The sequence below is a fragment of the Lycorma delicatula genome, chromosome 3, assembly GCF_047948215.1.
Source record: "Lycorma delicatula isolate Av1 chromosome 3, ASM4794821v1, whole genome shotgun sequence".
NCBI lineage: Eukaryota > Metazoa > Arthropoda > Insecta > Hemiptera > Fulgoridae > Lycorma > Lycorma delicatula.
In genome coordinates, this window is record NC_134457.1 from 51764723 (window position 1) to 51828275 (window position 63553).

At 29.5% G+C, this 63553-nt stretch overlaps 1 protein-coding gene across 2 annotated transcripts; it reads right to left on the reverse strand.

Moving 5' to 3' along the window:
- Positions 1–5155: 5155 nt before the first annotated feature.
- On the reverse strand, positions 5156–57354 carry LOC142321591 (uncharacterized). Of its 2 annotated transcripts, none has more exons than XM_075359811.1 (6): positions 56323–57354; positions 21654–22633; positions 17127–17331; positions 15802–15896; positions 11807–11985; positions 5156–5614 (listed from the first exon to the last, which is right to left on the reverse strand). In XM_075359811.1, exons 2-6 carry the CDS (start codon positions 22626–22628, stop codon positions 5371–5373), a joined length of 1698 nt encoding a protein of 565 aa, XP_075215926.1. In that variant the 5' UTR covers positions 22629–22633; positions 56323–57354; the 3' UTR covers positions 5156–5370. The 2 variants fall into 2 exon arrangements, with proteins under 2 accessions (XP_075215926.1, XP_075215927.1); XM_075359812.1 differs by having other exon boundaries at positions 56318–57354.
- Positions 57355–63553: the final 6199 nt, after the last annotated feature.

The following is a 63553-nucleotide window of genomic DNA, read 5'->3' on the forward strand; positions in this document are numbered from 1 at the left end:
ACTTCCAGGAAGAGAATTCTTTTGGATAATACAAACAAGGGAAGCTATGATTCTGTCTACAACCTTGTATAAAAATGATTATTTTGACACCACTATCCACCAGATAATCACTCTTCAGGCAAAGAAACTTCCTACTTGGTACGTTCAACAACTATGTAAACTTCCATCAATTTCTACAAGTCCAATCTACAATTTTTATCAGATTTCTAAGTTAATAGGCTACTTAAACTCTAGCACACAATTTGCCCAGTCAACAATACCTTCAGCTATTTCCAATTTCTCCAAACAATTAATGGACGTTAATTCTTTTGACTGATAATAGATAAAGAAAATGATTTTATGAAAAGCTTATTTAGATGCTGTCAAAAAAGCATTTTGCCTAGTATATTAGACTTTTTGGAACTCTTTTTCATTACAAATTCAGTATACTTTGTTGACATTAAACACTATGTTATGTTACATCTTTTATTGCATAAACATGGATTGTGTAAAGTACCTTTTTTCTCAAAAAATTAACGGCTTACTATTCCCTATCAAGACAGAGAAGGCTCTATTAGATAGAGGAGGTTCATGACTAAGTGTGCAAGTTACGGCAAACTTAAATTAGTTGATACAACTTTCTCTTCTCAGAGTTTATAGAATAGTATAAGTATACCAATACTGTATCAAAAAAAAAATGTCATTTTTACACATGGAACTGTGTTGTCATATAATTTAAAAAATCTTTGTTTCCATTGTAAAATATGACAGCAAACCAAAAATGAAAGGAGGTACTTGTTTAACCATTTTTTTTGCATGCCTACCAAATATGCTAAAAAAATTTTCATAATAGTTAAAAATGAAATGATTAAGTTATTATGAAGATACTATTTTAAATGCATAACTTGATAAAAGACAAGGTTGATTGTAAATTATCTTTGGCAATAAAATTGTAGGCAATTATTAAATAAAAACATTGAACACATTATCAATGAGGTTAATTAAATAAATACGTTTCTATAAAAGTAAAATAATATGTACTCATAAACAAGTGGCTTTAAATAGGTTTGACATATAAATACATTAAAATAATGATAAATTTCCTATCTGTCTAAATTATTCTAAATGTATCACCCCACAAAGGATAACTATTGGAAAAAAGAATCTTTTTACTTAAAATTTGTTAAGTATAATTATATCATATTTTCTAAAGACGTGTAAAATCATCTACATGAAGTCACTTTTATAATTAGCATGTTCTATCTTTGTAAGTTCCTTATTTATTCCTTTCCTGAAACCAGTATTTTCTTAACTGTAGCATTAGTTTTGAATAACAAAGGATGAAAATACAAAAAGCTGGACCTTGCTGGCAATTGAACTTAGAATTAAAGCTGAACGAATAGAATTAAAGCTTGAACGAATTAAAGCTGACCTTTACACCAGCTTACCAATTAACTGAAAAATATTTCTTGACAGTTAACACTGATTAAAAATTAGGCTATAACCATAGCATAAATAAAATAAAAATATCAATTTAAAAATACAGAACATGTTTCAAAGCATGGGACCCACTCCATATGATTCGGCTCCAGTTGTTTAAGAGAAATAAGTGGTAACAATATTGTAAATATGTAATAATAAGATAAATAGCTGTCACTGGAAAAGAAATATTGATGATTGATGAATTATATTATCAGGTATGAAAGGTACATTTATTGATATAGTTTTAAAAACACAGATACAACATCATTACAAAAAATAAAAACACAGTACTTATTAGTCTATAAAGCCATTTATGAGTAAACGCAGATTTAAAAAATAAGGTATCCTACATGAAGAACACTGTTTTATAAAATGAACAGTGATTTACAGTTGCGCATAACACAATTTTCACTTTCTTGATGCACCACATATAAAAAACTATTACAATACTTAATCCTTTAAATAAAGTTTAGGAAGTTATAGTTTTAGAAGTTTAGAAAACTTCTTGCTGAGGAACAAAAGGGTTGCCAGAGAAATGCTAGAGGTTGCAAGGAATAGTTAGTCATAGATGCAGTATAGGAGGGCAGGTAAAGAAAAGGAAGAGGAATCTGTCAGTTGCATGGGTGGATATCAGAGGCTTATGACTCAGTACCACATAGTTGGCTGTTACATGTTTTAGAAATATACAGTATTCACTAACATATCGCTGATCTACTTAAGAAGTTAATGAGTTTCTGGTGTGTAGAGTTGGTACTCCCTAGAGTAGGAAATACGTCAACACCAATCTCAATACGACGCAGTATATTTCAGTGTGATACTTTGAGTCCCCTGTGGTTCTGTCTAGCCATGTATCCTCTCTCAAGTATGTTGTACCAACTAGAACTTGGTTTCAAAGTGTTGATAAAGGGAAAAGTGTTTACCCTATCAACCATCTAATGTATATGGATGATCTCGCATGATCTCAAATTGCTAGCAGTGATACAGAGCTTATAAGTCTGCTGAATATTATGCCTATATTCAGCAATGACATCCAGATGCACTTTGGTGTCGGGAAGTGTGCTACTCTAAAGGTACTGGGGATGTCCCAAAAGCTTACAGTTTGCCAGGAAATGGAGAGATATAACCACTAAATACAGAGGACAGTTACAAATATCTTGGTTTCAAAAGGCTCTAATAGTAAATAGTAAGTCAAGCAAACAGGAGTTGGGGAGGGTGTTCAGAGAAAGACTCTGCAGAATTCTGGAGACAGAACTCAACTCAATAAACAAAATCAGAGCCATTTACTCTTGGTGTGTACCAGCTCTTACATACTTGTTTGGAGTTGTTCATTGGTCCCAGACAGATCTTGAAAACCTGAATATCTTGGAACTACAACATTGACAAAATATTGGATGCATCACCATAAATCTGCAGTAAAAAATTTGTATATCTCTCAGAAAGATGGTGGTACAGCCCTCCTCGACCTGAAGTCACTTTGTAACAGACAAATTGCTTCAATGAAGAGATATTTTCTCTCCAGATCTGAAACATTGCACAAAACAATAGTAGCATCTGAAAAAGGTTACTCCCCTCTCAAACTGAATGATGACAATTTCTACCCCAGTATCATTACAACCAGCGATAGGATCCAAGCATGACAGTCTAAGGCACTCCACAGTAGATTTCCCCATTCTCTCAAACGTGCTGATAAGGATATATCTACGCATTAGGTGAGGGGTGGGTATCTATTTGGAGAAACTGAAGGGTTTATCCATGCCATCCATGACCAGGTCATTGCAACAAACAATTACAAGAAGTTCATAGAAAATCAGGACATCAGTGATGAGTGCAGGATGTGCCACAATCATCAGAGACAATTAATCATTTGATTAGTGGGTGCTCCAGGCTGGCTAACACGAAATATGTGCATCGCTACGATCTTACATCCCAACCCCGTAGGGGAAGACACCCGCCTAGTAACTAGTGGGTGCTCCAGGCTGGCTAACACGAAATATGTGCATCGCTACGATCTTACATCCCAACCCCGTAGGGGAAGACACCCGCCTAGTAACGTTCCAGTCGCCACACCAACCCCTCTGTTCCTTGCACTGTTGGGCTTTAACAGGAGACTATGATCTTACAGTAAACATTGTTTATCAGGCGTTGGAGTTGAAATTAGTATTCGTAGATGACAAGGAGCAATGTCCTTATTATGATAAAAGACCAGCCAGACTTGTGATGGAAAATAAGCACTATAGACTGTATTGTGATCTCCCCATACATACTGATAAATTTATTGCTGCGAATAGGCCAGACATGGTTTCTCCAGTACATTTAAGAAAAGCCTGTTCTTCTAATTGATCTCGCTCACCCATCTGATCACAATATTAATAAGACTGAAGCAGATAAAATAACCAAGTGCAACCCTCTGGCAACATAGTACAAGGAACTTTACAGACTGAACTCAGTAGAACTCATACCCATTGTAATAACAGCAACCTGATTAATTATTAAAAATTTGAAGAAGTGCTTAGAATAGACTGGTCTGGATCCTAAACTCATAATTCCAAAAGCTCAAAGATTGGTAATTCTGTTGACGTGCAGGATTGTACAGACGTGTTGAATGTATCACAGCACTAAATGAGGTATGCCTCAATGGCCCTTCGTACTGGAGTTCTGGATGTGAAACTTCTCCAAGATGAAAAGATCATAATAGTAAAAATAGATAGATCATTATGGAAAGTTATTTAATAATAAGTTTTGTTAGTGTAAATTTATATTTTATTTCAATTTGAGTGAAATTTGGCTTTTTTTTTAGTTTTTATATAATTTTTGTTTTTTTCTTATAACCAAAAGATGACTATCATACGCACAAATTATCTCCTCACAACTAAAAGATTATACTCATAATAAATAAATGAATCAGTAAGTTGAATTATTACATTTTTTATTAAAATATTAACATAATAAATTCTAATTAATTTATTAACTGGTATCTTAAAAAAGCCAAAAAAAAGAACCATAATAAAAATGAATGTGATCCAATAAAAAAGGTCTTTATATTCGTACAATTTTTTCAAGGTTTAATTTAATGATAATAAACTGATACTAACATAAGACCCCCAGATGTAATAAACAATTTTACACAGTGAAGTTTGAATTATTACTTGGTATTTTTTGTCAAAATATTAAATTAAATCTATAATATTAAACTCTGTTATTAAATTCCATTCATAACATCACTTGTAACCTATGACAGCTATTAGAATAAACATCATTTGAATAAACAACTTCTAGAATTAAAGAGCTTTGTGAGACAAATTTACAATTATTCAAAGGTTTTAATTATTATTGATTACAATTACAAGAGTAGTTATCTTGTATAGGTAGGAGAAATAAAAAATATGTGATTAACATAACTAATATTTTATAAATAAAATTAAAAAATTGTCTATTACTGCCATAAATAGATGTTAATACAAATTTATACTGATATATATATTTTATACATGATAGTTATGGAGACCTTTAAGTATGATTGTACTTTTTTAATTTCCTTTAGGAAGGAAAAATAGTGTATGACTCTTATTCTCTATTTTTTAGATATTTCAATATTCATTGTTAATACAACTAATACTATCAGTCTGATTAACATATCCTAAAAAAAATCTATTACTTTATGCCACTAGAACACTTCATAAATTTTTTCTTTATCTAAAAACGCTATTTGGTAACATGCACACTCACACTTGCCATGAAAAACTCATTGTGCGTTTTATACAGAATTATTCATAGGTATTTACAACAAATAATAATAACAATAATATCACAGATATGATAACTTGCTTTTGTTGTGATAACTTGCTTTTGTTTTTGCATATCTTACTGAAAAATAAATACTAATAAAATCTCAAAAGATTTCTTGCATAATTAAAATCTTCTGTTCTTTCTTATTCTACGCTGTCGTATTAATTTTCTCTGTAAATAAAATCCAGTAGCAACCAGTGCAACAGCAATTATTCCAAAAACAATGTCTAAAGCGATCATTGCTGGACTAGAACTAATTGTAATAAAATTTTCTTCTTTTATATTTTGTGTCTTGCAAAGCATCGGTTCCGACCTGTTAAACCAGTGAACAAGACGTGTCCCTTCTAAGCTTTTAGGTGTATGACATCTGAAATAAAAAAATAGTTTATATTACACTACTTGATGTAATAAAAGATTAATAACATAAGTTTCTTTATTTATGTTTTGTTCATATGTATACAATAATTGTGTTTCATTTTACATTATATATTCAACTTAGCCAGACAGGGCTCGCTTCACTTATCCATCATATCTAGGTAGGGGGCAGAGCCTCCTGCATCCTCCTCTGCTCTTTAAACTCATGGTTGTGAGAATAATAATGATAAATATAAATTAAAACCTGTTCAATTTATAAAAACTATCAGTGTGTTGTAATTTCTTCAGAACAACAGTTGGGTCAGTACAGGACCCAAAACATCACTTTCTTTTTCTGTTTACCCTTCAGAATCACCGTAAGACATTACTTCAGAGGATGAATGAAATTTTATATGGATTTGAATACTAGATCATGGATACTGGTGTTCTTTGGTGGTTGGGTTTCAATTAACCACACATCTCAGGAATGGTTGACCTGAGACTGTACAAGACTACACTTATTTACATTCACACATATCATTCTCATTTATCCTCTGAAGTAATACCTTACGGTGTTTCCAGAGGATAAACAAAAAAAAGAGAGGACCCAAAACTTTGAGTGATATAAAGAATGCGGATTTTAAAATAGTCAGCCTCCATCTTAAAAATAATAGCTAGCTGGTTAAATGTTCTTTATACGGGTAAAAATGTATTTTTTTTGTATTTTTGTAAAATGTATTTTTTTTGGTTCTTAACATTGCACGACAAACATCATAAGAAGGTAACCGTGCTTTGTTTTTAATTTTTTTAATTAAAAATTTTTTTTTTGTTTTATGTTTTTTAGTCAAGCAACTGGAGGAATGTGCAGCCAGTCAGGTTGCACATACAGTAACAGTGGCAGTGACTGTGTTGGCTGTGGCTGTGGTGGCACTGTTGCACCCCTTAAAAAATTGAAATTAAAAAAAAACTGAAAATGGTTTTTAGATATGTATCTGAAGAATATTTGTAAGCCCAAATCTACCAAATATTTTATTTAGTACAGTCAGAAACAGGGAAAATTTGCAATCATTGTTAAAAATATTTTATCTTCTTCACCTCTTTCAAGGTAGAATTTTGAAAAATCAAGAAATTTGTTTTTAGATATTCATATGAAGATGACATACCAAAAATGAAGTTGGTATCTTCATTTGTTACCAAGAAACTGAAAAAAATATTAACATTTTATTTTACTTCACTTTAATCCTTTAAACTCGAAATTTCAAAAAATCCTTTCTTAATGTGTACTTACACCATAAGAACATGCTTAAATTTTTATCAATTTATCTTCAATAGTCTTTGCTGGGTGTTGATTACAATCAAACATATTTTATAGGTACAGATTTATAATTTTTGGAGAAAAAGTTCCCAAAAGTTTTTAAAACTTTAGAAAGGTGTTTTACTACCCTAATGCATTGATTGCAGCCCAAATTTTATAAAAGTTGACTGTGGAGCTGAGTTTTTCAACGTTTTCGAACTCATATAGCTTCTAATAAATTTCTTTGCATTAAGTGAAAGTCTGAAATCTAGAACAAAAACTCTCCTGTTGTAACAATAATATATATAATACAATATATATGTATGTATATATGCATAATACTGAGGACAACTTGCCATTCTGATTAAAGCAATGATTAAAGGGTTCAAGGATTCAAGATATGGTTGAGTAGGAGAATGCTTAGAATATACAATATAAACATACATGTGTAAGATGAAGGAAGAAGAGTATAGAAAGAAGTTTATGTCTTGGAACACAAGAAAATAATTCAATTGCTCAACCTACAGTTTCATACCAGTTGGGTAATAAATTGTAGATTGTCATGATATCACCAATCTTTAAAAGAAGATGGTAGCTTAAGAAAAGGAAGTAAGAATAATAACTTTTTAAAGTGAGAAGTTTCTACAAGCAGTATTACATCTCATGATGTCAACTACATTTTTTAAATGTAGCTTACCATATAATAGAGTAGAGTGGAATGATATCAAGTATATGATCCACAGTCAAATAAGAAGTTAACAAAACAAAAGATGAAAAATTTCAAAACCTGAGTTGATGAAGGCATCAAGGATTTGAATGATTAGATAAATTAATTACTCTAAGCAGTAATAATAAAACATAATTAAGTTTTACCCACTCCAAATTTTTTTTTTTATACAACTTGGCAATAAAACGTGATTTAATTTTTCATATGATTGAGGTTACTATTAGAGTAAATTTAGTCAATATATTTTTATTATTTAAAAATGTATATTTTTAAGGTTTTTATGCATGCAGTTTTTAATATATACATCTATACCTTAACAAACTTAAAATGTTGAATGAGGCTGTGTAAAGTAATGAATGAACCACATACAGTGTTAAAAGCAGTTTAATTGTTAAAACTATGGAGAATCATTCACAAACAATAAAAAAAGAACAGTTATGAATGGTTAATTGAAAATAATGATCATGTTGAATTATCAAGGAAAGTGTTTGACCAACCATCTGTGAAATACCGTTAATAGAAATTTGTATTACTTTGTTTAATTTGATTTTGAAAAAAAATGACCGTGTATCACATTATTGCAAAATTTGTTCTGAGGCTCTTTACCAAGAAACAATTACTTGTTCCCTGTTTGAAACTTACAGATCAATGAAATGAAACATACATTTTTAAAAACGTCTTAACAGGTGATGAGACAAGGAAGTACAAATATGAAAAAAGCATGCTCATCAAAGGAGAACAAGAGCAAAATTGTAAAAAAAAAAAACAGTCCAAAAAATCAATCTGTCATTAAAGTCACACGGGCTGATTAGACTTTCCTGCTCTCCATAACATTCTTTATCCTGCAAGAAGAATAGTAAAACAAAGAATGTTTTAACACTAATACAGAGTTAGACAGACAGTGAGAAAGATACAGCTGAAGGTGTGGCAATTTATAGATACTTCACCTAACATGCACCATCGTTTATCAATCAGATTTTAATAAAATTCACTACAAGTATTGTTCCTCATTTCCCAGCTTTCTGAAAGATCTGAAACATGCACCTGCAAACTTTTTTTTTTTTTTACAAAACTAAAATCAACATTAAAATTATGTTGTTTTTAAAAATCAAAGAGATCAAAAGAAATCTGGTTTGAATGTTATGCTTTATTATACAAACATAATTCTAGAAAAAACTGAGTGCAAAAAAAGTGTTTGGACTACTGCATTAATAATATAGGGAAATATTATAAATAAGATACAATATGTTAATTACCAAATAATTTTTTTTTAAATAAAGTTTTCTTTCTTTATAGACTACCTTTACTGAGAGTAAACACTACAGAGGATAATGAACATTTTAGTGTAAATGAAATACATGACCGAGGATAAAGTACATGTTGATGTTGAGGTTAAAAGATTTATCTGATCAAAAAGAAGCAGGAGTAAACTTTAAACCAGGTTAAATCATAGATGATAAAAATGTTTAATGTAGGTTATAAAAACTCACTTTAAAAGTAGTGGAATTGATAATGATGTAGAATAGATGCTTTATAAAAAGATAATTAAAGAGAAAAACTAACATATATTCAATTATTTTCATAAACAAATTGATATATCTTACAAATGATGTGGTTCACAGAGTAAATGTATATTGTTTGGTGAGATATATGGTAATATCTTTCAGTGTTCTATGATCTGATACTTATGTACCATACATAGGTTATTTTTTGTATAAGAATAAACTTAAATAAAAAGTTAACATACAACAATCCTTTTTTTCAATAACAGAAGTATTAATAGAAAATTAACTTGTTGTTCTTTGGGATGTAGCTGTAGAATATATTTACATCACAGTAGCTGAGTATATAGAAAGCTATTTTAAATATGAAGTTTCAAATAACATACAATGAACATTACTGCTAAAATAAGAACCCATAGCAACATTATTCACACACTATCAGGAGAATTATTCAAAGCAAAAGCAGACTTCTCTTAAAATAGATAAAAACATTTCTGATAATATATTATTTTTTGAACATATTTATTGTTGGTGAGTAAGCTGCTGAGCTTTGTAGAGGAACTTTCTGCAATAAACAGAATAAACACTGTCATAAAATAATATTCTGGTAAAGATATGTTGATGATAGCATCTGCATGGCAAAACATAGCAATGTAAGCAACATTAACATACATAAATAAAAGATATCTTAAAATAAATATTGCAGCTATAGATTAACATAACAAATTAATATATTGCCTGGGATTCACATTATGAAAGCAACAAACAAAACATACTTTAAAAAATATAGAAAACAAACAACTGATTCACTTACGCCTCAATGCATGCAACTTCATGAAAATTACCTACTTTTAGGTAATATCATCTATTTAATTTGTATGAAGTATATTTGCATTGTTTGAATGAAAAATGTTCTATATACACACATATATATATATATAGATTCATTTCATAACCAAAATGAGCACTTGAAAAATGATTCCTCCATAGTATCAAAGAATCAACATTAGCTAATCAACTCATAGACACAACTCACAAATTTGTAAACATAAACACACAATCTACTAAATGAACAAACAATTCAGAACTAACAAAGTTTTTTTACCACATTCCAAATATGTCTACCTAACTCAAGAAAAGACCAGCAGTATCTTCAGCTGAACCAGTTTAATATTAGCTGACATCAGGGTAAGAACAGCAGTACTAGTCAATAAAGATGGTCACAAAATGGACAGAAAATGTTTTGAAATTGAACTTTGTAAATTTATTTCAATTTATAGTTTCTTAAATAGAAGTACTGACTACATGATACTTCTAATACATAAAACGTTACAGTAATCTAATGTTAATTTTAATTATATGTTTAAATATTACACCAAAATTAATAATTTAAGCATGCACAAACATCACCTGTAAACAAAAGAAGCCAAGATGAAAGTCCAACATGCTGAAGTTAATAATAAGAATAGTAGAAAATAAATGAAAATTACTGTTTACTATACAAATGGATAAAAGGCAAAAACAATTATTTTCACACAAAGCTGCTATCTGTTGAACTAGGAAAAGCTCAGTTGACATTCTCTAAATACAAGGAATGGGATTCATAAACATTACAACATTCTATAGAATGTTTTGACAAGTAAAAGGTGGATAGAGAACTGAATGAGAAGCAAATGAATTAATTGCAGAGGGTAATTATGTAATGATAATTTTGTAGTACTAAAGCAAATAATTATGAAGGTTATTTTGTTTTTGAAGTTTTACTAATATCGTAAAAAAAACTACAAATGTTTAATATTGGCAAAAAAAATAAAATAAAAAACAATATTATTGAGCAGGCATAGAAAAAGAAGAGAAAAAATGAAATAAATTCAAGAAAATAAAGATATAGACCTTGAAAATCTACATTTTCAAACCATATCCTTTCAAAAATTCATCATTTTTTTAATAATAATAATAAAGATTTATTTATTTATTGCAACTATAGGCTTACCCCCCCCCCCCCCCTTGCAGTTACTGATGGATGATAATAAATTTAATAACATGCGAAAATGCCACGCCTGACTGGGATGTGAAACCTGGGACCTCCAGATAAAGGCAAAGATGATTCCACTCTGCCAGGAGATTGGTGTATTATTTTTTATTATTTTCTTTTTATTTTTTTTTTTTTGCTTGATGAAATCACTACATAAGGTTGAAGCTTGTGTGTGGGATATGAAAATGGAATTTTGTAGTATATGAAAAATGACATACCGAATTGAGATTTGGTCCCAGGACCTGTGGAAGAAGGGCCGAGATGCTATCAGTTCGCCATGAAGATCGGCGAATTATTTATATATCTAAGAATTGTAGTAATGTATATCTTTATTCTATGATGTGATTATAAGAACTGGTATGGTAACTGGTGTAAAGCTATTAAAATACATAAATAAAATATTTCATTCAATGAATTTATTTATAGAAGACCTAGTATTTTATTAGCTACATTAAAAACTCTAGTTATTTTTACTTCAAGCACTTTTAAGACTGCTTCAGTTTTCAGAAACTTAAAGATATTGTTTAACAAGTATAAATCAGAATTTAATTTACTGCAAATATATTATATACATGTATCATAGTTAAAATTTTAATATTAGTTTATTTTTTTATATTTTGCAAATGTTAATAAAACATGTAACTTACCTTAGATTCTGCAGTATTTCCTGATGAGAATGATACATTCTTCCTACAGCTTTATCCAGCAACCACTGCATTGAACATTCACAGTGCCATGGATTACCTTGCAAATCTATTTTTTTCAGGTTTTCCCAATCAAATGTATCATCAGGCAGTACTACTAAGTCATTCCAACTAAGATTCAACTAAAGAATGTAAAATAAATTTATAAATTAGTATTTCTTAATGAATCTAAAAGAAGCAATACTAGTAATACTAAACAAAATGAAACTTGTTAACATTTTCATTTGTCAATTTTAATCTGGACATTTTTATATAAATATTACATTAAGATAAAAAGTAATAAAAAATAAATACAACATTTTGAATTATGAAATTCATCTACTTCAAAACTGAGAGTACAACGTTTATAAAAAACAATTATAAATATCTTTCTACTAATGATTTTATACTACTTGCAGACTATATTAAAAAAACATCTTTTATAAAACATGTTATCTAGTAATAAATGAATTGCTGTTACTTAGTCTTTCTAGAATTAGGAAAAAATTCTTCAAAAAATCCATTTTCTATCATCTGTTGTAACAAGTAGTACTTTAATCTTAATGTTTAAACTAGATCACTGACATTAAAAATTTTGTAAAATTTAGCTCAATTGCCATAAAATACTACACTATACAACAAATCCCTTTGCAGTGAACAAATTATATAGTCAAAAAAAAAAATGTGTTAACATTCATTCTTTCAAAAAATTTGTGTAATTTTTAATAGTTATATTTAAAAATTTTTAGGGGTATTTAAAAGAAAATATTATTTAATTGATATTTCTTCAACATTAAGTGCTTTAGCTGTTTTTGCTGAAAATTATGCCTCTTCTTTGATACATAATTCAACACTTCTACATAACTTGTACAATCTTCTGTGTAACAGAAGTAATATAAATTGAGATGGCTGTATGAAATTCTTCAGTTGCTGCTTTTCAAAAGAAAAATCAGCTAGTGATTATGGAAAATGATTATGAAAACCAAAGCCCTTTCAAAATTTTTCAATTGTTAAAGACATCTTCATGCAATACTACAGAAATTTGAGGAATGTGCATCGTAGAACCACTATAAAGAATTTCACTCAATATTCTACTTATATTATATTTACCATTGAATGAATACAAAATTTCTGAGCAATAAATTTGTGCATTTATAATATTTTTGAAGAATATAAATCCACAATTTATTGCCGTGTAATTGAACCATTGATCGTTTTTATTGTTTTTTTTAATCAGTGTTGGTTGTTAAGATTCTGAGCAAATTTTCTGTACCCCGCAATAAAAATTGTTTTATTAGAATGTAAGATAGATTAAAATCCAAGTGAAAACTAATTTAATTTTTGTTTTAAAAATATATGAACTGATCCTACAATGACTTCTGCCTTTGTTTGGGCAATTTCCTCAATGGTTTGGAATGACTTACCAATAACTTATACAAATTTTGAGACATCTGTCTTTAGACACTGGTTGGTTTAACAATATTTGATGAATTTATGATGCAACAATTTTCTTAAGTTTATAAATTAAATCTCACACAGTACCTGGTGTAGTGTAGGAGTTTCAGGAAAACTTCAGAATTCTTCTTCAATAGAATCTAAATTTATCATCAGATTTTAAAATGTGAACCACAAAAAGCGTGTATTTTTTTATGGTTAACATAACTGAAATACTCCTCACCCATTTACTTAACAAATACTAAATTAGAGCTTATATTGAATGTATAAGGTAAGGAAAGAGGCATCACAAAACAGAAGTAATATCCATTTATCATTTTACACAAAGTTCAGTGAATGTGAAAGGTTAGGAAATGAGCTTACTCAGCAGTAAGCTCATTCATTACATGGGTCTCTTTGAATACTCAATTACAGCTTTTCTCAACCTGGGGGTTGCGATGATATGAAAGGGGGATCGCGAAATTAGCTTATAACTTTACACGTAAACAATAATGAAATCATATTATGAGAAAAAATCATTTGTTATAAACATTTTAATTACATTTATAATCACTCTTGTGAAGGAAATAAATTAATGAGATGGTTTCGTTTGTTTTTCGTTTAAAATTTCCTTCATATGTCGGTATATGTTAGAAACACGCAAAAGCAAATTGTTTTCAAGTGATAAAAGACGATTCCTATATTTAGTTTTTAGCGAAACCATAAACGAAAACCTTTTTCACAGATGTAACACATGGCGAAAAGGCTCAATATTTTCAATGCTTCTGTAACTAAAATTCCATATTCACTTCGACGAGCAAGCCAAAACGTATCTAAATTTTCAGGTGTAAATTGTTGTAACGTTTTATCGACAGACATTTCGATTAGCTGTCGTTAGTCTCAACTGGTAACTTAGAGATTTTTTTCTTTTCGCCAATTTCATCGCATAGTTTTGCAAACACCCTACCCCGTAACAGTTGACTTTTAATAAAATTAACCATTTTTACAGCTTTACAAAGAATTTGTTTGAGATTTTCTGGCATATTTTTTGTAGCAAGAAAACATGCCTGTGATGGAAGTAGTGCGTTCATTCCGCTCTTAGTATAAGACGATCTGTTAATTTTTTTAGAAATCCGCTGTTCTTTCTTGCTATCGCCTTTGCACCATCACTACATATTGCTATATAATTTGTACACTATGTTATAGCTTTTAGTAGCCTCATAAAAAAACATCAAAAAGGTATTGTCCTGTTGCATGACCCGGTATTGACTTGAAAACAAATATTTTCTCTGGCTGATCTGTTCCTATCGCATTCATATCTCACAAAACATAAGAACTGAGAAATGTATGCCACATCTGTTGATTCATCAAATTGAATACCAAAAAATTCACTTGAACTCATTTTCTGAATTATGTGATCGCGAACATCGGCAGCCATGTCATCGATTCGCCTTGATTCTGTAGCGTTAGAAAGCGGAATTTTTTAAAATTTTTTTGCTTCTTCCACGCTTATTAAAAATATCAATTATTGCAACAGCAACATCAGGTTTTCTGCGATTGTATAGGAGTTTGGGCATCTTAGCTACTCTTAATGCTACGACATACTCGTAAGATGCTTTAAGTGTACTTTTATCAGTATAGCTTGATTTAAAAATAGAAGCTTGTTGATTTCTCAAAGTATGTAATTTTCTTTCGAAAAATTCCAAGGTTTTGCTTTTATGGTCCAGATGTTTAGTTTCCAATTGTCAAATTAATTTTGACAGCTTCATGCTTTCATCAGAGAGGATTTGAAAAAACAATGTACTACGGCTTTCCATCTAATGAAGTAAAACCATTATTTAAACAACTGTCATTGAACAATCTTGTCTTTTTACCAATTGATTCACTGGATGTAGATAGCTCACTTCGTTTTTTTAACAAATTTATCCATTTTACATAAGAATCTAATTGGAAAAAAAACAGTTACACTGTTTGACCACGCACTAAAAAACCAAAACCTCAATTATCATTATTTTCAATGAAACTGTGTTTTTAAAAACTTAAATAAAGACACCAGACGCACGCTTTGTATTCAAAATTAAACTGACGTTCTGCATCCCTTATATCTCTTTTATACTGCTGAGACCGTGTGTTCAAACATGTCATATGCATGTTCAAATATGATGGTAGTGAATATTATGCAAGTAGACCAAATTACAAGGAGTATGTACACAAGTTGGAACCTGTAAATTTTTCATGTGTGACAACTTCATACATGCATGTTCATACCTGTTGCAGTTTTAACTAAGTTTCTTTGAGTTGGAGTGGGGAGGGTTATGAAATATTCATTATATATTTTTTTTTTACTTTCTGGGGATCATGGAGCTAAAAATGTTGAAACTCACTGCTCTATTATAACTAGGCATTCTAAAAATTCCAGTTAAATACATTTACTTAAATTTTAAGTTAATTCTAATTTTTTTTTCATCAAGTAATTTTCATTTTGATGAAGAAGCAAATTAAAAATAGGTGATTAACTTACAGACCTCACAAATATTGATGTGCTTTAATGCATCCTTATCGATGGTGTGTAAACCAGTCCTGGTAATTACCAGCTTAGCACATGATTCAGCAGTCAAATCTAAAAAAAAAAAAAAAAAAACAAATAATGTTCTATAATTTAAATAAACTTTTAGTAGTTTTTTTTTTTTTTTATTAGACAGCAGTTAGAAACAATTACTTATGACAAGGAAGAATGTTAAATCATCAAAAATTATGAACATTAAGGTAGCATATAACAAAATTATAACATTTACATAATTGACCATTAAAACCAATATGTCACAATATTTGTGTTAGCTATAACTATGGCTTCATCTGTGTCACCTTCTAAGAACAAGCATGATTCATGTTTCTTTATTAGAATTTAGTGGTGTGGTGACACTACCTTAGGGACATTCCTGACAGAGATTGCACAAAAATCCTTTCTTAGTTTTAAAACCAAGATCCTACTTCTAAAATTTAATATATCATATTGTAAATCCACTAACTGAAGATATTCTCAAGATATTCCTTTCCACTGTAAATTATTATTTCTTTTCTATAGAAATCATCCCTTAAATTATTAATAAAATAATATTTTCATAAATTAGTAATAATGTGACAAACGTTTTCAAAAATACTACAGTTATGCAAAACTTCTTTTACATAGTATCTAAATTATTCAAAATTTAATTATTAGTTTATTGTTCTAACAGTGATTTTAAATTTAGCCTTTATGCAAATATAGTTAGAAGTTTAAGTGTAATACAGATTAATGCATTATAAATTTTTTTAATCTGTTTTAAAAGGTTAATATAAAAGACATACACAAGACAACATAAAATGAGCTGATATGTAGTCCTGATTACTTGCATGTTTTCTTTTAAATTTTCAACTACTGATTCTGTCGCCCAGCTACCATTCTGATGTGGGATTCTAATTGACAACATATTCAACCTAGACAACCAATAATATAAATAAACAGCGAAGTTTCCTGTAAAAACAAGGAATACAACTACTTACAGGTCAAAGTTCAATTAAACTGCACAAAATATCCAGAAGCTATTTGAATGCACTATCAGTCTAATAATTAATTAAAACATGCACTAACAGTCTTATTATAAACATTATTTATAAATTAATAAATTAAACTATAGTTACTATGAAATTTATCCATAATTTTTATTGTGAAAAATTATATTATGTTTGTATTCTTTGAAATGTTATATTTATGTTCATCCAAAATATTATGATGTATATATTAGATGCATGTGTAAAATTAATAATTCATTAAAATGTTATGAATAGAAACTAAAAATTAAAGTCTTACTCTTGCTGAAGACACCATTGAATACATTCTTTGGTAACTTTGTAAGATGAGGTAGATCTGATAATGAAAGATATGTTAAAGACCCATTTCCAGTAGATCTTGAAGGAAGAGAAGATATTGCATTTTCATCCATTATTAATTCTTTTAAATTTTCATTAAAAACTTCTGGTATTTTGTTACATTGGTTCCATGAAGCATTTAATATCTATAATTACCATAAAAATGTTACATGTTATTTAGCAAAAGAAGTAGTTGAAGATATAAATACAGTAGAACCATAATAATCCAAGTTCTGATAAATTGAGTTTCCAATAATTAAAGCACAACAGAACTGTAATTCAAAGTAAAGTTAGGTCAAAACAAACATTCAAATTACAGTGTGGTAACTATTTATACTCATATTTAATGACAAAAGCATAACATATTGTTAGACAATATTTTATACAATAAAACAAATACTTACATTGCTGTCAGTACAATTAGAAGAGCATGAGAAATGATAAATATGAATATGAATAATAATTCATCCTCTAGAACTATCCTTCAGACCAAACAAAAGTAAATATAGTAACAAAAACGGTTTGATTGGTTGTTAAGACATTCAGAGTTTGTGAGTTAGTTTGGAAGAAAAACGAATGATTATAAACAAAGAAAGAAGATAAAAATGAAATATTAATCAGGTGACTGAGGATAAAGGAGGTATGTTGATATTAACTGCAGAGTAGAAAGAAACAGAAAAATGCATTAAACTAGAAAAACTTTTGAAAAATAATAATAAAAAAAAAAAATAATAATAAAAAAAACATGTATAACAATACTCCTTCATATTATTAAGATGGAGTTACACATGTAGCACTGCATATTTGCTACTTGCTACTCTGGCACGTTCAATTTATACAAGGAGCACTATACATGCTTACTCCATACAGTTTCTTCAAGTAGATTTCATTTTCAATTATGGATCATGTAAAGAAGCCTATGTCTTTTTCTATTATTACTTTATATATCTATAGAAGAGGAAAAAAGGGAAAAGAGAAACAATTATCAGACTTACAGTTAAGTTCATTTAGGACTAAAGAAGAAAAATTCTGTAACTTTTTAAAATAAATATTATTAATATAATTAATAATAAAAATTATTAATTTATTTTAATTGTCTTTAATTGATGCAAATTATAAATTTCCTTAGTTTGATGTTGATGAGTGTAGAAAATCAAGCGATGGAGTTATTGTTCAGATGTCAGATACCAAAATTAGGTCAGGTGCAAAAGAGAAAGAGAGAGGGGGGAGAGAGACATACTCACTGTTCTTTCAGTTGCAGCTACTGCTAGTACTTCAGATCCATTGCTTTATTTTTGTTATAGTAGGAGGTAAAGCTTTCCCACTTAAATAAACATTTCTTATTGTGATCATATCCATGATTCTCTTCAAAAAATAATGAAAATATAAGATTATTCAACAATCAGCTATTGAGAACTTGTCTGGCACAAGAAACCGCTTCTGATCAACTAATTCAAAGATTTTTAAGAGTATTCTGAGTGTACCTTCAAATGAAGCCTAAATATATTGAAAAAACAATTTTGCTGTTTGTGTTCACAATTTTTTTTACAAAAACTGTAAATTCTAGAGTGAAGAATCCAGATCTGACAGCTTGATTGCCATCAGTATTACTTCTATCTAGAACTTGGGAGCCTAAGCTAATTCTAAGGCTGCTTCTAATTCTAATACATGAAAATATGGTCTACAACAGTTTATGCCAGTCTACAGTATTATAGGCTGTATTCTACTGAGTGCATATTATATTGCTGGACTGTCTTCCATCATGGCAATAATAAAAAATGATATGGCAGACAATATAGTCTCCAGAATATTTAGTTATTATTATTAAAAATCAATATGTATAATTGTAGGTGCTAGAAATGTATTTCATGTTTGTTTTGTATCATGTCACAAAAAAAATATAGAAGGTAAGGTATAGCTTAAACAGAATTAAAATTGGTTTACACAAATATCCATAGTTGGTGTTACAGAACAAGATGAAAATCCTTGATAGAATAAAATGCACTAGATGATATAATGCATTGTCATGATTAAGATTGCATGAGCAGAAATGATAAAACCCTATAAGTTGTTATTAATATAGAACCTTGTTTGAGGAGATGACAGCGTTTTTCATTTTATACTTCACTAAACTTAAACAAGCAATGATAATATGAAACTGTTTTTACCCAGAAAAAAAAGAGCTGATAATATTGCACACATCAGTATATCAAGTTCACTTTTCCTTTGTGCTATGAAATAATGCATTTTATACACAATTTTAATTCGGAAGGAACGACATAGCAATAAACATAAATATTAAAAATCAATAAAACAATAATTTAAACTAAACTTTATATTTTTGAGAAACTATTCACTGGAATTTTACATGAGTGGTCACACCTGTTATGCAAAATGCAAAGTATTGTTCAGCTTAGAATGGTTACTGAATAGCTATCGGCATGAAATAAAATATATGACAAAAGCAAACCACTTACATTTTCATGTGGGTAACTACTTTCAACCTATGTTGTATGTAAAAAGAAGTAGTAGTTAAATGCATAAAGCTCTAGAACATAATGTTTAACTAAATCTATTTAATAATTAGAAATAATATCCCTAACTATAAATAGCAATTTAAAAATCTATCAATAGTTTTGCATGAAAACTTATATTTTACCTAATTAAACAAACTACTGATACACATAATTAACAAAAAATATGAGCTGTAATTTTTGTTAACGAATGTTGACTTTACTAAAATATTGTTACTCTTTGGCACTTATTTACTTCTCTAATATTATTATTACATTAATAAAACCTATCTACACAGAGTACTGATATCCCATAGACATACGTAAATTTCATGACACAGAACAAAATTTAGAACCCTGAGGAATAATGAAAGCTATGAATGATGTATATTATAAATTACTATATCAGACCAAAATCCTTTTCAATTATGCCAAAATCCTACACATTTAGTTGAATTTTTAGTGTTAAAGTTTAGAGGGGTCCAAATAGGGCAAAATTTTTGTCGAAAAACGTGCACCCCCTGATTTAAAAGTACTCTCAAAAACAAATTTTTTGACGCGTTGATGAACCCTTTCCGTTCGAAAAAAGTCATCTCCCACTCCACTTGAATTTTAAAGGGGATTTAACATGGGTTTTAGGTTATTTTCAAGTCATGACGATATAGCGCTAGCATGTTTCATCACAAAACTTCAAAAATAACGTATATAAGGGTTTTTGGGGTCGGAGAACACGAATTTGAAGTCAAAAACTTATTTTGACACATTGTAACTCTCAAAATCGCTGTCAATCAATTGACAACTAGCGTTCTTATGAAGGAAAATCAATGTTAGACATTAAAACAACGTTAATTAGGGTTTTTGGGGTCGGAGAACACGAATTTGAAGTAAAAAAACTCATTTTGGCTAGGTATGCTAGCTCTTTTAAGTCAAAATAAGTTTTTGACTTCAAATTCGTGTTCTCCGACCCCAAAAACCCTTATATACGTTATTTTTGAAGTTTTATGATGAAACATGCAAGCACTATATCGTAACGACTTGAAAATAACCTAAAACCCATGTTAAATCCCCTTTAAAATTCAAGTGGAGTGGGGGATGACTTTTTTCGAACGGAAAGGGTTCATCAACGCGTCAAAAATTTATTTTTTGAGAGTACTTTTAAATCAGGGGGTCACGTTTTTCGACAAAAATTTTGCCCTATTTGGACCACTCTAGTTAAAGGTAAATAAATGGTATTAGTTGTTTTGTGATGCTGAAGGATCACAGTTCAAGTATAATAAATAAGTGTATGTTAACTTTAAATTTGAAGCTCAATGCATATCTTGGTTGGTAGAATTTAAATAAAGCCACTATTTCATGTGTAATTGATCAAACAAAGGACCAGTTACCAAATTGTAACAGGACTTACAACTATTCTATGGCAGTATGATTTTAAGATAAAAATATAGTGTAAAGCCAGACCTACTGAACTTAGGCTAAATGAACATTAAAAATATGAAAAAAGAAAGGAGCACAGATGTTTAGTACATATTTTCCATGCGTTTCAGAAAATATATTGAGCAATTTTAGTTATCTTTCATTGCCATAGCAAAATATGTAGAACAATATGTAGTAAAATGATGTACATGGTCAATTTTTTACTAGAATATGTAGTACACTTTCAAAGTACATATATTATTTTATTTCCTTTCTTGGAATTGAAGAAGCTTTGGCACAGTATGCTGAAGCTGTAAGAGGAGGAAATATATCATCCTTTATACTAATGCAGAAACAGAGATATTGTGTGATATTACATATTCCATTTGTTCATCATGAGTGTATCTACACACTCTAAAAGAAATTTATGATTTACGTAAATGTGAACATATTTGAAAAAATGTTTGTAGTATAAAATTTGATATGTTACAACATTTAATATGAGATACTAAGATTTATGTAATATTAAAATATCAACGTACCTTTAGTTGTGGTAATCCTTTCAAAATATCATCAAGTGATGTAAGCCCATTATTTCCAAGAAGTAGATGGGTCAAGTTGTGGCTCCATGACATGGTATTTAGGGATGTTAAACTGTTATAACTGAGATCAAGTAATGTTAAACTTTTCAGTTTTTCAATGAACTTTGTATTGGATATAAGGTTATGGTTTAAATGTACTGTTTTCATTATATTTTGGTCTGGGAAAGCTTCAGGATCAATATCAGTAAGTTGATTGTTTGAAAAATATAATATTTCTAATTCATTCTGCTTCTCAAATCCTAACTTTGGAATAGACTTTATCTTGTTTTGAGATAAATATAATTCTTTCAAATCATTCAATAGTTTTAATGTTTTTTCCGGAAAAATTGAAAATTTATTCTCACTAATATCAAGATATCTTAAATTCATATCTGGTAATGCACTTGTAGGCTGGAAATTAAATAATAAATTTCCCCTTAAATCTAAAATTTCTAATTCTTTTAATTCATCTAAATATATAGTATCAAATGTTTCTAATGAATTGTATGATATATTCAATGATTTTAAATATTTCAAACCGCTAAATGAATACTCTGATATACTTTCAACTGCATTACTAGCAATACTTAAAGAAGTTAAATTAGTGAACTTATGAAATATGCTTGGAGGTATTGTTTTTATATTATTATAATCTAATGATAGTTTTTTTACATTTAAACTTTCAAATCTAACATAACGCTGTATTGAAGTCAAATTCATATGATTCATTGAAAGATGAATATCGGATGGTATATTTGCTTTTAATTCAACAACTTTTGCAAATCTTGGAATTTTTGTACAATTTACGTGTAAAATATCATGATTATTTGGATTAATATCACAAGTACAAGAATCACATATTCCAGGGTAAAATGTAACACATCTTCCAATTATTAAACTGATTAATACAAAAACCAGTGCTTGTAAGCGTATCATTTTATCTGAAAAGAAAAACAAAAATAATCAAAATAAAGACAAATAACTATAAAAAATAAATTATAAGAATTGTGTTATGTTTTTAATTAGCTTTTGTAGTAAAAGAAATTAAGAACCTAAATTAAGAATCTTAATTTAGGTTGTGATTAACCTATTATTATTTATTTAATTTTTTTAATAAGAATCCAGCTTCCTGAGTAGTATGCGATCATGTACATTTTAAAGTAATCTTATTACTTTAGGAAAGGAAATGCAGCAATAATAGTTAGTTTCCTTGATCCCAGTGATAGTTTGGCTGTGTCTAGATCCAGTAAAATCACTTTTAAGTGAAAAAAATTATGGAATTCCTACGACCAAAATACAGTGATAAGGTGGGAATTCAAAATAGAAGTAACTTATATTTACTTGAATTTGAGACCTACTTTGGAAGCAAAAGGGTAAATTTGATCTGTAATAAAGCCAGTAATTTCTAACATCATGGCGGATACTAAATAATTTTGTGACAAGTCATCACCATTAAGAAACAAGATCAACCCAAGTGATTTTTTCAGTTCATACTAGCTTTTACAACATTTTTTTTATGATAAATAAACCTATTATTATCTAGCCAAAATTTAGTGGTTTGTACTTAAAGCTTTATAATTTATTAGCAGCTGACTTTTACAAAAACCAATATTTATTTTCATACATTTATAATATTAATATTGTTCTTAATGATGTTATACAGTTATTTTTTTTGTTTAGGAAATTTCAAAAAATAACAGGTGTCAAATAGATTTCAATGTTTATAATATGTTGTTATTATATAAATACTAAATAAATAAATATTTTTATTTAACTATGACCACTTCTTAAAAAAGTCTGAAAAATTTGGTTCATAATTATCAGATTAAAGTATAACTTTTTTATTTATTATAATTTTTATTGTGTTTATAATTTAAAAAAAATACTTAACCAATTTACCTGTAAGATGTTTTTATCTGAACTGTCACTCAGTACTATGCTATATTTTATTTAAAGATTTTAACTTAACTAACATGATTAAAAATGTTAATCATTTTAATCATAATTTGGAATGTGATAGGTTTGGACTACATATTATAGCAAATTAAATGATGCACTATATAAAATGATAAGCATTCTTGACCTAAATAAAAAATTCATTAACATCCAACTATAAACAAACATCATCAATAAAAATTTTTTTTGTGATTGAAATAAATCATACATTTATTTTGAAAAATATTTTTTACTACAGATGATGTAACTGCTATATCTACATTCCCATTTTATTTTATTACTACTATTAATAATGAAAATTAATTACTTCAGTTATTTACAATTTATAACATTGTATTAATATAATCTTGATTAATGTTGAAAATTTCCAAATAAAGACTATTACATTTTTAAATATTAAGAATCTGAACTTTATCAAGATATTTTTAATTAATAATGAGTAATAAAAGAGTAATGAAAATGAATTCATAAAATAATAGAATTGTTTACAAAGTAGTTTTTAATTATTAAAAGTTTTATGATAAAAATTTAAATTTTTTGAACAGGATGTAAGAAGTGAATGAATCAGTGTAAACCAAATTTTACTCAGAAAAGGAGTGTGCAGCAGAAAGTTGTGATAGATTAGGATAGTTTCTAAACTTATCTCTCAGTCTAACTAAAAAGGAAATGAGTAAATTAACTCTATACTATTTCCCCAGAATTCATACTGATAAAACTGTGATTGTATGTTTTTATATAAATATTAAACACATTTGCTCTACTGACTTGTTATATACAACACAGTATTTTTAATATAAATTAAAAATTCCACAAAAAATAAAATGAAAAATTGGCTCACTGATCTATGGGAAAAGACCTATTCCCTCTGCCAAAGACTAAGAGTTTTACCTTTGAGTTCATTGCAATTATATTTTAACTCCTTAAAGATACTGAATAATTATGAATACTGTTAAAGAAAAGGATATGAGAGCTCTACAAATGAAATGTCATATGAAATATAAAAAGGACCTATAAATGTTTTAAAGATAAAAAAGAATTGGCTGAATTTATTAGACAAACTTAAGGCTAAAGATACCTCCCTTTGTTTGAAAAAAATCTTCATTTGTGGAAAAAAAATTTGTAGCTGATTAAATTAGGTTTCAGATTAGAATTTGTGAAGTGTATTCTATGATTTTGCATAACCAGTGTTCACATAAGATTATTTCTCATAAACAACTTAATGTGATTTATTTAATTAGAAAATTAATTGTTATTAGTTCAGCACTTGATTAAGTTTAAATTTTGTAAATGTCATGCTTTCAATAAAACTACATAGATTATTCCTGAATGTGGCACAGAGCATTAAAATACAAGTCCAGAACATTGTTCTGATGCAGTCCATCAGAAATAAAATATTATATATAAATATACAGTTTACTTTTGTATCATCATTTATTTTTCGATTATCCCAATTGTTCTGGATGGTCTATTTTTTACTTAGGAGGTGTTGTACATCTGGACCAATAAAGAAATCAAAGAATATTTTACTACTCACTTAACTTACATGTGTGATAGAGAATGCTATTTTTTGTTTTAAAAATACCTGTTCAATTTCTGCAGTTATGTGATTTATGTTAATTCATCTACCAACAACCATTAGTTTTGGCATTTAACTGAACTGATAAATATTTAACTACTTAATACTATGATATGTGTGTAAAGAATCATGACATTCTGTTTTTAAAGTTTTTGTTGTTATCATAGTTATGGACCGATTCTTAAAATCTGTTATGAAATTTGATCCTCTGTATGTCTGGACTAGATAAAGTTACATTACTAGATAAAGTTAAAATACCTGAATTAAGTTTGGGACAATAGATTATGCAAATCAGTTACCAAAGTTATAATTATAGCTATTATATGGTATTGAGAACCTAATACTGTTATAGGTAGCAGGTTTTACGGCGCTGAAACTCTTGTGTTACTTGTGTACTTTTGTAGGGTTGATTCTAGTCTTTGGTATGGATGGCTCTATGGTTCAAGATCCATAGCCGAATTACAATTAGGATAAAGACTGTTGTGAGATGGTATTACCTTAAACTAAAATAAAAGAAATTAACAGTCGATTATTAGATCAAAATTTGTAAATAAAATACTTTTCCCCTAAGTCCAGTGTTAGATTTTTAGATATAAGGAAATTTTTTTTAATAATGTATTGTCAATTACTACTTTGCCTACATAAAATTCCAACTAATTATGAAATAACTGGGTATTATTATCATATCATTTTGTTGTAACAAGTAATCAATCACAATAATTATAATTCCTAATTGGCCTAATTGAGTTTAATCATGTTTATTTATTTCATTTTTTCAGTTCATTGTCAAATAATTAATCTCATTTTTCTATGATTAATTATGTCAATGTTCTTTCTGCCTTGCATCATGTACAATTTATAAAAGATTTTTATAATTAGAACTGTTTTTCTATGCACTGATTACCAGGAATTTAATTTATTTTCTTTTAAAAAAATAATCAAAAATCATTTATTCTCTTAATGATTTAATTATCAAGTAATAAATTTTAAAATTTATTGTTATTTTTTAATTATTGAAAGTATATTATTATTATTGAAATTATTGAGTTCTTAACTAATTTTAAGTATTTTATATTACTTTATTTCTATATAAATATTTAATATGTAATTACATTTTATGATAAATAATGTTATCTTATACATAATAAATTATAGTTTTCCAGTATTTCTATGAATTCCACAAATAAATAGAAATGGAAGAAATCAATGTTAAAAAAAATTTCTAAAATTAAGACTGAAAAATTATTTTTCATTGCATTAAGTCTGTTAACCATTCAATCCTAATAGATCTAATCTAAGGTAAAAATTAAAAAAAAAAAGAAGAGTAGTACTCATATTACTCATACATTTAATAAAGTAACAAAAAATTTATAACTATTAAAATGTAAAAAAAAATATATATATTCAATTCATTCTTTAAAATTTTGATTAACTCTCACAAATGGTTATAGGTGAATTGAAATAAAATACATTGCTGTAGAAATTAGAACAGGAATTCTTAAAACAAAAAAAAAAATAGCATTCTGCCTCAGACATTAAAGTTAGTTGAATGGTAAAATATCCTGTTGCTTACTTCATTGATCTAGCAACACCGCCTGAATAAATAGTATAGCATCCAGAACAATTGAGATAATCTAGAAGTAAACTCTCCATAATTTTCAGTTAAGAGTAACAATTTTTTCTACAATGGAGCTCTGGTTAAACAGTTCATAGTTCACTTGGGTATGTTCACATGATACACAGTTCTGGAAATGGTTGAGTGGTCCTTCACTTTTCTCCTAGGGTGATTCTTTTATTTCTAAGGGAAAATTAATTTTGTTGAAGGTATATATTTTCTTCTGAACCAGTAAAATCATAGATTAACAATGAATCCTCACATCTTGGGTAGCCCCAATCTAATAAGGATTTTAAACAAGATTTTCTGTATCTTGAGGATATGAATTTGAACCTTACTGAGAATGCAAAGACCTATAGAGCTGGTTCACTTTTGCTGCGTTTAGTAAAGAATGGCTATCTATGAATCCATCATAGAACTCTATGTTCTCTCCACCTGCTGAAAAACAAGGGTGATGGCTAAAGAATATATACACATTTGAAAACATATGCCTCAATGGAAGAGGTGGTACGTCAGCAGCATAAAATGCTTTAACCCACTGGGTTGATCTAGTAGTGGAATGCATATTCCCAAATCAGCTGATTTGGAAGTCGAGAGTTCCAGTGTTCAAGTCCTAGAAAAGACAGTTATTTTTATATGGATTTGAATACTAGATCACGGTGTTCTTTGGCGGTTGGGTTTCAATTAACCACACATCTCAGAAATGATCGACGTGAGATTGTACAAGACTACACTTCATTTACACTCATACATATCATCCTCATTCATCCTCTGAAGTAATACCTGACGGTAATTCCCAGAGTCTAAACAGTAAAAAGGAAGTACAAAATGTTTTGGGTTCAATTCGGTATAGTTTGCATAATTTATAACAAGTGAATCGTAAGATTTCAAACTTATAATACATTAATTGTTAATAACCTTGTGATTGATTTGTCTAAAAAATTAATGTGTCATTTCAGAATTAATTTTTTATTATAAAATCCATTATTATGATTTTACATTTATAATGTATGACTTTTACTGTGAACTGCTGAAATAAATAGTTTAAAAAAATTCCTTTATCTCAGAAATTAAAATTAAAATTGCTAGAATAATCTCAGATTGATTTACTACTTATATCTTGGTCATTTCAAGGATTATGTATCATATGGAGGTATTAAAATAAACCATCAAGTTATGTTGATACAAAATTCTGTCAATAAATTATTCACTGAAAATCATGAAAATATTTTTCTAATAAAAATATATGTAGGCTTTACTGTTTGTATTTAAATTCAATTTTTTCCATATTTTAACTCATAATAATTGTTTTAATAAAATAAAAGAGAGGGTAAACCCTGGTTTGGGTCTGATTTTTTGGAATGTTTTACTGTTTTTAAATGCTAAAACTACTAAATTACTTAATTTTCAATGGTTCAGCCTAACTCTAGAAGTATGACTCTGCTGTTTAGAGTTCATTTTGACATTTTATGTAATAAATACATAAATATTAAGAGAGATAAAAGTACAAGGAAAATTTCTGCATTCTCTTTTTTAAAGAGATTGGAAAAAAATAATATTAAACTGTAAACTTATATGTTAAACTGATTTGTGCTCAATTAAATGATCAGAATATTTTAAGTGGATTAAATTTTTATAGTCTACCAAACAGAAGCACAGCCTTTACATCATTTAATTCTACTCTGCTCTCCTTAATATCATTAGTTAATAATGTAAGTAAACAATTATATTTTTCTGGCCAAAACTAACAAAACTGAGATTCTCAGATACATTGATTCAGGGGCAGGACTATAACACCGTACGACCCCGCAACTCGGGAGGCCCGAAGTCGAAAGGGGCCCAAAATTTTATTAAAATTACCCCTAATTTAAATTAGATTAAAAATACCCCGACAACAAATATTTTTTTGTTCAAGTTTTCCACAGGGCACCCATTAGTTACAAAATGAAATAGTTAAAGTACATACAAATTTTGCTATTTATTTTCTTCTAAAAAATTACAAACAGCCCTATAGTAACGACATTTTACATTTTCTTTTGTTATTTTTGGATAAGATAATGTATTATAACATGTCCTCCTGGCGGTGCCAGTGTCTATAGCTGTTGCTTACTATAGTTATAGGTTATAGGTAAGACTGGGATAGGCATATATCCAAACAGCTATTTCGTATGGAAGTGTCAAGTGTGTTTATAAAATTCTATAATTATTATTACCTATATTTACGGTTGCCAGGCCATCCCGATTAATCGGGATTGTCACCGGTTTTAAGCCTCATGTCTTAGTATCCCGGACGAACATTTCGGGACTCCCAAAAGTTCCAGTTTCACAATTTTGCTATTAAGCATACTTTTTAAGCATTTCTATCGTACATACAGTTTGTGCATTGTATCGATGTGCGGATGTGAACAAATTCAAATAGGCTTGAGTGAATGCGTGATATTGACAGTAGCCGGAAGCGGTAGCGCAGCACTGGCAACACTGGTTTTGGCCTCCGCTTTCAGTCTTCACACACTTGCGGTTGTCGGATTTTTTTTTTGGCACGTGGTATCTTTTGATTCGGAAGAAAACTATAACAGTAAGTGAAAGCCAAAGAATCATCTGGGAGCTTTCTTCGACGCAACGTATACGACTGACTGCTACAATTTACTACCCGTGACTATGTAAGCAATTTTATTTAATAATACGTTAGTGAGTTCTCTAATACTGTATTGGCATTTTTTAATATTCTAAAGGCTGTTAATGTTTAAAATATATAAAATATTTATTATTTCTTAGTTTTGCCGTAAAAATGCCAAAGAGAAAGTGCAAGTTTATTGAAAACTATAGTGAGACATATCCGTTCATTAAAAAAACCAGAACTGAATACGAAGCCTTTTGCAAACACTGTAATACATATTTAAGTATTAGCTACGGAGGAGTTGTCGATAAAAAAGATCAAGATAATCAAGATCTAAGGAAAAAACTAAGTGGTCTAATATTGTTGACTTTTTCGGAAGGGGGGATCCCGGTTTGACTTGGCAGAAATCTGGCAAGCCTACCTATATTATAACAATAATTATATGTATTATAATTATTTTAAACTGAAATATTACAACAAAAAATTTACGTAAGTATCTTGTGTATCTTTTTTCCGTTTCAACAACAGTGATGTTATTACAAATATATGTATTGTTGTGATTATAAATTTTAAGGGGTGAAGATGGAAAAGAAATTAAGTAATAGTAGCGGTGTAGCTAAAAGAAGAAAATTAAGAAGAGAGCAGAAGTGCTTATCTAAAGTAGCAAAATGAACAAATTTCCTAAAACCTTTTACAACGAAGCCAGAAAACGAAAACACGTCTACAAACGAGGAAAAGTTGGATAATAATGATAATAAAAACGAAAATGAAATTCCAGGATGTTCATATCTGGAGGAAGATACAATCACATTTGCTCAGCAAGTATTAGATAGTGAAATTGAGAGTACTGCGTCATTTTCAACTGATATTGCGAAATTTCAAAATAAAATATTGACAGACGGGATGAAAACAATTATTATATTATCTGACACATGTAGACCTCAAGGACCATTTAAACGAGATCCAGCACGAAATAATCGATGTTTTTCAGAAAGTTTTTATAAAACCTCAACGAAATACGGTCTAATTGAAAGGATGCGGCTGTGTTATTCTCCTAAATTGGATGAAGTACGCTGCAACCTTGTTGATTGTTTTTAAAAGAAACGAATGATAATTGGCGAACAAAAAGCATTATAAATTGAAAACGTCTTTTAAATAAGATGAAACTACACGAAAAAAGTAAATAGCGTGTGCGTTGTTGTTACATATAAAAAAAATGGAAAAATAATGAAACAATCGATAAAAATTCAGATACGTTAGAATCCAATTTTTGGGTCCAAGTTTTAAAACGATTTGTTAATATAACATTAGCACTCTCCAAAAACTCTTTGATATTTCTTGGTCATCATGAAACGTTCGAAGAAGTATATAATGGTAATTTTTTGATCCGAGGGCAACTTTAATCAAAATATGATAATGCTATGAAGCAAGTTATAGAAAATCCGTTTGAACAACCAGATTTTCAAGTCGTCAAATTCAAGATGAAATTATTCATTCACTTGTTTAAAAACAATTCTAATATCCGATATCAACAATGTACATATTTTACTATTATAATGGATACAAGAAAAGCTATAACAACTCAGTCGAATATTTAGATTTGTAAAAATTATAAATGAAAGAGGCGAACCGATTAGAATAGAAATAAGAGAAAATTTGTTGGGTTTTGAAATTCACGATCAATCAGCGTCGGGTTTATATAAAGAAACAATAAATTCTCTGAAAAACTATAACATAAAATTAAGCAAATGTAGGGGACAATGTAGGAGCAAACGTTATGAGTGGAGCAAAAAACGGAGTCCAGGCTCTTCTTAAAAAAGATCAACCTAATGTACATTTATTGCGTATCTCATAATTTTAATCTAGTCATTAATGATGCTGTAAAAAGTTGTAATGAAGTTTCTGAATTGTTTACAACTGTGGAAAATATGTGTAAATATTTACTTTAATGTACTTTTAAAAATGTGTATATGTAATTTAATAGGAAATCATGTGTGTCCATATCAGATTTTTAAAAGGTGGGACTTACTGTCAAAATTTACAGGTGAATCACAAATTACATTAAAAAATTAAATCCTATTCGTTGGGGCGAAAGATACACTTCACTCGCAGCAATCAAATTGTTTTACAGATAAATAGAAAGCTCTTTCTGAATTAATTTTGAAAAGCGTTAAAAAAGAAGAACGAGAAGCATCTCGGCTTATAAAAAAAATCTAATGTGGACACCACATGACTTCCTTGTACCCCTATTAAATTACACATTTTTAAAAGTATATAAAATTTTATTTCACTAACAACTTCTGATTTTTTAAAATTGTTATTATTGAATTATTATTTATTGTAAAACGTTTTTTACAATCACAGGTTAATAATTATTAATAAATCAATATATTTAAATTTAAAAAAAAGGAAATGAAATGAAATTCCAACCGATGTGCCATCTCCTTGTAAGATCAACATTTTACATTAATTAAAATTTTATTTGGCTATAATTCTGGAACCAATGAAACTGTACCACTTATATCGTTCAGAAGCTCTCAGTGAAGATTTATTTATTACTGAAGTTAAGAAAAAGTCCACAATCCAAATTTTTGGGGGATTTTGGGCTTTTTGGACAATTTTGGTGCAGCCGATTGCAATCAAAAGGAGAGGAGCAAAACTAGATGTTACAACAGTCCTAAATCCAAAATTTCAACATCCTACGGCTAATCGTTTTTGAGTTATGCGAGATACATACGTACACACATACATGCGAACGTACGTACAAACATCACGCCAAAACTAGTCAAACTAGTCACGCCAAAACTAGTCAAAATGTATTCAGGGAAGGTCGAAATGGATATTCCGTTGAAATCTGATAACCCAAATTTTTTGCGATCAGAATACTTCCTTTACTCCGTACAAGGAAGTAAAAATGAATAGATTCGAATTTGTTTTCCTCTACGTATTTTGAGGAACAAAATTTTGAGTGAAACAAATTTGCCTTCTAAGTTATTATAATCAAAGGTTTAGACCTTATGGCGTTCAAATTCTAGTTCTAAGCTTCAAATCCTGGTAAAGGCAATTACTCTTAAACTGATTTGAATACTAGTTCGTGGATACCGGTGTTTATTGGGGATTGAATTTCAATTAACCACACATCTCAGGAGTGGTCGACCTGAAACTGTACTAGAGCGCACTTCATTTACACATTAACCTCATTCATCCTCTGAAGTAATACCTTATGGTGGTTCCGGAGGCCAAACAGAAATAGAAAAAGACCTTATGGCGGCAACAAAATCTTTACAAACAACCTTTAAGAATTTTCAACAATATAAAAATATGTACACTTTACAAAAAATGAAGCGATGCAGATAGCTGCTAAATGGAATATTTTTCCAACTTTTCTTTGAAAAGACAAAGAATAGTAAAAAAATATTTAACGAATTACCCAAACACCATAAATTTTATAACGGAAATGTCATTTTACGGGTAAATGTAATTAATGAAATTCTAGATCCAGTTATTAATCAAATTCAAAAAAGGTTTAAAGGAATAGATGAAATGAAAAATTTATTTTCATTCACGCTGCCTGAAAATTTTATAAAATTAAATGAAGCGGAGATTTAAAAATCTGCGAGACGCTTCAATCAAATTACCCAGAAGGTTTAACAAATAATTTTCCTATGCAATTAATAATGTCATCTGCCATGCTAAGGGATGAAATTGTCACAATTTCAAATATAAAAGAAATTGCCGAGCTGTTAATAGTTTATAATACATTGTCGTCAAGTTTTTTTATTCTTATCATTACCAGTCACTGTGGCTACAGTAAAAAGAACTTTTCCTAAATTAAAAATAATAAAAAAATATTTAAGAAATTTCAATGGAGAAAGACGTTTACATAATTTATCTCTTTTAGCAATAGAAGCAAAAACGAAATGGAAAAAAAATGTCAAAAGAGATTTTGCAAATTTAAAATCTCGGCAAAAAATTTCATTTAAAAAAAAAAATAACTAGGTAATAATACTTATTAATCATTTTATCGATACATGCCACCACCTTAGTAATATTATGTATTTAATATGCGTTAAAAATATAGTTTTTTTAAAAGTATATTCTACTTAGAAGTTATTTTGTATAACTGCTTCTTTGTGAATATTTTCTATCATTTATGGATTACTATTATATTGTAATAAAATTTAACCAAATATAAGTTGTTTTTCTTTCTGGGGGCCCAAAATTAAATTTTGCGGACGACCAGAAATTTGTTGTTCCGCTACAGTACTAATTACTTCCATAGTTTTTTGAAATAAATAATTTATTGGTATTTCTAAATCTTTTGCATCTGCATCAACTGAATTATTATTACTTCATTGTAGGAAATAAAGGAAGTATTGTGATCGCGAAAAGTTTTGGTTTTCAGATTTCAACGGAAATATCCATTTTGATCATCCCTGAATCCATTTTGACTAGTTTCGGCATGACGTCTGTATGTACGTATGTATCTCGCATAACTAAAAAAAAAATGATTAGCTGTAGGATGTTGAAATTTGGATTTAGGACTGTCGTAACATCTAGTTGTGCACCTTCCCTTTTGATTGCAATAGACTAGACCAAAAGTGTCCAAAAAAGGCCAAAATTCCAAAAATTTTGATTTTGGACTTTTTCTTAACCGCAGAATAAGCCCTCATTGAGAGCTTTTCGATGTATCATAAGTGGTACTTATTCTCATTGGTTCCAGAGTTATAGCCAAATGAAATTGTAATTAATGGAATATTTGGATCTTACAAGAGGAAAGACATCGGTTCGAATCCGACTTCTTATTCATATATTTTTTTAACTTTTTTTTTTAATTTAATGTATTGATTTATTGGTAACTACTAACCTCTGATTGTAAAGAAAAATTAACAATAAATAATAATTCAATAATAACAATAAAAAAAAAGAAATATGAAAAAATCAGAAGTTATTAATGAATAAGATTTTATGTACTTTTCATTTTGATTAAAAAATTTGTCGGAGGTTAATAATTAATCAATAATATATTTATAATATATATAATAATTGATATAATAATATTTATAATTGATAATATATTTATCAATTAATATAATTAATCAATATATTTAAATTAAAAAAGAGTTAAAAAAACATGTGTAATATCACGGATTCAAACCGATCCATCCATTGTTACCAATCCGACACGTTCTCACTTCCACCACATCACTTCTTGAGCGTCGTGTAACAAAATTAGAATAAACTAATATAAAATGTTGATACGGATACCATAAAAAATGTGATGCAATGTCGTGTCTACCACAATGCAATTGTCTTAACTGTCCACTTTATTAAAGAAATGGAGGATCGTATCTCACTTTCAAATGAAATAAGTTTAAATGAAGTACAGAAAAAATGTGTGTATGTAATTTAATAGGCATACAAGGAAGTCATGTGGTATCCCCATCAGATTTTTCAAAGTTAGTGATCTTATAAGGAGGCTAAATGACTGTTGGATCAAATAAATGTGATAAACATAATATTTTTCTTAGATTTGAGTTAAATTTAATCTTTAGAAATCTAATTTTTTGATGTATATAATAATTTCATTTTAACTGGCATGTATGCTTTCAAAAATTATAGAGTAGAAAGATTTTAAAAAGTTAATATTTATTTTATTTGTATGTTAATTTTAAATCATATTCTCGTACATCTCTCGATAAACAAAATTGATTTACTGCACTCAGTCTAATGGAAAAAAGTTATTTATCAATTTCACTCGGTACAAAGTCCTTTAATTTAGTTTATTCTTTGGTATGGTGTTCTTTTTTGGGGAGGAGGAAAACGTACTGTTATTTTACATGACGCTAAACTAATTGGAAGTAAAAAAGCCAGATTAATTGTACCGGTAAAAGGAATAAAGTACTGAAATTAATATTGTTATATGCATATACATCCATTATAAATTTATTGGCTTTTACCTTTTTTAATGCCGTATACTCATTCATCTATTGTATTCTCTTGTTCTAAACATAATTCAATAAAATGTAGCTGCAAACGATATTAAAACACTGCTTTGTTGGAGTAAATCGAAATACTTTTGTAACTTTCAAACGTTAATTTTCAAAATATTTTAAACTATTTAGTAAAGAAATTATTATTTCTATTTTTGAAGATCAAACATACTAAGCAACTCATTGTTCTATTTAACGATCAGAGAAACTGGTCATTTATTACATTTAAATTAACGTTTCATTTAACGTTACATAACGTTTTTTATTACAATGTTTATTTTGATAAGTTTACGTATTTCATTCTGTATAAATCAAAAATCTAATCCTATTTCTTAAATTTTTATAAATAATATTTATATATGCTTTACAAATGATCCTTGAGACAGCAAACATTACCTCAGGTTGTGAAATAAGTTTTTTTATTATTATTGTATTTAAAACATATATAAAATGTATTTCAATAAGTTATCTAATAAACAAATTAACTGCTGTCATAACTCATTAGTAAGTATTAGTTAAAAATGCATGAGAATCAAATTAAAATTTATAAATACAATTGAATTTTTATTTTTTACTCTCTTAGTATAAATTCCTTCATAACAGATTATTTTTATTCAAAGAAGTATTTTATTTATTTTACCTGACCTGGGTTTTGATTTTTGAACCAACCGTCATGGGCTTTTGAAGTGATTCTCTATCGATTCTATTTCCAAATTACTTTATAGTAGTTATTTATTTTATGAATTGTGTGGTCTGCCGTGAAAATAATGTACGTTCAGAAATTTCCCTAATGGTGGTTGACACACCTGCAAAACTCAAGATCTATATGCCCTTTTGATGTCGCTCACATTAACGAAAGATCAAGAACAAATGTAAATGGAGTCCGGGTTTAAATATTTGACGAGTTAAACAGAAAGAAGTGAAAAATTACTAAATTCGATCGTTGTCCGGGATGAAATATGTACGAGGTTTGGTCAAAAAATAGTCGACCGTTTAACCATTTAGTTTAATGACTTTACCCCTTCAAACTACGTCCCTTCTGATTATAGCACACTTATCCCAGTCATATTTTAATTGTTGGAAGCATTCTTCAAACTAATTTTTAGTGATTACCATAAGTTTTTTTGTCGCTTTTCTTTTGATCTCTTCTCTGCCATCAAATCTCTTTCTTTTAACCGAAATTTTAAGCTTAAGAAAGAGCCAAAAAATCGCAATGAGCCACGTGTGGTGAATAAGGAGCATACTGAAATTGTTCGATCCTGTGTTTTGCCAAGAATCTCCTGGATAAGTTGTAATGTATGGGTTGGAGCGTTATCGTGATGGATTTCCCAGTGACCATTTCCCCAAAACATAGCTTCTCGTGTCAAACAGCATCTCTTATCCGACAGACAGTCATATAGTATTCTTTATTGATAGTTCGTTCTTGAGGGGCATAATCGTGATAAACCATGTCTTGATAATCAAAATGACTGTCAGCAAGATATTCACATTTCTTCGTGATTGCCTGACTTTCTTATGTCGCAGAGGAATTGGCGTTTTCCAACGGGATGATTGTGTCTTTATCTCAGGATCATAGTCATAGATCCATGTTTCATCTTCCGATTATTATTCTTTTAACAGAAAATCAGGATCACTATTAGCATATTCCACCCCGTGTTGGTAAACTTGCAGTCGGTTTTCCTTTTATTCGTGAGTGAGAAATTTTGGGACAAATTATGCTGCTACCCACCGCATCCCGACATCTTCCGTAAAAATCGATTGCATTGAGCAAAATTCCAACTTCATCTTCAAGCTCTCTAAATGTTACTCGATATAATTATTCATTTCCGTCTACTAAAGCTTGTTCGATCATTTCGGGATTTTTGCTGGTAGAAGACCTGTTCGTCTTGTAAAAGACCTGTACGCTCTGTTCAACCCATTCAATCATTTTGAACGGTAAAACAACAAGCATTAATCATATTTTTACTTTTACGGCTGCTAAGCAGCGAGGTGATAGGTTGCAACGGCAGAAAAAAGTGAATAACACACAAGCAGTACGAGTCGTGGTTACATTTCCCACTGTCCCCCTCTGTCTCTCTCGCATTATTACTGGTTACTGCAATAAAAAGTACGATAGAATACTTTTTGATCGTATGACAATCAAAAATGCTGATCGTATGTCATAAAGAACAAGAATTAGTGTAAAAGTCTAGTAAGAGACCCAGCAGAAGTTAGGTTACGATTTCAAAATCGCCAAGTTAGCAACTGACAAAGGGCGTTGTGTTATTGTACGTGATTATTTTGTGGTCGTGACAAGTCGTTTTTTGGTAAAATTTGGACAAGAGATTTTCTGCCACCCAATTTTCATTCCGGAATTAGTTCCGAGGAACTTTCATCTGTTCAAAAAGTTAAAGGAATTTTTGGGTGGCAGCAAATTACAAAGGGCAAACAATTAAAAGATGTCAAGCAGTGGTTGATCCAATGGAATGGAGTCATAAAAATATGACAGAGGTCATCAATTTGTGAGTCGTTACGACAATTGTTGATTGATACGAAATGCGGATTATCACTGAACAAAGACTGCTTATCATTGAGCATGGGTGAAAAACTGGATAAAAAACAAGGTTTTATTCTATCATGTTTTCCCTTACTGGCTAGATGACAGTAAGGGAAAACCTGATAGAATTTTATTTTCTACAATTGGTCTTAATCTAAAAATATTGAAAATGAACCTAATTTGATAACTTATTTAAGATTATTTAATATTTTCAAGAAATAAATAAGTAGAAATAAAGCCCGTTGGTCACGTGACATAAAACACCAATCAGAGCATGTCTTGCAAAACATCAGATTGTTTACAGCGGTCTATGTGGTTTGTTGATTTTGTGCTCTAAAACACATTTTTCGCGTGTTATACGATTTTCTGTAATAGTACGACGACTACAACAAGTCTTCGCAATGGAAACAGGGTTCGCAAAAGCCAACAGCAATAACTTGCCCAAAATTGATGTGGTTATGATGGGAACTTTTTTCCCATCAAATAGTGATTTTTCCTCAGCGGAATTTCGAAATATCAAAACTTCTATGTAGCTACACAACTATAAACATTGCCGTATATTAGTTTTTCGTAATATTAAGTAATTATTACCTCATATTACAGTCTGATGTATAAGTATTGTTGGCCAAAATCAGTTATATGCTCACAACGCTTAATAGCCCGTCGACCATGTAGTTAGTTAGATGGCGCCACTAAAACACTATATTGAAATAAGAAAATAAATAAATGAAATTATAAACATCATCTAAGCAAACTTAACCTATGCTAACCTTGGCTAGCGAGCGAAGGGTTAAATTTCTAAGAACTAACATACTAACAAATTATTGGTCGACGGACTATTAAGCGGACGTTTATTAAATGAGCATATAATTAAAATGAGCATGGATTTTGAACTTATTGTTTTTGAGGTTAGATGTCAGAAGAAAAACGTATCTTATAATTAAATTGTTATAATAATGGCTAAATTTTATTTTAAATCCTCAAGAGCATCGTATGGAAATGATGTTGTAAACTATGTGCAGCTAAAGCGTAATGGCAAAATATGCACAATCAAATGTAAAATATGCCCGGAGAATAAAGTTCATGTGAAATTGTTTGTTAAGTAAACATGTATACAATTAAATAAACAATTTGTTTGGAGTTTTAATGGTAGTACTTTCACACTGAGACACTACACAGTACTTGTAAAACTTGGAATTCATTTTAGACTTATTCATTTTCGTACACCTGAAACACTCCACTAAACATTTGATTATTTTGTAAGGCGTGACATCATATGATAGTATGGAGCGTTTTAGCGGGAAAATTTTAATCGATTTATAAAAATGCAAAATATATCATGTAAATGATCTTTTATGTGTTATAATGTTAATATTTTAATAAAATACACCGTGAGGCATAATATAAACCTGTTTCTCAAGAACAGTCAATTAGCCTATTGTAAATCAGTCTTTTGATAACTTTGTTATAAAAATGTATAAGAATAAAAGCTTTGATTTTTTAATATGTGGATTCTAAAGAGAAGCAGAATAAGTTCTGTTAATTAAAAATAATAATAAATAAACTTTAGCAAATATGTGTAGTTATTCTCATATTAAAAACTTTTGTCAAACGGTCAATATTTTCAAGGTTTTAAAAAATAAACAGTAAATATAACAGAAAATATAAATTACTTTAATAAAATGTTTGATAAGTATAAAGTCTGAAACATTTTTATGATTATTTTACGTTTACTTAAACAGTATGTTTGTTTTTGTATTTTTAATCTAAAATAATTTTTTTTCTGATCGTAACATAATTTCTATAACAAAAGGTTTTATTTAAGATTATATAAAAGTAGTTCGTGAGATTTATCTCTTTAAGTAAGATGCCTTTTTTCATGAAGCAGATTTAAAAGTTCAAACAAATCCGAAATTACAATTTATCATCGGATAAATAAAAAAAAATTATTTATTTAAAAAAACTGGATATTTTAATTGCAAAAATAAAATAGAAAATTGGTTTCGATTTGATAGACGTGATTGTGGCTTTACACCAATCCACACTGCCTAATTACATTACTGTTGCTAGATTTACTCCTCCCACTTATTAATGTGGACCAACACCAATTAATTAATTTATCGGTAGTTATGAAGACTGTTTCGTATAAACTCTTCATGATGATCTTATTTATTTTCAACAGTCAACTATAACCTTACTTGTGACTGGGTAATAGTAAATTATTGCAACCAATCATGAAAAACCCCAATTTCATTCATAACACTGTGTAATATTAACACTGTGAAACTTCATAAAGACTATATGAAGTTTAATAGAAAATATTATATATGTAAATGATTAATTACATTTCAACTAAAATAAAAACATATGATTCGACTTGGAGAAGTAAGTGAACTAAAATGATTTATTACTTTCCCGTCAACATAGCGCTATAGCAGAATTATAACTCTAAAAGGGAAAGTATTGTAACCGGTTCGATTTGGGCAGATACGGTTTTCACCGGATATTGACGTTTTGACACCTAAGAAGCCCAAAAAACCGGATGGAAATTTTCAGGATGTTAATATTCTTGTGTGTATGTGTGTGTTCGGTGTCGGCCTCTAAATCACCTTAAATCTTCAAAACTACTGGACCGATTTTGACCAAACTTGGTCAGACTTTACTTTTATATATATATGGGACATTGATACAATTAAATTTTCAACTTAAAAGGTCAAGGGGATGAGGCTGTAGAGCAAGGTCACGCTCAGTATTTTGAGATTTCGCCTAATTAAGGTCATACTTTTCTTTGGCACATTTTTTAACAATTAAAAAATAAGTTGTAGTCGTCACTACGTTGTGACGTCACAGGTGAGCGGTAGAATTAAATAAATGATTAATATTTAAAGTGTAAAAAAGTAACTCGGTCGAGCTGGGTCTCGAACTCGATCGCCCTATCGAGTCGGTATGTGGTGCTTTATGCCTCGCGGTTACACCAGTTAATCGACCGTACAAACGAAAATTTGTTCGTTGTAAATTGTGAAATTACATTAGTTTAGTTAGTGCCGATTGTCGCCGCTAGTATCGCTACAACCCCGTGAATTAAATACGGTATGTGCGCACGCTTTAGTTAGAAACAAGGAATTAAATACACGAAAAAATATTATAATTTTAATAAAATGATAAATTAAGTTATGTTTGTAAGCTGTGTTTCAGAAACAACTGTGTTGTAACTTTTTTTTGGATCAAAGAAGCTTTCAAAAGTCTATCTCATATATAAAAATATGATAATTCTAGAATTATACATTTTTAAAAATTGTAAAGCTCATTGAACTAAAAATTATTAAATAACATTACATAGGTCTATATATTGTGTTTTTAACGCATCGTAAATCAGAGGTATTTCAGGTGTTTTTTTACAAAATAATAAGAATAAATAAATAAATAAAATGAAGCACAGAGTGTCTTTTTTGTTTAAACAATACAGGTATTGTCGTATAAAAAATATAATACTAAATTTTGTAGTATGATAATCAATACAGAAGCATACACATCTGTACAAACATTATGTTTTTATTTGCATAATATGTAACAAAGAAACTTGAAATCACGAAATTTAATAAAAATAATTTTATACATAATTGTTATTACATTAGCATTTTCGTAATTTAGAATGTAGAGAAAACGTTTATAGAAAGTTGACTAACAATATTAAAAAGATCTTCAAATTTAAAAAGTACAAGTCTATATTTTAAGATAGATCTTATGAATATATTCTGACCACAATTATTGTAATAACAAATTCAAGAGAAGCAATTAAAAAACTAGACGTTTTAATTCAAAATTAAAAAAAAAAATTATCTTCATTTATATTTATCTTTAATGAAAAGATATCGAATTGGATTAACGTTTGTTGGAACATTTATTTAAAAAGTATAACAAAATTATACTATTTATTTAGAGTTAAAGGTGTTTTTTTTTTTGGAAGACAGACTAGCAGGTGTGAAATTAGTTTTATTGAGACAAACCGCAAGTCTAGCAACAATCATCACCGCTACGTCTAGTGTTATACAGTGGTTACGTTACCTTGTCAGTTAGGTCACCGTCCAAAAGAAATGGAGAGTGAAACATTGCCAAAGTACATCAACACTCTAGTCCGGCAGCAATTATTCAGTTATACAAAGCTCCTATTTTGCCTCCACCGTTTAATTCTGAGATAAATTTCTATTCGTATTTTCATAATTCAGATTCTAATAAAGGCTTTTAAATATTATGGTTAGGCGATCGAATTTTCAAGAACTAGTTCTGTAATTTGTTTTGCATTTACTTATATTGAAATTATTAGTAATCGGTTTTATGTTTTTAATTAAATTTAGTTAAACTCTAAAAATTATAAATTTGTTTTACAATTATTTTCATAACATAGACCTGAGTGAAGGATTTAACGGATATGGTAGTCTACTAAGGCGCCACCCTATATTTTAAGATATTAATATATAGTGTTTCTAAAATGGTGGGTTGGCTATAGTTTTTCGAATTCTACTTGTAAAACTAAACAAAAAATATACTTAGGAAAAATGACAATTTCTCCTTCGTTCTACCCCTGACCACCATTTTGTTATTTTTATATAAAAATGTATATTTCAGGTTCGGATAAAGGAATCGCAATAATATTTGCTAAGCGTCTCGCTAAAAAGGTTTAATATTATAAAAAATATAGAATGGCGGCCATCAATCCGTTATGTCTTCATAAATATTAGTTTTATCAAAATGTATGCTTTTCTAAAATATTTAATTTTGAACAAAATTACTTTTTTTTTTTAAATCGGTTAACAAATAGCCGAGTTGTGGCAGAAAATTGATAATGTAATTTTGTGTCTGTTATCATGTCCTCCACTTTATGTTCAATTCGATTAAATATTAATTGTTTTTATTTATTATTAATTCTAGTATTGTAAATTAGTATCAAATTTTAAATAATAATCTTCCAATGGACTATCCATTTTTCAAGGAAAATTTCATGCAGGAAATATCAAGTGATTGAAATGTACTGGAGCTCCATCGAGTGAAACTTCATATTTCCTCTTAATTGTAGAGGTAGGTCTTTCAAAAAATGTGGAAGATTTTCGGTCAAATGAGCAAGATTAATTTTCTGTATTTAGACGATCTGATAGAATAACAGGACCGAAAAGATAGTCATTAAAAGTACCTGCCCATATGTTCAAAGAAAATCATTGTTGATGGCTACTTTGGAAGGTACCATGAGGATTCTCGTCGCTTCAGATTGACAGTTTTGAACACCATTCATGTTGAAAGAAGCTTTATCTGTCAACAAAATCCTTGCCGAAAATAAAGGGTCTTCAATTTATGTTCTTCAAAACCAATTACAGAAAGCAGAAAATCATCGGCAGTCAGCCCCTGTAAGCGCTGCAAGTGATAAGGGTAAAGACAGTTATCATTTAAAATTCGCCACATAGTCACATGGCCCACACCTTCTTGTATTGCCAGAGAACGTCTATTTTTATCAGGGAATTCTTGAACACTTTCTTCTAATTCCATAGTCCTAGTACTTCTTGGTCTACCACTCTCATGATTCCCTGGTGTAAATGTACCTGTTTCCCTAAGCAGTAAAAGTTCAAAGTTTTTTAATTTCCTACACGTTTGTTAGGAAACTTCTTTTCATACAGTCTTTTGGCTTTTGCCCAGGTACAGATTGCTAAACCATACATTAAATGCATGTCACACATCACATTTCCGCAAAAGAATATTCAAATTCCATGATGATAAAACAACAAAACTTAAAAAATAAACCAATGGCATTGCATGTTAAACAAACATTCACAAGTAAGTCATGAGTTTAAATTTCTTTAAAATCATATGGTTTTATTTTTAAATAATGTGCATTGCATTTTTCATTGTTCACATGATCAACAGTAATAGTCACTGTGTAAAATTATTCAAAAGTGAAAAATTAATATCAATTGCTTTATTACTATTTAATATTAAATTCTACTGTGAGCAGATTATTACTTAATTTGATACTAATTTACAATACTAGAATAATAATAAATAAAAACGATTAATATTTAATTGAGTTGAACGTAAAGTGGTGGACATGAAAACAGATACAAAATTACATCATGAATTTTCTGCCATAACTCGGCTATTTGTTAACCGATTTTAAAAAAGAAAATGCCATTTTGTTCAAAATAAAAGGCTTAACATTTTAGCACGTCATATCTTTTGATAAAACTAATATTTATGGAAATATAACGGAATGAAAAATAAACATGGACGCTATTTTGTAATTTACTAATGTATTTAAGTTCTGATTTTTTTGTTAATTTTAAAATTGTATTACCAAGACGCTTACCAAATATTATTGTGATTCCTATATCCTTACTTGAGATATACATTTTTATATTAAATTACAAGATGGCGAACAGTAGGAGAACGAAGGAGAAATTGCCATTTTTCCTAAGCATATTTTTTGTTTAGTTTTACAAGTAGAACCCGAAAACGTATAGCCAGCCCACCACTCTAGAAACATTCAGTTATACAAAATAATCGAAAATGTTCATATAAACATATGTTCTAAAATGCTGCGTTAGCGAGTTACGGCTAGTGAAAAATGTCACTGGAATTTCAGCTACACCGGTGAAATGAGGCCTTACTTAAATTTTTAGGACGTTAATTAAGGAGCAAAGTTAGTGATTTCTTATGGTTTGTGTCCTGAAAACTGAATAAAATAGATCCCAGAACCGTATCTGCAATAGTTTTTGAGATATCTGGGGTAAAGTCCAATAAAATGGGGTAAAAAATTCTGTTTTTTATGTTTGACATACAATAACTTTGTTAAACGGGTAATAAACACATAAAACTTTTAAATAAAACTTGTAGACAATTTAATTCTGAACAAAATCGTGTAAGTTAAGTTGAATAAAACAAAGAAAAGTTAGAAAAATTCTAATTTTATTAAGAAACAGTAGATTATTACATTTGTTAGAAAAGTATTTTATTTAATGTAAACAAAAACCAATCTTTTTTAGTGATGTGAAAAATCTGTAAAAACAAAATTTACTGTAAAATAAAAATAAATAAATAAAGATTACTTAGATAATATATTTTTATTAATGACAGAAATACAATAAATTATTTGAAAGATTATTATTTCAAAATAGGTAATAAAATAACAGCATTTGATCAACAATGCGCAATATGTATTAGTGTTTAAATCATTCTGTAAGGTACATTAAGTATATCGGGTACTGTGAACTGTGCTGCCGTTTCTATGAACTTTAGTTTGAACGTGATCGCTTTACTATTGAAGTAATGCTGTACTTATTTACAACAGACGCTGATATGGTATCCATTTTGGGTATGTATAATAGTAATGCTACAGCTGCTGCAGTATGATATGAAATACGTTTTCCGAATCGTTGGATTCCAAATCGAAAATCAATTAGTGCAACATTTCATAATCTTCGGGAAACAGGTTCACTACCTAGTATTCGAACCATCTATGATCTATCCAACACTATGATGTCATTGAAAAAAAAAGTATTATCGATGCTAGTCCAGGCATCAGTAAACGTCTTTCTAAGCGGAACGAACTTTTCGATAATTTGAAGGACATTTAAACAAAACAAGTTTTGTCCTTATCATAAACAGCCAGTTCAACTTCTACACCCAGGAGACGGTCCACTTCGCTTTGATTTCTGCAACTGATGGAAAACTAATCGAAACTCTACAAATATGTTTTGTTTAACGAAGGAAAATTTCACTCGAGATGTCGTCAACAAGTTACACAATGAATATACATGAACAGATGTAAATCCTCATGAAACGGTAGAAGGCAATTTTCAACACCGATTTAGCGTCAACGTATGTTGCGGCCTTCTTCACAATCAGCTGTTTGAACCGTTCATATTACCTGGCCGCTTAAATTCTGAGATCTACTTGCACTTTCTTCAAGAAGAATTGTCGCAGCTGCTTGAAGATGATCCTCTACAGCTGAGACGCAAAGTATAATTCCTGTGCTATGGCCCGCATTTCCATTTCTCTTGTGCCGTTTTCATTCACTTAAATCATCACTTCCCTGAGATATGGATCGTTGTGAAGGTCACCAAGATTCCTAGCCACCAAGATCGCCTGATCTAACATGTTTAGATTTTATCGTCTGGGGATGTGTGAAAAATATTGTAAACAAAACAAAAATGCATTCTTGCGAGGGATTAATTGTCCGCATTATGGATGCGGCTGAGCAACTTAAGAACGGCCCTGAAGAACAAAAAAGAGCAAAAAAACAGTACAGAAGCGTACCAAGAAATGTGTTAAAATGGCGGGATTATCTTAAAACATTTATTATAAAATGGTACGTATAATGCACTTTGATCCATTTTACTGTTTCTAAATAAAATTCGAATTTTTCTAACTTATTTTACACTATTTTGTTCAGAGTTAAATTGGCTACAAGTTTTGTTTAAAAGTTTTATATGTTTGTTACCCATTTAACAAAGATATTGTACACAAACATATAAAACAGGGGTTTTACCCCAATTTATTGGTTTTCAAAAACCAAGATTTCAAAAACCATTGCAGACACTGTTCTGGAACCAGTTTTATTGAATTCTTGAGATCAAAAACCATAAGAAATCACTAATTTTGTTCCTTATTTTATTCAAATCCGTATAAAAGTAACTGCCTTTACTAGGATTTGAACCTTAGAAGACGAGAGTTCTAAGGTTCAAATCCTAGTAAAGGCAGTTACTTTAAATGGATTTGAATACTAGATCGTAAACACCGATGTTCTTTGGTGGTTGGGTTTCAATTAACCACACATCTCAGGAATAGTCAACGTAAGACTGTACAAGAGTATACTTCGTTTATTCATACATATCATCCTCTGAGTAATAATACCTTACTGTGGTTCGGAGGCTAAATAAAATATATATATATATATATATATATATATATATATATATTTATTTAATGAATAACAAATGTTAACTACTATTTTATGATATGTTTTCTATTTTTCTATTTGAACATAGTAATCAGAAGCAACAGAAAAAAAATCAGAAGTAAAACTGTTTCCAATAAAATATTCAAAAAGTTTTGGTAAACTTTTTTATTTATTTTAGTGACTACAAGCCAAACACCCAATTAAAGTTACTAATGAAAGAAGAAGAAGCTTGTAGCGTATGAAAAATGCCAAGCTTGTCCGGTATTCGACACAGAATTTCCGGAGGAAATAGTTATAACATAAATTCTTCAATTCCAAAATGGTGAAAAGTCGCACTAAATTTTAAACTATTTTTATTTCCTCAGCTACAACAAATAAAAATTATTAATTAATCAAAAACTGTGAACATTTATTATAAACAATAAAAATACAGGTCTAAATATAAAAAATCAGATGTGAACACCATATGACTTCTTTGTACGCCTATTAAATTACATATACACATTTTGTTGTAAATGAAAAGTACATACATTTTTATTTCATTAATAACTTCTGATATTTTTTTCATTTTTTTGGTTGTATTATTATTATTATTGAATTGTTATTTATCGTAATTTATTTTTACAATCAGAGGTTAATAATTATTAATAAATTAATATATTTAAATTAAAAAAGAGATAAGTCTGGTTCCAACAGACGTGCCTTCCCCTTGTAAGATCAATATATTTCATTAATTAAAATTTTATTTGGCTGTAACTATGGAACCAATGAAAATAAGTACCACTTATGATATATCGTTCAGAAGCTCTCAATGAGGGCTTATTACTTGCAGTTAAGAAAAAGTCCAAAATCCAAATTTTGGGGGATTTTCGGCTTTTTGTACACTTTTGGTGCAGCCGATTGCAATCAACAGGGGAGGTGCACAAGTAGTTGTTACAACAGTTTTAAATCCAAAACTTCAACATACTACGGCTAATCGTTTTTTAGTTATGCGAGATACGTACGTACGTACACGTACATGCTTACGTACAGACGTCATGCCGAAACTAGTCAAAACGGATTCTGGGATAGTCAAAATGGATATTTCCGTTGAAATCTGAAAACCGAAATATTTCGCGATCACAATACTTCCTTCAGTTCGTACAAGGAAGTAAAATTACATTTCACTAAACGGCAGAATACTTTTATTATAAAATAAAACTCATTTAATTAAAAATCCAAAAAATTAAATACGACTAATTTTTCAGGAATCCTAAATTCCAGTTATTTATTTATATTTATAAAAAACTTTTTATTTATATTTAATTTAAAAAGATAAATCTATTCGACGACAAACCGAACCAAATTTTGTTTTGAATATAACCGGCTGAATAAACAGTTTCAGATCGTTTTCAGCCGAACAAACAATTATTAACAAATATTAAGAAGTATGTTTTTAAAAACTTTTTATTATACAATTTGATTGGGTTTGACGTTGCAAAACTGTTAAAACTGCCGGCTAACGATCTGGACATAAAATGAACATAGATGGACAATTTATTTTTCCACATTGATTTTATTTTATGGAAGATTTTACTATAATAATATACAAATAACGAGAATATCCCTAACTTTTATTAAATGTACAGAAGATCGTTTCGGTCTTGTAAAATAATCACGACTTGTATTAAAGGGATAATCAGAAAACACATTGGCAGCACTGATATCGGGATGTTAAGTACTACGACAACCGGTCTTCAGCGAACTCAGTAAAAATAGTACTTTTTTTATGTTACTTGAAATTTACTCGACTGGACCGGCAGAATCAAGGCAATGTAATTGTTATTACTGGTGATGACCTTCGTCATGATGATCCAAGCATCTTTCTTTTGGCAATTCGTAATAAAATTTACCTTGTGATTCCTGATTTAACAGTCTTCCTTCAGTTTTTATCTTTCTTATTTTTTTCAATATCACAAAACGACAGTACATTATTTTTGCTAACAAAACTAAACTTGTTAATACTTTTTTTAATGATAAAGCTCTCGGGAACATATTACATCATTTTAGCAATCAAAATCACTCTAAATACACGTGCCGACCATAATTTAACTCTCTTGTACTTTCGTAACTGTTATTGCTACCTACTAGTTTTTCTATATGTAAATTAATATATAATGAATTAAAAAATTCTCAGGTTATCAAAAAAATGTTGCTCATAAAAAAAGTTTTAAAAAGCCGATAACATTTCGTACATTCATACGCGAGTATTAACTTTTTTAAATAGTCTACAGGTAGGGCAGATACATGTCCCGAAAGATAAAAATATATATGTAACCTATTTGAATATCACCTATACAATAGCCTAACGTAATAACAGTGATTTAATTTTACTATCCTGAAAAATAAGAAATAATATCTAGTTATAAAAAAATATGAGTATTGTACATTTTTTGTTATGAATGAAACTAATATATATATATATATATATATAATTAAGAGGCAATTTATTTGTTCAAGCCAAAGTAATTGTATTTTTTTTTTTTTTAAGTAATTGAATAAATACTGTCAGTTAGAGAATAAATATGTCTATTAGTATATCATGAGATAATGAAATATTCTTTAAATGAGAACCAGCTAAACCTAATATCTTATCGTACGTTTTTTGTTTGTTTATTACGTAAGTTCCAAACACAATTATCGAAAACAATAAAAAATTACCAAGAATTTTTAGTAAATTTAAAAAATAATAAATGTTAAAAATTACTTTAAATTGTAGGACCGATGGAAATTTACCGAAAGAAAAATTTTTTATTTTAACCATAGATTATAGAAAATCTTTAACAATTTAATTAAACATAAATTAATGAAATGCTTGGTTTTTTTAATGTTGGGTGATTATTGATTAAAAATAATTATTATCAAACGAATTAATTGGAAGTTTTCCGTCCAGTTTTAAAGTGATTGAATTGATTTTAACGAACGTTCGTTGAACTACAACAGAAATTAATTTGTAAGTATAAGGAGTAATTTGTTTATGGATTTGGGCGATGAAATAATATGACAAATATCTTCAAAATTTTCTTTTTCTGAAACCCTGACCGTGTTGATTTTATACTAAAATCGGGTCAAACGATGAAAGATTTAATTTTTTAAAAAAATCTGATGTGGACACTACATGACTTCCTTGTACGCCTATTAAATTACATATACACATTTAAAAAAAATAAAAAGTACATAAAATTTTATCTCATTAATAACTTCTCATATTTTTTCATATATATATTTTTTTAATTATTATTGAAATATTACTTATTGTACATTTTTTTACAATCAGAAGAAGTTAATAATTATTAATAAATCATATATTTAAATTAAAAAAAGGAGATGAATTCTAATTCGAACCGATGTGACTTCTCCTTGGAAAATCAAAATATTTCGTTACATAAAACTTTGTTTGGCTATAACTCTGGAACCAATAAAAATAAGTACCACTTATGATATATCGTTGAAAAGATCACAATGAAGGCTTATTACTGCAGTTAAGAAAAAGACCAAAATCCAAATGTTTTGTCTTTTGGGCTTTTTTGAACACTTTTGGTCCAATCGATTGCAACCAAAACGGGAGGTGCACAGCTAGATGTTACAACAGTCCTAAATCCAAAATCTCAACATACTACGGCTAATTGTTTTTGAGTTATGCGAGATATATACCTATGTACAGAGGTCACACCGAAACTAGTCAAATTTATTCAGGGATGGTCAAAATTTCCGTTGAAATCTGAAAACCGAAATTTTTCGCGATTTTCCTTATACGAAGTACAAGGAAGTAAAAAAATAGTTTAACATAATATAAAAGAAGAAAATTAAATAAAATTATTTATAGTAACGTAAGAGTTTATTTAAGGGTCAATAACCAAATTAGGCATTCTATTTTCTCATTAGAAGTCTAATCTAGCACAAATAGTTTATTACAAAGAATACAAAATGCATTACATAAAATATACATGATTTGTGGTATTTTATAGAAAACCCATATCATGTATCGACAAGAAAAAGTGGGTGAGGATGTGGTGAGTCAGCATAAACTGGAGGGCGATGAAATAAAACAATCATTGGTCTTAATAGATTAGAATTCTTAAAAAAAAGTTGAGAGAAGTAAAACTGCTTTTGATAGATTAAAAGGAGTTTTAAATGACACAAAAGTAGAACTTATCACTTCACAAGCGTATTGCTATAATGAAATCAAATAATTACTCCGTTAAAATATCACGAAAAATAATAAACTACACCGTATGCAAAATGTTTAGAGACAAATAGGGGTGAGTGATTATTTATACAATAAACATCTTAAAATAGCAACCTTAGTTTCTATACTATAGTGTCCCACTTGAAATGCCCTATTTTTATTTAACTATATCTCCCAAAATATTACACGTATTGATATGAAACAAAAATTAAATTAAAGCCTGTCTTATAAGTTGTAACGAAAAATCACATTACATCGCACCACTTCCACATGTGCCCCACCAGTCATACGAATAACATCCAGCTGATAGGCGATTTCTTGCCATTTCTGGTGTGATATTTTAAATGGCATTCCGAATGTTCTCACGCAGTTCCTCGATAATAAATAAATTGCTAATTTTGAGGTATAAACCCTGTCTCTGACATAACCCCAGAAAAAAACGCCCAGAGAGGTAATGTCTGGCGAATTGGGTGACCAGGGAATTGAACAATTTTTACCAGTCCACCTTCCCGGAAACGTTTCATCCACCTTTTCCCTTACCTCAAGGAGCCGGTGCAAGAGAGCCCCATTTTGCTGGAAGATAGGATGCCTATCCTCAATTTTTGGAACGTAAACTGCTTCAACACGTCAAGATTCCTGGAAAGTGGATTAGAAGAAGTGGTTATTATCTCCCATAATTGTACGTTTCACTAGTACGCATCGATGTATTTATTTATTATATACAATTGTCAACATCCCTAGGAAATGAATTTGGCGCGATGTCATGTAGTAAATAAACAATGTTTTTAAATATTTTTATCGTGTAAAAATTCAGTTTTGAATTCACTGGAAACATATAATTTTAAATTATATTTTATGACGTAAAACCGAAAATCGGTAATTTTTCAAGCTGAATTAAAAAGGTACAACTTTTTCTGCAAAAACTCAAACAAATGTAATAAATTACGAATGTAATTTAAAAAGAATACATTTTACCTGAAAACTCTTTTCGTAAAATCTATAGAAATTACTTTGCTTCCAAAACCCCTTTCTTTGCTATCAAAAATGAATTCATTTTGATTGAACATGATTCTCTGACTATTCTTTCCTGCCGTTCCATTTTTTACAAATAATTTGGTAGATTAATCGCACTGATAATAAATTATTTTTGTTACAATTTTCAATTTTATTTTATACGTTGTGTGATGTTTTTATTACAAAATTATATTCATCAGCAATAGATATTAATCTATATCAATAAACAAAATTTTTAGTCTGAGTATTTTAATCGAAATTACGTAAATCAGATTTAAGTGGTATTTTCATCATTTAAAGTATTATACAGACGCCTTATAACATTTATTGAGGCTATTATAAAGATAATTTGTATTATCATAATAAGAATAAATATTCATAATTTCACTTACTACAAAGTTCAAATTACACGATTATGATGACAAAAATAAGTCAATATTAATCACGAATGATTTTTAATGAAACTCCTCAAGACTGTTTGTTGAACAACGGTGGAAAGTATGTCGTTTAAAAAGTTAGTGCTCTCATATAGGCTATACACACTTAAGAAAAAATATCTAGACGAGGACGTGTTGAATCTTCAATAAAAAAAAATCAAATGCTAATGACATTTGAAGCTAAATGTAAAGAAATTTTAGATATCTTTGAAGAATTTTGAATGCAAAATGAACTAATAGAATGATAAATAAGGAATTAGTTTTCAAGTATAAGGAAAATTTATAAACACAAATCAAAAGGTGAAAAACGTATTTTTTTTTTGTAATAAAATTTTATTAAGGCATAAAAATTTATTAAACATCAAGCTTAGTTTTCCCCAAATTTAATCTAAAAAATAAAACTCATCAAATAACGATTTAAAGATCGTTAATTCCTTTAAGATTTTCTAATCTTAAAGTAAAATCACAAATTTCACGATCTATTTCTGAAATATTTTTTTAAATTCAAACATTTGGCCATAATGGTAAGCTGCCATAAATCATTTAGAATAGGGAGAAGGTTAAAAAATAAGGTTTATAAAAATTTTAATCGTGTACGGTATTTTAACAGAAACCTTTTTAAAAAGATTCATTAACTGTTAATCTAGTAAATTTTTTGACGTTCTCAAATATCAATATTAAAATTATATCGAAAGTAAATAACTGTTATTTAAATTATCAATTAATTCGATAAATTTAAATCGCTTTTTAACAAGTTCTTTTTTTATAAAGAAGTCTCAAATGAAGACGAAAACTTTTGGATTTGCAAAGAAAATTGGGTAAGGTTGGGTTGAAGATAAATTAAAAAATTACTAAGTCTAGAGGCTAAGTACACAAGAAGAAGAGTAGTTAAAAATAAAGAGAGAGAATGTTGCAGTAGTTGTTTGAATATTGACGAAGTCGATTATATATCTAGAGAATGATACTGTGACAAAAAGATGATATTGTTGGATTTTTCAACGGAGGATGTTACAATAGAATTCTGAAAGCGAATTTACACTTAACAGCTGTAAAACATTTAGAAATAGAATATTAAATCAGGAATTACTAAAATAGTGCGCACTTTTACCTTCATAATATTACTTTATTCTATGGAAGTGAAAAATGATCATTAACTGAAGAGGACACAAATAACCTCCCGGCATTATTAATAAATATCTTCGAAAAATTCTAATATAAGGAGGACTGACAGAATGATCGATGAGGAACTAGCTATTAAAAGGGAAGAAAATAAAGAAGTACAAATTAAAAGATGAAGATGACACTGAATTAACATACGTTGAGAAAACGTCTTGAAGTTATAGAAAAAGTGTGTTTCATTGAAATCTGGGAAATGTGATTAAGAGGAAAACCTAACATGATCAAGCGAAAGAGGATTTAAAAAGAGGAAGGTGATGAAGGTGAAAGCATGAGAAAAGTACACCTCGTCTAAGAAAAGATTGCCTCTCGTGGAGATAACAAAATAGACTTTCTATTCCCACTTAAAAAAATGCATACCAAAACTAAAGCATTCACTTGCAACTTCCTAAAAGTGGGGTCATAATAAAAAAAAGAAAAACAGATAAGTTAAGGTAAATTTAAATTTATGATATTAGTTAAATTTTATTATTAGATTAACTTAATTAGATCTATTATTAAGTTTTACTGTATTACTTAACGAGATAAACTGAGATATTACCGTTTTAATAAGAAATAAATTGATTTCGCTAATTATACACCCTAATTTTTCAACCCAAAAAACTTTTTCATATACCTACTTCCTTTCAGCAAATTAAAAAAAAGAAATATTCCAAACTGCCCTCTTTACTAAAAAAAATCTACCAAGATTTATAAAAAAATATTTTATGCGTCGTTTCTGATTTTCTCAAAAAAGTTATGTTTTTTTATATGAAAAAAAATATGTTTTTTACACTGAACAGTTCGTTGAAAATTTTACATAAAAAATCACAATCGAAAATAAGCAGATTTTTGTTTTTTTTTAAGATGGAGTTTCATCTTCAGGAAGTTTTATATAGAAACTTATTAAAGCTGATATATGTTTGTTAAAATGGTAATAGAGCCCTATTTTTGCTTACTTTTTTTCAAGCCTCCCGGACCGCCGTTAGATATTGCTTAAGAGAATGAGATGACATAACATTTTGTAAGTGTCCAAATGTCATATCTGACCCGAATTCGAACTCGGGGCATCCCGATGAAAAGCCGATACGCTACCATTCACACAACGAAGGCCGGCATTTTACTTACCTAGGCGATGGTAAATTTAGTTTTAGATAATTAGTTGATTTTCAGAAAACAAAGTTGAGGCCTTGTGCTATAAATAGCAGCGCAATGAGGAAAAAGTCATAGAGAAAGTTGAGAAAACATGATTACGTAGGATATAAGGGTCTGAAAAGACCCTTACTTACGTGAATATCCAATAAATTATTTTTTCATGATATTCTTTCTGTAGTAAAATACAGGAAATTTATGAAGTCATCAGTCCGAAAACTGGTTTTACCCAGCCAGTGTATTAGCTACCTGCTGCTTCCTATGCAATGATATATATATATATATATATATATATATATATATATATATATATATATATTAATTGATGAAAATAAAACATTACCAGTGATATTTTAATAAAATATTATCAGAGATGGATTTTAGGGTTAAAAGCCTCAACCTTTTAATAATAAATAAATTTGAACTTTCTAATAAATAAATTAAACATGGTTTTTCTGAAGAGTAAACGTACAGGCCTGCATTATTTAATATTTTTTATTTTTATTGTCAACAACATTGATATAACCATAAATTAATTTACTTGTTTCGTAATTCTTTTTTCAGTGATCTGAATTTTATAAAATATTAAAGAAAACACATGCTTGAAATTTCTTTAGTAAACACCAAAGTACTTTTTAACTATTTAAAAACAAAACAAAAAATATTTTTAAATTCTTTTTCTAAACAGTTTTACGCTCATTTTTTAAAATTCAAAATAACATTCAAAAAATGATTGGCCAATTAAAAGGAAAATATACATTTCATTATATAATAAACTTAAAGATAAGATTTCAAAATCATTATCAAATTAAATGCACTTTCTTATAAAACCATATCAAAATAATACTACTTAGCCTTTATAATTTGTAACATATTCCTTATCAATTTAACTAACAATGGAAATTCGGATCCGCCCGCAGCCCATGATGACAATAATCATCATTTTAACAAATTTTAAGAGTGCTGTACTTTTTCCCCTCTATATATATTAAGATGGAATAATTAGTGTTTTTATCTGAAGAACAAAAGCTTTATATTGAAGTGAAAAATAAAAATTACACAACAATATAAACGTCGAGGGTTCATTTATCAGGATGAAATTTCTAATTATTATCTTATCCTATTTCTACTCGATGAACTAAAGCAATAAATAAATATAATCAATGGACTAATCACTTTTTTTAATACAACCGCTCAGAATGAATAAATATTTTGTACGATTACAATAAACGTTAACGGTCTGTAAAACTATTAAATAATAATAATTATACGATAATCAGAGTCTATTCATACTAAACATGTACAGGATTTAAAAGATGTTTTTATGGCCTTGAAAATTTAAATACCTAGCATGCATATAAATATAATAGTGACGTATCAAATTAAAGTACTATTAACTTACCGTACCTGGTTTTTAAAAAATTATCAACGTAGACAATACCTCTATTTATGCGAACATAGCAATAAAAATGTTATACTCATTTTGCAATTACACAAAAGCACAAGAAACATAAAATTATTTTTACCGGAGTTAACTGATAATGACTATAAAACGAGAATAATTAATTGCTGTATTAAGAATGAATCGATTGTGATCGATTTGTATATTCATAACCATTGATAAAAGGTTGGAAATAATGTTCACTAAGCGTATCACACAACACTGTTTTATTTCAAGTCGATATTGTACTAAGCTACATAAAACTGATAAGATATAAAATATTGTTACGAATCCGATAATACGTGTATTAGTTATTCTGAATCACGTCTCGCACATAATGAAAGTACACGGTGTAAAATTAATTCCACGAACTGTGATAAGTTTATCGTATACTCCATTAAATTTGCTGCTAGCTCGTTGAATTTATTTCTTACTAATACCGTATTTTCTATCGACTTAAATTTTTACTAGATGTCGCAATCTGAGCCTTACACTCCCACTACAACATGTAAACACTCACTATCTCTCTTTCTTTCCTAATCTCTCTTTCATTTCTCATTTAAACAGACTAATGATATATAACTAATAACTTTTTTGTTAAAACTGCACGTGACTATTAGGGAAATTTCTTATTAAGTCTTACTGTTTTAACTACAACATAACCTACAGTAAAACTTATCCGGTATAACAATAGCACACATTGGTATTAAATGATAAAGAAAGCTCTAGTACAAATTTGTTCAGCGTTCCGTAAGTTCTTTAACTAACGAAACTTTTCTAGCGTAATACGGAAATTGGTGTTTAAACAGAATGTTAAGTAGTAAAGCCGAAAAACATGTAGGCGACTCGACATAAGTCCTTCCGTAAATTACCATAGCCAGTTTCAACTTATAAGGAAAGTGATGAGTGAAGTGGTTTCTTGATGAGTGAACAGTAGGGCCGATCCCCCATCAGGAATACGATATGACGAAGTTACCTAGACGCGACATCGTTTCTGAGCCTAGAATATTGTTTTAAATGTACACTCTCCCACCAGTACAAAGGCTACGCTACCGCGACGCAACCTAGTGACAACCAGTTGTGGGAAACCGAACTTGTTCGACCTCTGTATGACTAGTTTCGCGATAACCATGGCGGAAGAAGCTGAAAATGTTGCCTTCGTTTTGAAAGATGAGAAATATCCTTGCCTGTATAATTATAACCTGGCTGAGTACTCGCGAAGGGACGTAAAAGAAAAATTATGGGCGGCAATTGCAAAACAAGTAAACAGTACTTGTAATCAATATATTAATAAATATTACATTGTATTGTGATAAGAAACACGTTTTATTCTTAAAAAATATAATAATATGACTGCAAGAACATAGTTTCCTTCATTTCAAACAATACTTCCATTGCCATGGAAGGGATCCTACTTCTGATATGAAATAATTAGCTAAGTGAGTATGTAAGGCCTGCACAGGTTGTGTAGGTGTAGGGATAGTTTCTGGTCTGACATTAGATGGTGCATCTATAATATTTTCAGGTAATTCAGAAGATGGCAGATACACACGACCTTCTCTTTTCTGAATAAAGTTATGAAGAAAACAACAAGCTTTTATTATAAGATTAATTTTGTATTCACTGTGACACTGAACAATATTCCTAAGTACAGGGAACTTTTGAACCAACATTCCAAACGCACATTCTATAGTTTATCTTCCTCTGCTTAATCCATAATTGAAAACATGTTTTGTGTTATTTAGTGATCGCTGAGGATATGTCCTCATAATATAACGTTTCAATGGAAATGCTTCATCATATACAAACAAAGTAGGAAGGAAAAATTGTTAAACTATTAGGTAAAACATTGAATTGGGTATATTTAATCCAACTCACTGCAACCACTGTCCCAGTTTTGAGGCATCAAAAATGTCACCATCACTATTTCTACCAGAGAAAGCCACTTAAACCAAAATAAAGTTTCCAACTGCATCACTACATGCCGTTAGCACTAAAGAGTGATACTACTTATAATTAGAATTTAATGAAACTGTGTTAGTAATTTTTTGTATTCTAACACGTTTGCCGTTGATGGCACCAACAACAATTTGGCAGATTCCATAGGTCAGAAAATCTATTTCTAATTAAGAACCATTCTTCTTCAGGTGGTATGGTCATGTATTTAAGTGGTAGTGCATCCCATATTGCTTTTGTTGTCTCACAGGTCACTTTTCCAATTATTTCCCCAACAAAATAAAATTCCAGAACATTGAACATACATCCACTTTCAAGGTACCTAAAAGACGTAAATTTATCTGTAGTAATAATTTTTGTAATACACTACATCTTAATAACAAAACTTTCAATACACATAAATAATTATCTTTACACGTCATACAGTATATATGATAAGTAAATACAGCTACAGTGGGTATGTATTTGTTTTTCAGTTACACAATGTAAAGAAAAGTGGAAGAATCTGCAGTCAGTTTTTTTCAGAAAGAGGAAACTTCCTTCAAGTGGTGAAGGCAGAAAATCAAGTAAACCATACTATTTACATGTTTATATGCAGTTCATAATTCAATACATAAATCTGCAGCTTCCTCTATGAATCATAAGACCTTGCCAATGGTGAGGGGGCTTGAATGCTCAGTGATACAGAGTAGCTGGACTAAAGGTGCAACCATACTGGAGAGGTATCTGTTGAGAGCCAGACTAAGAAGTAATTCCTGAATGAGGGCAGCAGCTCTTTCAGTAGTTGTTAAAGATCGTAGGTCAGAAGAACTTAAACGGTCATATCAACATCACTCAATCTTCTGAGTACTGCGCAGCTGAAAGCAATGGAAAGCTACAGATGGTTTTTTCCAAGAAAATGTAACTCACTGAATTTTCATGTAACAAATATGGAGGCGCCTTCCTCAGTAAAATATTCCAGAGATAAACTAGTCCCCTGATTGGATCTCTGGGTGGGACTACTAAGGAAAGGGTGACCAGAAAATTAAAAAATAACATTCTACAAGTCATAGCATCGAATATTAGAAGTCTAAAAAAGGTTGGTAGGTTTAAAAATTTAAAGAGGAAAATGGATAGGTTAAATGTAGATGTAGTAGGAATTAGCAAGGTTCAATGGGAAGAGGAAAAAGACTTTTGATCAGGTGATTTTAGAATAATTAACTCAGCTTCAAATAAAGGGCAGCCAGGAGTAGGTTTTGTAATGAACAAGAAGATAGAGGATAGATAAGAGAGCAGAGTATTTCAAAATGCATAACAACAGATTATTTGTAATAAGAATAAAATCAAAACCTAAGCTGACAACAATTGTAAACATCTACATGCCTACAAGTGCCCATGATGATGATGATGAGGTAGAGTGTGTATACAAGGAAGTTAATGAAGCAATTAAATATATAAAAGGGGGTGAAAATTTAATAATAGTTGGAGATTGGAATGCAAGGATTGGAAAAGAAAAGGAAGGAATATTGTGGGTGAATATGGGCTGGACAAAAGGAATATACAAAGTTATGCACAAAGTAAAATTTAGTAATTGCCAGCACTCAGTTTAAAAAAACATAAAATGTTTGGTATCAGATAGATATCATGGTTAAGCAAAGATTTAGAAATCAACTTGTTGACTGCAAATCATATCCAAGGAGTAGACATTGATAGTGACCATAATTTAGTGATAATAACCATAATAATAATGGCCATAATTTAGTGATTTAAAAACTTAAAGAAAAGGTGTCAGATGTATCAGTAGAATTTACAGAAGGTTGAGGAAAATGAGGTAAAGAAGACTTTTGAGGAGAACATCCCAAGAGGTCTGAGTAAAAAACATAAGGTAAAAGAAAAGAAGAAGAATGGTAAAATGTTAAAAGGGAAATTTTAAATCAGCAGAAACAAAGTTAGGTGTAAAAGAAAACTGGTAGAGAACCTTGGCTACCAGAGGATATATTACAGCTGAGGGATGAACGTAGAAAGTATAAGAATGCTAGTGATGAAGAAGGTAAAAGAAAATATTTAAAATTAAAAAATACTATAAACAGGAAGCGCAAATTAGCGAAATTAGAGTGGATTAAAGAAAAGTGTTCAGAAGTGGAAAGAGAAATGATCATTGGTAAAATAGATGGAACATAAAGGAAAGTTAAGGAGAATTTTGGGGTACATAAATTAAAATCTAATAATGTGTTAAATAAAGATGGTACACCAATTTATAATATGAAAGAAAAGGTCGATAGGTGGATGGAATATATTGAAGAGTTATATGGAGGAAATGAATTAGAAAATGTTGTTATAGAGGAAGAAGAGGAAGTCGAGGAGGATTAAAGGGTAGAAACAATACTGAGATCAGAATTTAATCAGCATTAAAAGATTTGAATGGCAAAAAGGCTCCTGGAATAGGCAGAATACCTGTAGAATTACTGTGCAGTGCAGGTGAGGAAGCGATTTATAGATTACACAAATGGTGTGTAATATTCGCAAAAAAGGGGAAGTTCCGTCAGACTTCAAAAAGAGTGTTATAATCATGATAGCAAAGAAAGCAGTAGCAGATAAATGTGAAGAATACAGAACAATTAACTAGTCACACATCAAAAATATTAACTAGAATTCTGAACAGAAGAATTGAGAGGAGAGTGGAAGAAGTGTTAGGAGAAGACCAATTTGGTTTCAGGAAAATTATGGGGACAAGAGAAGCAATTTTAGGCCTCAGATTAATAGTAGAAGGAAGATTAAAGATAAACAAACCAACATCTTGGCATTAATAGACCAAGAAAAGGCATTCGATAACGTAGACTGGAATAAAATGTTCAGCATTTTAAAAAAATTAGGGTTCATATACAGAAATAGAAGAATGATTGCTAACATTTGCAGGAACCAAACAGCAAAGTAATAATTGAAGAACATAAGAAAGAAGCTGTAATAAGAAAGGTAGTCTGACAATGATGTTCCATATCCCTGTTACATTTTAATATTTACATAGAACTAGCAGTTAATGATGTTAAAGAACAATTTAGATCCAGAGTAACAGTGCAAGGTGAAAAGATAAAGATACGACGATTTGCTGATAATATAGTAATTCTAGCTGAGATTAAAAAAAGGTTCAGAAGGGACAATAAATGGCATGGATGAAGTCGTACGCAAGAACTACTGCATGAAAATAAACAAGAACAAAACGAAAGTAATGAAATGCAGTAGAAATAATGAAGATGGACCACTGAATGTAAAAATAGGTAGAGAAAAGATTATGGAAGTAGAAAAATTTTGTTATTTGGGAAGTAGAATTACTAAAGATGGACGAAGCAAGAGCGATATAAAATTCCAAATAGCACAGGCAAAATCAGCCTTCAGTCAGAAATATAATTTGTTTACAACAAAAATTAATTTAAACATCAGGAAAACATTTTTGAAATTATATGTTTAGAGTGGAGCTTAACATGGAAGTGAAATTTGAATGATCAGAGTACCTGAGAAGAAAAGATTAGAAGCTTTTGAAATGTGGTGCTATAGGAGAATGTTAAAAATCAGATGGGTGGATAAAGTGACAAATGAAGAGGTGTTACAGCAAATCGATGAAGAAAGAATCATTTGGAAAAATATAGTTAAAAGAAGAGACAAACTTATAGGTCACATCTTAAGGTATCCTGAAATAGTTGCTTTAATATTGGAGGGACAGGTAGATGGAAAAAATTGTGCAGGCAGGTAACGTTTGGAATATGTAAAACAAACTGTTAGGGATTTAGGATGTAGGGGATATACCGAAATGAAACTACTGGCACTAGATATGGAATCTTGGAGAGCTGCATCAAACTAGTGAAATGACTGAAGACATAAAAATCTTCAGCCCCTCTAACTGAAAATCCCCCATCTCCACCATCTGTTGATGTGACAAACCAATCTAATGAAAACACTGAATCACAAAAAATGAAACTGAGGAACTTCCAGTGCTTTCATAATAAACATCTTTGGTAAAATATTGAAAAGAAAACTAATATTGAATGAAGTTGATAAAGCTTTTCTTGGCTACTTCCAACATAAACAATCCGGTAATGATGATTGACCTCGAAAATACTTCTTACTAAGTCTTCTGCCTGAAGTTAATGAACTAACTGAAGCATAATTTAAAATTTTTGAAAGAAGAGAATTGACATTGTTAGATGAAATAACATGTTATTCTCCTTCATCATACTCAAATCCCCAACCTAGCTACCTTTCACCTCCTTCTTGTGTATCAAACAATTGATTGGTATCCTTTCCTGAAACTCCTATGCCACCTTCAGATTACGATGTTAACAGTGCTAATGTGTTTAATTTAAAAAACAGTTAAAATTGTATGTTTTATAATTCTTTCATTTTGTACATACATTATGTTACATACATATAAGAAGTAATTAAATAAAAAGTTATTCATTTTCAAAACTGTTTAATTTCTTAAAGAATACTACTCACCTCAATGTAATTAGCAAACTTTCCTCAACAGGAATACAATGTCTTTAATGTGTATCTCTTTTAGTAATTATAGGTCCTATTAGCTCAAGCAACAGCTTGAAAGTTCATTTTGACATTCTGAAATTTGTCTTCATCGTTGGACAGTTCCTGTATGCACACAAAAGCTCATCTGTTAACATTGATGATATAATATATCGTGTTATCCACCATTTACGTTGTTTTCTCTTTTTCCTGTACAAATAGTAAGCTACAATTACATCTTCTTTGTCGCTTGACATTTTTCAAACTAAAAACTGTCAAGTGATAAATTTAACAAAGCAAAATAGCGTTGCAATCGCATACCCTGGGTGTGCGAACATGTGCAACGCAACCGATTCTTCAGTTACTTTCAATATTCTAATTCCAATTGTTTCAAGGTATTGTAGCAGTACCATCGCATTGGTGGGAGATCAGCCTATTCCTTCTTCAACCCTAAGCACCATATTTTTTCACACCTTTGTAAAACAACAGAGCTACTAGAATTCATTTCCGCAATTATGGCTTGCTCCAGGCCTTGTAGAGTATGTGGGTTTGCTCGATACATACGTCTTTTCAAAAAACTGCAGAGATAGAAGTCTGGTGACAATAAATCAGGGGAATGAGGAGGAACATGCAGTCATTAAACATTTCTTCCAAAAATTCCATGGTGTTTTTGGATGTATGGCACATTGCCCCGTCTTGTTGCAGGTAACAATAGTGATCTTCAGGCTTGAGAAGAGCTACAAATTGCAT

What these genes read in the sequence shown, in the direction of transcription:
- LOC142321591 (XM_075359811.1), bottom strand. Translation starts at nt 22,628, where the DNA reads ATGATACGCTTACAAGCACTGGTTTTTGTATTAATCAGTTTAATAATT. An exon ending in CAATGGTGTCTTCAGCAAGA is followed by an intron (nt 15,897 to 17,126) that starts GTAAGACTTTAA and finishes TTTTTTTTTTAG; the next exon opens with ATTTGACTGCTGAATCATGT. An exon ending in AGCACATCAATATTTGTGAG is followed by an intron (nt 11,986 to 15,801) that starts GTCTGTAAGTTA and finishes TACATTCTTTAG; the next exon opens with TTGAATCTTAGTTGGAATGA.